At 31.4% G+C, this 52,319-nt stretch overlaps 5 protein-coding genes across 5 annotated transcripts in view; 2 read left to right on the top strand and 3 right to left on the bottom strand.

The window, feature by feature from the left end:
• Nucleotides 1–366: 366 nt before the first annotated feature.
• Nucleotides 367–1,278, bottom strand: LOC130804107 (putative ripening-related protein 1). Its single transcript, XM_057668436.1, has one exon. It carries the CDS (start codon nt 1,218–1,220, stop codon nt 669–671), a length of 552 nt encoding a protein of 183 aa, XP_057524419.1. The 5' UTR covers nt 1,221–1,278; the 3' UTR covers nt 367–668.
• Nucleotides 1,279–2,623: 1,345 nt separating this feature from the next.
• LOC130804141 (subtilisin-like protease SBT5.4) lies at nt 2,624–11,803 on the bottom strand. The gene is made up of 12 exons (XM_057668477.1): nt 11,738–11,803; nt 11,145–11,254; nt 10,320–10,417; nt 8,972–9,136; nt 8,199–8,304; nt 7,613–7,839; nt 6,217–6,524; nt 5,506–5,600; nt 5,073–5,318; nt 4,733–4,847; nt 3,870–4,083; nt 2,624–3,290 (listed from the first exon to the last, which is right to left on the bottom strand). The coding sequence occupies exons 1-12, from the start codon at nt 11,801–11,803 to the stop codon at nt 2,740–2,742; spliced, it is 2,301 nt and encodes a 766-aa protein (XP_057524460.1). The 3' UTR covers nt 2,624–2,739.
• A 5,036-nt stretch (nt 11,804–16,839) lies between these two features.
• LOC130804560 (uncharacterized) lies at nt 16,840–18,523 on the top strand. Its single transcript, XM_057669028.1, has one exon. It carries the CDS (start codon nt 17,103–17,105, stop codon nt 18,114–18,116), a length of 1,014 nt encoding a protein of 337 aa, XP_057525011.1. The 5' UTR covers nt 16,840–17,102; the 3' UTR covers nt 18,117–18,523.
• A 17,167-nt stretch (nt 18,524–35,690) lies between these two features.
• LOC130803763 (pentatricopeptide repeat-containing protein At5g39710-like) lies at nt 35,691–37,370 on the bottom strand. The gene has a single exon (XM_057667962.1). The coding sequence runs from the start codon at nt 37,368–37,370 to the stop codon at nt 35,691–35,693; it is 1,680 nt and encodes a 559-aa protein (XP_057523945.1).
• Nucleotides 37,371–46,842: 9,472 nt separating this feature from the next.
• LOC130804042 (omega-amidase, chloroplastic) overlaps nt 46,843–52,319 on the top strand; it is a 9,316-nt gene continuing 3,839 nt past the window's right edge. Inside the window, exons 1-5 of the mRNA XM_057668339.1 lie at nt 46,843–47,330; nt 47,431–47,547; nt 50,121–50,345; nt 50,449–50,542; nt 51,561–51,635. Coding sequence (XP_057524322.1) covers nt 47,079–47,330; nt 47,431–47,547; nt 50,121–50,345; nt 50,449–50,542; nt 51,561–51,635 — 763 coding nt within the window. The 5' untranslated portion in view covers nt 46,843–47,078. The remainder of the gene's footprint in view (nt 47,331–47,430; nt 47,548–50,120; nt 50,346–50,448; nt 50,543–51,560; nt 51,636–52,319) is intronic.

Below are 52,319 nucleotides of genomic sequence, written 5' to 3'. Positions count from 1 at the left end.
CATTCAGATATTTGCTGTATAAATTTATTGATTATTTTGACGGAACACTTATCACTCAACAAGAGTAAATAATAGCCTATTTAAAATATTTAGATCAAGAAACTTTAAAAATCTAATTAAATGATCCTAAATCCTTTCAAAATAGTCCTCAGGAATACTTTGATAGTTTTATATTATTATACGCATTCAAAATGATTTAATTAGATTTTTTGTACGTATAATTTTATAGATATATCAATATATTCTAATGAATTTGATTTGAGTTGGATTATTTGGGTTTTGTCATTTATATAAGTTATATAAACTATCAAATTAACACAAACCGTAATCTATACTGTATTACTAGTATCCAATAAAACTTATTCATCTTCATATATAAAATAAAATTCATAAATTTTATAATGGGACACAGGGTACATGTCCCTTTCGGCTCTCGACCTACTTCAATGGCGTCCTGATGAGATCAACTCTTTTAGGATAATCTGTATCTTATATCCTTACTGAGAGTGTATGAACTATCTTTGTTTATTTCCATTCTAGTAGAACCACCTTACGTATTTAGTTTTATGATAAACAATAATAACAATATTATTAGAGCCTTAATCTCAAAACGGAAGTCAGTTACATGAACCTATAAAACAAACATGACATCCAATGCAATCTCAAAATTAAGTATCAGCCCATGTAATGTTAAGTTGGCCCAACTGACTCTGTGGGACCCCAAGAGCCTTCCAAACAGCCTTAGAGGCAGCAACAATGTTATACCCACAAGGAGGGTGATACCCTTCCTCTGCTTCACACCCTTTAGTAGAGTCACACTCATCCACCACCTTAGCCTTCACAGTCTTCCCATTTCCACTTATCACAATCACCTTACCGCAGCGGGACCCACCATCGTACCACCCTGTCGACAGCCCAACCACCATCGACTTGTCGAAGTGATACACATTGTCGCACTTCGACTGGTTGTTCTGGAAGCTTCTAAGGCTGAGTATCCCAGGAGTTTGGGAAGTTACTGATGGAGAACACTGAAATGTGAAGTAGACAGTGTTTTGGACACAACAATTGGATGTGCATTGCCCTGATGGAGGACTACTTGCTCTAAAATATCCTGTTGTTCTGCAGTTTTGGCCTTCAATTTGTACACTCCTACATATAATGACAAATAATACAACAATATATGAACACCATAATTTATTTTTATTCAATAATTTTGTCATTTTTTAGGCTTACAAATTACAAAAAATTGTATATTTATGCTTTGAAGTTTCATATACTGGGAATCTTTATATACTTCAATTTTGAAAAGGTTTGGTTCAAGGATATGATTAGTCCACTAATTATTGCAAATTTTAGTCAAGTTTGGTGTGCCAGTCATGATAATATTTAGATGATGTGTTCTGATCTAGATGAATATGGCCGTTGCTATGAAGTAATCCATGACGAAATTAGTATCGGCTACTCGTTAGAATTTAGAAAATGGGTCTGAATAATTCAAATAAGGAGAAAAGAAGTAACCTATATATAAACCCAAATAAGGTTTGATAGTAATAAGAGTTACTTTTTAAGTTTACAAAATGATATATTATTTTCTCTTTCTCCGATGTCGAACAACTCACATGTGCAGGTAACAATAGACACTTTAATGGCTAGTATAGAGATCACATCATGACAATTCATCAATAAACAGTATGGGGTTTTGTCAATGACTTTGTCCCTATATGAATGCAACATTGGATCCGTCCTTTTTACTTTATCACAATTTACTTTTGCAAATGTGTTTCTATGCTTTTTTTAAAAAAATTTTATTATTTTTTTTTTATTTTTTTTTTATTATCATCATGTGCACTTTTTTTCTCATGATTTCATTCACATATTCTAAATGACTATCAATTTGGTATCGCCGTACCATATGGGAATAGGAGTATGCTTTAGCTCAAAAATCTTACTCTTTACCCTACTCACTTATAATATGTTTTACTATATAGTATGATGTATATTGAAGCCTTGTAGGATTGAGATAAGCCTTACTTGATGACTTAAATGGAACATAGCATATCATTAATAATTTTCATCCCTTATTTCGGTGGGTCAAAAATTTATGATTTTTTTTTAATTTTGGATTATAATATGATGAAATATGTTCAAATGAATCACTATAACGTGCACTTTTTATTTATGTAGGGTTATACATAATATTTTCTACTAAGGATCAGTCAAAAACAAACTATTTATTATTGTTATCAGTAACAAGGGGATTGCATAAAACCAACCCCTAAACCTCACTTTAGGTGGGAGATCACCACCACCGTTTTTGGTGCATCCAGATCATAGAATCTATAATTAGGGTCATCATCATCTTGTATCATGTCCATAGAAACTATAATCAAGATATGGGAAGGAATCGAAGACGGCAAACCACACCCATAAAGAAGGATACTTGACTCATAAAAAACCTATAATAAAAAGTAAAACAATACAAGACAAGAACCATGACAAGGCAACTACAAAATAAAACTTAATAAGACTAATAACAAGACCAATATAAAAGCAATCAAATGTCAAAAGTGATGCCTTGTTCACAAAGAATTATTTGAAGGCTACACTTTCTCTATCATTTTATATAGGAACTAAAACTAACAATCCAAAAACAAAGAAAATATACCAGTAAAAGTTCTAAGAAAATACTACTTCCTATTTAATCTATAAGTTCTAATGCTAAAGAAAAATAAAATTTTTTTAATGAGCAACATCAACTACAATAGGGCTCCTAACATAATGCTTTCCATCAGACCACAACAACTCTCCAAATTCATACCCTTTACTCAACCTCAATCCATCATTTTTAACCTTCAAATTCATCTTAAACCTCTTCTTTTCACCATATTTCTTAAACTTCATCTCCGTTGGTGACACACTAATCTCAACGCCCACTGGTTGTCGTACACGTACACTATAAGTTCCGGGTTTGCCCACATTTGTAACTGTCCTAGTGAGTGTGATGGACCCAGAAAGTTTAGGCACTGTAATTGAAGGATAATTCATTTTGACAAGAGCTTGGGATGATTTTGATGAAGTACATTTGTGGGAAGCATCAAAGGAACTCATTAATGTATTGTTATAGCCTAGTGCACATAGGAAGTTTAAGTAATCAGATGTGGTTAAGTCATAGATTAGGCCGGGGTTCATGGCTCTGTTTGGTCGAACATGTCCTGCTCCGTACTCAAATGGATTAGATTTAATGTAGGATGAATTCATCATTGGATGCATTGTGTTGTCTCTTGTTCTTGCTACAAATGCAATAACACACATTCAATTAAAAGTTAGTTTATTTATGTGAAATGGTGTCAAATGATCAATAAATTATATGAAAAAATAGCTAGAACAATCTAATTTTTTAATGATTTTTTTACAATAATCACACTTATTGATTAAACATAAATAATCTCAACTTTAGAGGGTATTGTTCTAGAGTAAACCCGGTAACCAATGTCTTGTTATAGCAAGTTTTTTTTAAAAAAAAGATAAATTAAAATAGAATGTCAACAAAAATGTGGAAAAATATTAAAAAATTTATGATTTTTATAATTATTCAGAATTTTTTTTGTGAATTTTTAAAATTTTTCTCTAATTTTACATTAATTTTCAATTTAATTTGTTTTGTTGAATTACCTATACTATAACAGGTCATCGGGTTGGTTAGCTTAATTTCGGCAAATACCCCTTAAAGTTGAGATTATTCATGGTTAATCAATAGGTGGAATTATTGTAGAAAAATCGTATGAAAAAGTTGGATTATTATAGGTAATTTTTCCTAAACTATACTTCTATAACATATTGTCAGGCTTCAACCAGCGACTAAAGCTTACCGGTTGTCATAATAGCGGATCTGATAGCGGCAACACTCCAAGTAGGGTGAAGGGTTTTGAGGAGGCCAACAACCCCAGAAATATGGGGGCAAGACATAGATGTACCAGAGACTACCATGTATGAAGCTCTGCGCTTATCCCAGGCTTCCTCTGTTGGGTTTGCTGCTTCTGAATATGCTGCCATTATATTCACTCCTGGTGCTGTTATATCAGGCTGTCAATTCATGCAAAACATGTCAACACCTTACGTTACGGTCATAGGCATAATCATCAACCTAATATTTTGCACAAGTCAGTGTTTGAGGGGAGGAGGGTAGCGTGCAGATCAGAAGAAACTCTTGTGTGGACTTAGTGCACACTAAAATAGTGTGGACCATATTTTTAACACTTCTATTCCTACTCTCTTCATTCTCTTCACATTTTATTACATACTCCAAAGTAATCGGAAAAAAAACTTTTTGAAAAAAAAAATGTAATTTTATTTTTTAAAATTTTTTTAATTTTAATTTAATTTTAATTTTAAAAATGTTTTAAGAGTGAAGTGGGGTAGAGTGTAAGAGTATAAGAGTGGAGTAGAGTGGGGTGAAATGTAAGAGTATAGGAGCGGAGTGAAGGGGAATGTAAATTTTGGTCTACACTAATATTAGTATGGATTAAGACTATTAGACTTTTTCGCAGATCATACCCTTGTCCCCTCCTCCAATAAGAAGGCAAGGAGAAATGTGCACATAGTCATAGTCAACACCTTACGTCTTTCTATTATAAAAAGACCGAAAAGGGTGAAATGAAGAATTCTAAAATAGTAGGCGAACCCAAGATACTGACACAAAGTAAGTTGTTTAAGAGTTAGAAATAGAACTCACTTTAAGAATTTCTGGTGTGATAGTGTTGGGACCTTTGGAGGAGAAAGCAGCCATATAAGGAGCAGGCTTGGTACCTATTTCTGTTGTTGGGTGTGTTATAAAACCATATGCATCCCTTTCAATCCAAAATAATAAAAAAATGTAAGGTTATATAACACAAATAAGATAATAATTATAGTCGTATATCATCAAACCAGTATCTCTCATAAGTCAGGATCTAAGAAGAAATGAAGGTATAGCGCACAAACTATACCCGTACCCCTGCAAGGAGAGGAATACGAAAAATGCAAAAAACATTGTCAAAAATAAGTAGACACATAAAGGAGGTAAATAAATATACTTGGTGGAGTTGATGTATGCAAAAACATTTTTGCAATCCTTAAAGGTAAGATGAGATGCAGGAAGAACATGAAGATCCGCGATAATCTCATTGCCACCGGATTCATCGTTGCATAAGATCATACCAACAGCTCCAGCTAACAACGCTTGCCTACCTTTGTCAACTCTATCTGTTTGTCCTCTAACACATACTAAGATTTTTCCTTGTACTTTGCTTTTATCCAATGTGCCTGGTTTGCACAACAAACTGCATATATACATATATGTAATAAAATTAGTACGGTCTTCAGGTTGGAATTAGTTGCAACACTTGTATATTCAACTGCGATGGTGTTTGATCCATATTTTGACAGTATATCAGCATTTTATAAAATAAACCGTGTAGCAACTAAGTTGAACCGGATGAAGTATATTATGAGGGAAGAGATAAGTACGCGTCTTGAATAGATGCATTGGAAGCTTTTGCCCGAGTTGCTGATATGAGTGGATATAGCCTATCTTGTGGCAGTCGACCTGATAAGCTCGAACCCTGATACAAAATATTTTATTATCTCAATCACATTTCTCATATAACTTTAACAGCTCTCTGGTTGTCAACATTAAATGGTGAGAATGATAATGAAAAATTAAGTTAATTTTTATACAAAAATTTCTAAATAATTTGAATGGTTATGATTGTTCTTCCTCAATAATCTCATTTTCTTTACAAAATTCATTATTTTAATGCATTACCATTTAAAGATGTGATATTAAATGTTAATGGAAAATTGTAAAATGATCGAAAATCTATTACCATGGAAATAAAAAGGTATGTTTTATAGATAGCTAGTCTTTTAATAGACCGTCTTTTTAAGAGACATACCTCAAGCTAGTCCATTAAAGATTAATGTCTACTTACCGTATTTTTAATGCCTATGCTTACTTAACGTATTCTTAATGCTTACTTTTAATATCTTAAATGTCTACTTACATCACTCTTAATGTCTACTTACAATATTTTAAAAAATATATAATTGGTCGGCCCAATTGAAAATGATCTCTTACAAGAATTTATGTTTCATAAAATCTTACACTACAAGTAATTTCAATTATCACCCTTTAATATCAACTACAAACGAGTAGTAAGAGGTTTGCGAAATCAATACCTTAAGACGTTTCCCATTACGAAGTACAACAAAAGCTCGGAACTCCCGATCAATAGTGGAAGCAGCAACAGTAAGCATCCATGGTGCAACATTAGTGACGGTACCTTGAGTGGGACCAGAATTACCAGCAGAACAAACAACAACAATACCCTTTTGAACAGCATGAAAAGCTCCAATGGCAATTCCATCATTAACATAATCAATTGGATCACCACCAACAGAAAGAGATATAACGTCAACACCATCATGAATTGCCATATCAAAGGCCGCCATTATATCAGCATCGAAACATCCACCAGTAGCACCACCTGATCCAATATATATTATTGTAAAATAATTTATTTGTTACGTTAAATAACTTAGTAGACCCTTTGCTCAGACGAAAGCGCTAAGTCAAGATTTTGGATTAGGAGATCAATAGTGGATATACTATTAAATTGTTTATTGACTAGTTGAATTATAAAAAATTTTAAATAATGTAAACTGAAATACACATAAATAATTAAAAAAGAAAAATTAATATTAATAATTCAACCTTTTACTCATCCGCTGTGAATAATTGCTATCAGCATACTAATAGGATATATTGATAGCAAAACTAGAGGCAAAGGTTGAATTATTATAAAATAAATAATTATGTTGCTAGCAAACTAATCGCAAAAGTTGGATTATTAAAAAATAATCTAAAGGTGAGATTATTCACAACAGATGAGTAAAATGTTAGATTATTAATATCAATTTTTCCTAAAAAAAAATTATATTCAACAATTAGAGTTGAAACTTTCCTATAAAATCTCTAAAAAATAATATTAAAATTAAGATAGCAAAAATATAAACACACATTAAAGAGCATGAATGTTAAATTATGAAATGTAAGAGTAAACATTATAAAATAAATTTAATAGTTTATCAATAAATAATAATAATTTAAATTAAGATTTGATCCCTTAACCTTAGGTTACAAATGTGTTATTCCTATTTTCAATCATTGAACAATAGTAATTTTTATTATATTTCTGCATTCTTTAAACTATATATTATGTCATGGGGTCAAAGCTAAAAATACAAAGTATTGCATTTTAACCATAAGGGTTGAGCCTCCCTTGCCCATGGCGGTTGATATTAAATTGATTAAATTTAGTTATTATTACATTTATTGCTAAATAATATGAGTTATGTTATTAGATTTTTTTTATATAAAATAGGTAAAATATTAACAATACAAAACAAATAAATATTATATTATTTATTACGTTTTAAATTTTTAAAATTACTTTTATCTTTTGATTTGACGCCCAACGAGAGTAATGCACTATCCCGGCCCCCATGTAGCTTCGCCCCTGTATGTATTCCTTAATGAGAAATAGCACGACAAATATTTGTACGAGTACATTACCAGGCCAGCAAACTTTGTAAGCAGCAAGTCTAGCTTTAGGTGAACCACCTTTAACAGTTCCATTAACGTAACCTAAGATTGTTGCTTCTGGAACAAAGTTTCCTCCTGCAGTTGATAGAGTGTGACTTCCATGCCCTTCAAAATCTCTTGGAGAGTCTGTAGAATTTTTTACTTTATTTCCTGCTGCTATGTATCCCTTCTTGAAGTGTCTTGCCCCTATCAGCTTTCTACCATATTATTATTTAACAATAAATGTTAGTTATTTTTTTTTTAATTTTTGTTTTTAAATATATATTGAGGGTGTTTCGCAAACGGCTGATATCTGATTATAATGACTGTTTTGACCAGATGATTATACTGGTTTGACTAGCTGATTTTGAACCCGTTGCTATAAGCAGTTTGTTCAAAAATAGCTTATCCATATCAATAAACTGTTTCAACTAGCTAGTTCACCAAACACTAGCATTAGTTGGTTTGACCACCCAACCTTCTATCTACATCAAAATAAGCTAAAATTGCTCAATAAGCTAATTTGCCAAACACCCTCGGCCCATTATTTAACTATCGATCAGAGAATTTAACTGACCTATTGCAACGAACACCACCATTGCGGTGCTCGCAACCACCTTTCCATCTGGCTGGAACCGGTCCATATCCTTCATCACTAAAGCTCTTTGATTCTGGCCAAACACCTATAAAATTCCCATGAAAAAAAAACAATTTAAATTAATTTTGAGATAACACTATGAGAAGCCATATAAAGCTTTGTACTCTATCCGTTTCATTTTGTTAGTTATATTGAATTTTTTTACCTTTTTTAGAAAAAAAATTGTCAATAATTACCTTCAAATTAAATGATTTTTTTATTCAAAAACTACCTAGAATAATTTTTGTGATAAACTTCATACAAAAAATGATCACAAACTACCTAGGGATTTTTTTTGTTAAAACTATAACACTAATACACTACCACTAATAATTGAAAATATTCATAGTTTCGTTATGAACATATACAAGTCAAGTAATATAATAAAGAAAAAATTATCGTGAATAATATAACTTTTTGTTAATTTTTCTATAATAATACCAACTTTTAATTAAACAGGAATAATACTAACTTAGAAAGTTTATTCTAAAATAATACCAACTTTAGTTTATTAAATGATTTACCAAATTTTATTATCATATAATCTGATATAGTTTAATTTTAACATGTTAGAAATATTTTAGGGAAACATCCTATAAGTTGGTATTATTCATAGTTAATTAAAAGTTGATATTATTAAAAGGAAAAAAAAATAAAAAATTGTATTATTTCAAGTAAATTTTCCTATAATAAAAGAGTATATATATTTTTACCAGTATCAAGGTTAGCAATGATTGTATCTTCTCCAAATCTGGTTCTTTTCCAAATAGAATTCTTGTTAATTACACCATTCTTTTCTAAAAGCATGAAATCCCAAGAGTGTGACGTATGTAACATCCTTCCTCGATTGGGGAATACAGAAACAACATCTCCATCATCTGATTTTTTAACAACAAAATAAAATTGAAATTAAATTATATTATTATGTCGTGCTGAAAAATATCAATATTAATTGTAACTATATGTTGTGGGGAAAGTGCTATATGCTATACCATAAATTTATTATTTATCTATTTGTTTATTTTAATAAAATTAGCTGCTGAAATATAAAATGACGAAGAATCAAAGATATATTTCAGGTTTGCATAATTATAATTCTATCATATATATATATATATATATATATATATATATATATATATATATATATTTTCAAGACTAGAAGCTTTTTGAAAATGCCATTAATATGCAATTTTTGAAAATCCAAGAATTTTTTTATCTAAAAAGATATTTATAATATTTATTTTATTTTATTTAAAACCATAAAAAACAAAATGTATACAATTGAGAGAGTTTTTTTTTTTTTTTTTGAGATAACAATTGAGAGAGTTATAAGTTATTATAAAAAGCAAATCATCAAACCGGAGTAAATTTTTACACTATAATAAAAAATAAAATATTATCTATTTGGGCTGGTTCGATTAATCCTTGTACAATTAATTAAGGCATTCTTTAATTTTGATTTATATCCATTTTTTCTGGCGTTTTACAGGCAAATAAGTTATTTTTCAATCTAATGTTTAGAGTACAGCTAACGCACGCTTAGGAAAATTGTAAAAAAAAATAATAATAAATCTTTGAAATTATACCTTTAGCAATATTTAGTACAACAAGGCGCACCTTGAGCCTAATCTCTTTATTTAGAGACATTATTTGTATGATTGACTGTTTCATCATAAGACAGGTTAAAATTGTCTCTTTCAAACTACTAATAAAGTGGATGTCTTTATGCAAAATGAATTGAAATTAATTTAATTAAACTATTTTGAGTTGTCTCGTGATAAATCATTTTAAATAAAAAATTGTGCTTCATAATGAATGTATATATATGATTGTAATTATACTTGTAAAAACTAATCAGTTATAAATATTCTAAAACCCTAATCAAGGTATGCTCTCCGACTTAACGATATCATGCTAATTTAGAATTTTTTTTTATTTTGATTGATTAAATTTAAAGCTAATATTAAATTATTAATATTGCTAATTAATTAAATTATAGAAATATAAATAAAGAAATATCAAAGAATATAAATATATATATATATATATATATATTACTTGCAATTTCTGCTGCATGTTTTTCATCAAGAATGGCCGCAAATCCATTAATGTGTCTTTTATATGAATAAAATATAGCGTCCTTAGCTTCCTCGTAGCTGCTTTGATAACACAATTGAATGATAATTAAAACAATAATAATAATAATAATAATAATAATAATAATAATAATAATAATAATAATAATAATAATAATAATAATAACAGTTTAGTTGATTTTAAAAATCTCATCTTTATCCAACCTATCTAGCTTCAATGCAGAAATTTAATTTCGTTTATTTAAGAAAAATTCAACCTCATATAACTTGATTCATAAATAAACTAAAATGTTCCATAATTCTTTACTCCAATTTAATAATAATGTTATGTTTTTTTATTACAAGATAGGCGGAGAAAATGAGAGGGATTGTGGACTATCGAAAATTAGAAAAAATAGTGGATGCTCTAATTGAGATAAAATCTAATTCCTAAAAATTATTGAAACTTTTTAATTAAATAAAAAGTCTGTTTTTTCATTGACAAATTGAAAGAAAGGATTATTTTTCTTTGAAGGCTAAAAGATTAAATTTTTGAATAATTTTTCTTTGAAGGCTAAAAGATTAAATTTTTGAATACTCTCTAGGGTGTTTATATATATATATATATATATATATATATATATATATATATATATATATATATATATATATATATATATATATATATATATATATATATTAGGGTTCATATAATGTAAATAATAAACCCTAACAAATTTTTCCCTCAGTTTTTAATTAAATTATAAGATTATTAAATAAATGTCTTGGAATTGAGAAAAACAATTACCTCCCAAGATATGAAGCAAGAAAATTATGATGAGAATTTTGTACTTGTTCCAAATCTTCTAATGAAACTTCAGGACCATGATTATGTGCTCCAAAGTATACAACGTAAGACTGCAATCAGCAACATTAATTAAAATTCTTATTTAATCACTTATAAATCCATTAAATTTTTAAAAAAATATTAAAGAAAATAAAGCAATGAATTAATATAAACCTACTCCCTTAGTTTCCTTTTGTTCAACAAAAGTAAATAAAAAGTTATATTTAAAAACAGTTTTTCTAAATTATGGTGCATATACTTTATTTACGTAAATTTGTTGAAATATGATTTGTAAAATTGACAACTTAATAAATCTTTAGAGAATATATATCTGATTTCAACAAATTTACCTATTTTGTAATCAAAACCATATATAAATTAGAAAACCAATTTAAAAAATTATATATTAAAACGAATTCATAAAGATTCCATATGAGTATGTTTTTTGGAACATAAAAGGAATGAGAAAGTATTTATAGAAACAAATTAAGAGAATTGAATTATGAAGAGTACATAATTTTAATTAATGAAACGTAATTAAAGACTAGACATGCCTGTTTTAATGCAAAACAAAGACTACTAAGCAGAGAGAGGAGTATGAAAAAGAATACGATCTTCATTATGAATAAGAATACTTAATTATATCATTAATGATAAGCTTAATTATAAGAATGATAATGATATTGCTTAATTATATGCTCGTAGAATTTATAGTGGTTTAAAGATATATAAATATATCAATTCTTAAAAAACTATAATTAGTAATTTGAGCCCAACATTAATTCTTTGCTCCGATATTATATCAATTAGGGTTGATTTTTTATCGATATAACTGGAATATGCTAATCCTAATCTTGTCATTAACCTATTTTTTATTTCTTTATTTTTTTTTTAATTGAGCCTGAGTCTCTTTATTTTTTAAATTTGTTAAAATCTAGTCAAAATGTTTTTTCTATAAGCCGAGTGATTTACGTATTGACCTGGCTCCCGATCTCATGAACAGATTGGATCTGGACCCGGTATAGATGGACTTTAATTCAAATCCGTATTTTGATTAAGGATCCAAACTTATTTTCGCGCGTTGAAAAAATTTTGTTTCGTGTTGCATTAGGGATAGTGTCATAATCTTCAATTTAATTTAAGATAACAATGCACTCCTTCCTATTCTTCCTATTTGTTTCATTTACTTTTTTATTACTATTTTTAATCTATAAGTTAAAATATAGTTTAGTGGAATCATGTTTTATTAGTGTCAATGCAAAGATTATTAATATAAAATTTTCATTATATTTAATTATACACAATTAAAGATATTAAAGGCTAAAATGTTATCTCGACAAGAGTAAAAATGGTAAATGGAACAAGTAGACTGAATAGAAGGGAGTATGAAACTAATAATTAAAATCTAAAATCATCCAACAATATTATACAAACTACAAATGTACATAAAATACAAATCTAGTTTCAAAAGTTTTTCACAATAACATAATTATAATCTAAGATCCAAAATAATGCAACTTAATCATCAAAAGTAGATGAGACACTAAGAGAGAGGGGATATCAGTCTATGAGATATGTCGAGTGTAAAGTACAAATGGGTATGCGTCTTGAACTCTAAGGGTCTAAATCCAATCCAACTCTTATTTAAAAGGTCTAGATCCACCTATTTTGAAACATAAGGGTCTGGGTTCAGGACCCTAGGGTTCGGGTCCATATTCTTAGGACTCGGATTCGACCCATAGCTATTATGAATATTTAATAATTAATTATTTGATTGGAAACTTTCTTATTATTATTATTATTATTATTATATATATATATATATATATATATATTTATTTATTTATTTATTTATTGTTGGAGTTTTGGTGTGACTTTGAGTACACTAATAGTGTATGATGAATTTGGTGTTGTGTGGATGTGCGTATGTGTGTGTATGATGATGTGGGAGTCATTTTGGGGTCTCTGATGAGCCGCTCGACCCACCTGAAGCATGCTCGGCCTGAGCCAGTTGGCTCGACCAAGTCAGTAGCTATTTTGATCTGTCGCTTGACTGAAAAACAAGCCGCTCGACCAAGGCCATTTCGCTCGACCGGTTGAGCGGTAGTCCAGAAAGCACTCTGTTTTCTTGCGCGATAAGTTTTACGGGAATGTTTTAGTGTGGGCCTTTACCCAATCATTGGTACACGGCTACTACTATAAATAGGAGCTTCATACACTCATTTCTAAGTTGATTCTTAACCCTAACCAAACACAAACCCATCTTCTCCAAGTGTAATACTCCATTGTAAGAGTTCTTGAGAACTCCATTGTTATTCACATAATCAAGCAAGCTAACCACCACCGAGGACGTAGCCCACATTGGGGTGAACCTCGTAAATCTTGTGTCTTTTGTTTTGCTTTCTTTCTTATTGTTTCTCATTGTTTATTATTGAAGATTGTTGTTTACTTGCATTGAACACCCTTATCATTAGTCTTGGGTGTTTTCCAGGAATAAAGTTTGAAACTTTAGGCCTTGTGTTATATATATATATATATATATATATATATATATTCCTTAAATAAATTTATCAAGACTATATACTTTTTACATCATGAATATAACATTTTATTATCCTAATGCTTTCAAAATCCTAATGCTTTTAAAGTTTACAAAAGTTATTTACGGATCATAGGAATTGACCAATGCGAAAGAACACCAAAATATCAACCCAAAATTTTAAAAAAGAATTGATAAAAGTAAGAAAGAAAGAAAGAGTAAAATTGTTTTAAAAACAAAAGAATTGAAAATCGGATATCCAAATTTCAGATATCCGGTTTTTTCATACTAAAACCGAATAGTGATTCATACAATCCGAAGAAATGGGTATATCGAATTCGAATCAATTCAGTATTCGGTTTTGAACACCCATTCACATATACTGCTATGTCAAAAAGTTAGGCTCGATAACTTGTTAAGTTCTTTGTTAGCTGGTAAACAACCACCTAATAAACTTGAAAGGCGATATTTTAGCATCTCCAATACAATTTTTCTAAATTTTGAGAAAAAGTTATCTACAATAATTCAAGCTTTTATTGACTTTTTAAAAATAATCTTAACTTTTAATTAATCAAGAATCATCTCAACTTTAGGGTCATTTATCCAAATATTATTGTTCAAACAGTGATCGGTTTTTACAAGTTAAGTGCTAAAAAAAAAAATTTTTAAAATCAAAAATATTTAAAACTAAATGTTAAAATCAAAAAATAAACTTACTTGATTTTTTTTTTTTTTACTTTTTTTATAATTTAATTTTGTATTTACTTTTCAAATTTTTATGCAAAATGGCTTGTTATATAATTAAAAGGTTACTTTTGTGTATTTTTAGCAAACACCCCTCATAGTTGGGATTATTCATGTTTGATCAAAAGTTGAAATTATTGTAGAAAAATCATTAAAAAGTTGAATTATTCTGGTTAATAATTTTTCTAAATTTTAATTAGTGTATATTATAAGATTTAGATAGTCACAATTATTTCAAAAACAATTCTAATAATTCAAATAACTTGATTCATTTTGCTTAAAATGATTAACTAGAGTTAGTTATTTGATTTAGTACTGAAAGTTCACGACAAAATTATTACTAAAAAAAAATAAGCTAGTGGTAGAGATTAACAATATTGGGGTGTTTGGTAAAATGACTTCTTAAGCATTTTAGCTTATTTTGATACAAACAAAGAATTGAGTGGTCAAACCAGCCAATTTTAATGTTTGGTAATCTATTTGGTTAAAACAACTTATTGATATGAATAAGCCGTTTTTGAACAAGCTGCTCATAGCAGTGGATTCATAATTAGCTGGTCAAATCAAATAATACATTTAGCTGATCAAATCAGCTACTAGTTATTAGTTGTTTGCCAAGCACCCCCAATATATATAATCCTATAACATATCCTAAAGTTTTAACAATTGGCTAAAAAAATACTCCATATAATTACTCTCATTTACAAATAAAAAAATGTTCTCTTTTATTCTTCCTAGTAGTCCCAGCTATTTGCCTTTTCATACCTATTGAGATAACATTATAGCTCTTGATTAATATCTGTAATTGTGTATGATAAAAAAAAATTAATATTAATAATCCTTGCTCTAAATGAATGAAATAAAATCTCATTTTTATAAATTAAGAATAAAATACAAACTAAGAGTGATAATTAAATAGTAACTCAAAAATAAATGGAATTAATAAGATGAATAAGAGGAACTAATGAATAAGATAAAACTAACAAAAATAAGTTGATTGGAATATTTGAATTGATATACTACTCTATCCCACTCATTTACTCATTTTGAATCAAATAAAAATAGAGTATTATTTAAAGAAAGTGGATATTAGTAATAAAAAAAACACAAATTCTTGTGAGAGACGGTCTATTTGAGAGACCATCTTTAATTGGGGCGGCCCATTATATATTTTTTTATTGTAAGTAGGCGTTAAGAATGATGTAAGCAAGCAGTTAAGATATTGAAAATAAGCATTAAGGATACAGTAAGTAAGCATTAACAATAATGTAAGTAGGAATTTAAAATACGATAAGTAAACATTAATCTTTAATGGACTGGGTTTGAGATACGTCTTTCAAAAAGACGGTCTCTCAAGAGATTAGCCGTAAAAGAAAAAATGATAAATTATATGAATAAAATAAAAAAAATTAAAAAATATATTTACAATTTAAAAAATAAAATTACCATTAAAAATAAAAATAATACAAAATAAATAATACAGATTAAAACTATAATTAAAGCAAAATGTGTGGACCAAAGAGTAAAATTAGAATTGTGAGCTAGAAAAACCACTAATTCGGTACCACTCAGGCACTGACCACGGTCTTTCCCATTCCACAGGCATGATTTGGACTTATTCGCCCACTTACATATCCATTTAATTTTCATCAACTTTTTATTTTACATTCTTTTGTTTTTAGTAACAACCGATATGTTTCACTTTTTTGTCTATTTATTATTTACTCCTCACTTCATTTTAAATAATTCATTTATTTTTTTACACGTTTATTAATGTAATAATTTAATACTTAATATATAATTTAAAACTATAAATACTAGATATTAATAAATTTTATATTGAACGAATCAAACAATATCTCATTTGACTATATTTCAATGTATGAATTAAGAACAAAATACAAATTCAGAGTGAATGATAAATACTAACCAAAAACAAATTAGACATTTGAAAAGAAACAAGAAAATATTTTATTTGTTATCCATTTTTTCTATCATTATTTTCATTGTGAAATACTTATAACTAGTAGTAATATATTATATATTATTTGGAAAAATATCATTATCACTTATAATTATAATGAAAGAGAGAAATTACAAATTAGTATATGTACATTTACAAAATGGTGCAAATCAAATGAAAATGAGAAAAAATTTTATTCGTTACTTGTAAATATATATGTGTTCAAAATCAACCAATGATATAATATTTATGCAACTTTATTATCGAATTCGATTTTAACTCGATTTTACAAAATACTTTATCCGTTCTAAAATACTGGTACTTAATTGTAATAAATTGTGTAAAATAAGTAGCAAATATAATGAAAGTGAAATTCGATATCGATTCCTAATTTCTACACGTAGTCAGCTACCGGCTCATCGCAATCCAATCCCCCTTATATATTGTCTCCTTAAAAATCCGCTTTTCCTCTCATGCTCCAACTTTTCACTCTTCAATGATCTCTTTCTCTCTCTAAAACTCCATACACAGATCCCTAATTTTCATATAACTAATCAATTCTTCGGTAATCCAAGTTCTATGTTTCATTCTTTTTATATGTTATTTATTTGATTAAAAAATACACGAAATCACCCATACCCAATTCAGATTTTAACCCAAATCATCAATTAATATGAGTTTTAGTGCAATTGAAGATGATTCAAGAGAAATCCGATTACCAGCAGATGTAGATTGGCAAATGCTTGATAAATCAAGATTCTTCTTCTTAGGAGCCGCCCTATTCTCGGGCGTCTCCGCCGCACTTTACCCCGCCGTCGTATTAAAAACCCGACAGCAGGTAAATCTAGCCCCGATACCATGTTCGAGAATGGCCTCCCTGATGTTAACCCAGGAAGGCCCTCGATCATTTTACAAAGGATTTGGTACATCCTTAATGGGTACCATTCCAGCTAGGGCCCTATACATGGCTGCCCTAGAGGTTACAAAGAGTAGTATAGGGAAAGCAAGTTTAAGGGTAGGTTTTTCTGAAGCTTCATCAGCCACCATTGCTAATGCTGTTGCAGGTTTAAGTGCTTCAATGGCTGCCCAACTTGTGTGGACCCCGGTTGATGTTGTTAGTCAAAGATTAATGGTTCAAACAAATGGGTTTTCTAATTATAGAAATGGGTTTGATGCATTTAAGAAGATTTTGAGTGTGGATGGATTTAGAGGGTTATACAGAGGATTTGGTATCTCTGCTTTGACATATGCACCTTCAAGTGCTGTTTGGTGGGGTTCTTATTCAGTTTCATATAGATTAATTTGGGATGGAATTAGTTGTTATAAATGTAAATGGAAATTTGATAGTGTAAATTGTGAAAATGGAAAGTTTTTAGAGGCTAATCCTATGTTTGTGGTTGGTGTTCAAGGGGTAAGTGCAGCATTAGCAAGTGGGTTTTCAGCCTTGATTACTACACCACTTGACACCATTAAGACTAGATTGCAAGTGTTGGAAAGAGAGAGAGGTGGCGGCCGAGGGCGGCCGCCTACGGTGGCGCAGACGGTGAGGGATTTGGTTAAGGAGGGTGGATTTTCAGCTTGTTATAGAGGGTTAGGGCCTAGATGGGCTTCAATGTCTATGTCTGCTGCTACAATGGTCACTACTTATGAGTTGCTTAAGAGATTATCTACTAAACACCAAGGTTAATGCTCTTCTTGGCAAATGTTTGTCACTGTTTTGAGTGGCTAAAAGTTTATTCGATGAGATTAAGTCAAGTGTTATGAAGACGTTTGATAAAAATAAGTTGTTGACTGTTAGCTGTTTTTTCTAATTTAAAAGATAAAACGTCAGCAAAAAGTCAAAATCAAAAGTCAATGGCTTATCGGCACACCCATGTTAAGATTATGGGAATTTGTTTAGATAGGATTATTGAAAACTTTCTTTTTCTTGCTCTTGTTTGCATTTGAGAGTGGAAAAATCTATGGAAGTTGTAAATATATTAGTCTTCCTAGAGTAGAGTATAATAATAATGTACATGTAAGAGATACACTATTATAAATGCAGCTTGTGAATTTGTGATTAATGAAGATTATCCTTAATTTGTGGATTATTTTTATATTGATCTCTTGATCTCCTCTTTACATATTATATGGATATGGATTAGTGTTTTTAGCTTATTTAATCCAGTTGTTGATACTTGATCTGTTTCCATGTTTAGTTTGCATAGAAGTAAGAATCATCATCGGTTAGATTTAGATTGAATTCGACTCATATTCAGATTAATAAAGTTTAAAAATTCAGTACTTCTCTTTCCTATTTAATGTCATTTTCGTTTATTGGCTTCCTGTTATGAAGTCGTCTCACCATGAAACGGTCTTATACAAGATGAGCTTTATTTGGTTTTCACGTTTATTAATACACATCTTCAATTCTAAATATCGTTAATTATGTATAATTAAAGCTTGTAGAAAGTAAATAATTCGTAATAGATTAATGTTAAAATACTTGATTGATTGATAAAAAGCATAAAAAAACTAAATGAGATAGTAATAGTAAATAAAAAGAAATATAAAATATTAAAATAATTAATAATAAAAATTAATAGTCGTACTTTTTTATTTTAGAGTAACATCTATTAGATCTCAGAAAATATAATCTCACCCTTTTATCCAAAGATGATATGCAAAATGCTTTTATAAAATTAGAGGCTAACAACTAACTATACAACTATATCATTATTCATTATATTCAAGTTGCTATACTAAATCAAACTATGTTCCACACCAAGAATATTATAAGGTGTGAGGTAACCTCATATAAAATTTGTAGTAGTCATTGGTTTCCATCTTTGTCAAAAAAAGGTTCAAAATTAGATATTATAAGGTGTTAGATACAAACAATTTGCTAACCCTTAAAAACTTAAAAAAAAATATTTATCTAATCTATCAAATTTGCCCTATATATTTAGAAGGAAAATAAAAAATGAATTATTAATATTTATTCAACTTGTGGAAGATTAGATGAAAATTTAAGTTTAATGTGTGAATGAAAATTATATAATTAAAAATAAAAATAAGTAAATTTAATAGTAGGAACGTATAATTGCATGAGAGAAAGAGAATATTAGTATCTAAGCCTAGAAGTTGGAATGTGGATAAGGAAAACGTAATAAACTACAAATATAAATTAATTTTTGTTTAATCTTTTCATTCCACATATTTTCTTGTCCTTTTTCTTTTTTCTTTTGTGAAGGAAATTATGGGTCTATATGAAGTAATGTAGAGTCAAATAGAAGTTGGTTAGAAAAAGGGACAGAAACACTTGACTTCACCCCTTGATGTATTGGAGGGACAAAATGGTACAAAAATCTAATTAAAAATTGCTCAAGTAAAATATGTAAAAACTTTTTATAAAGAAAATTCATTTTTTTATGTTATTTCTTTTCCTAAAGATTTAATTTTTATCCAACCAAGGCAATCATAAGTGTAATAACCTACGGGCGTCAAACAATTCCATTGGCTGATGAAATAATCAATGGGCCACCGGCTCCAACTATTGTTAAAATGGATTAACATAAATTCTTAAATAAGACGGTTTTATGTTGAAACTATGTAAAACTGATTTACATATATTTAATATGTTAAAGTGATTACTTATCATTTTAAAGTGATAAATTAGAAAATTTTGACTTATATATGAATCCGTCAAGTGAAATGTTTTGTCAAGAGATTAATGGAATTTTGGAAGAACAAAAAACTTAAAAGAGTAAGAAAAGCCTATAAATACTACCAAGTAATTTTCTTAACTAAATTACATTAAATCTTTGCATCATTCTCTCATTTATGGGCAATTAAATTTGAGATCAGAAGTTCAAGTCTTAATCTTACTCATATTCAACTTATTATTCCATTATGTAGTCACGTGATTGCTCAATTGAATCATATACCATATTCCCTCTGTTTAGAAATATTATATTATTTATTTATCACTCTTAATTTGTGAGTAACTTCTAATCTATAAGATAAAATATAGTGAAGTGAAATCTTGTATAATATGACTCAATGCAAAATTTATTAATATCCAGTTTATAAAATTATTTATTATACATAATTAGGAAATTTAATGATTGAATTAGTACATTAAATTACATAAATAATCAAATATTGAAAGTATTTAGAAACGGAAAAAGTATATTTAATAATTGAAGTGAAATTCTATACTTCACATATACCCAAATAAAAATACATTTATTCCAATCTTATTTCTCTATTTTTATTGTATGCTCAATACAACGGCCATTGTCCATTGTTATTGGTATTTTTTTTTCGGTTATTATTATTCTTTCTTTTGTGTGTCCACTTCCCAACAATTTAAGAAAGAAAATATTATTGAAAATAATTTAATATTTTACTCATCTGATATACATAATTTTACATATTGATTATATTTTACTAATTTTATCATTAATATGTGAAGTACTTTATTTGCTTTCAGCATATTTGTAGTGAGAGAAGAGGGATGGGATTGTAATGGTTCATATTATTAGATATGTTGAAACAAAATACGTAATAAAAATTAAAATATTAAATAAAATAAAAAATAAAATTATTCATAACATATAAAATAAATTATTGAGTTATTTTCAATAATTTTTACAATATATATTTTTGATCGGCGGCTTACTCAAGAAATTGTGAATTTGTGTGGTGGCTTACTGCCTACCTATCAGGCAATCACTCGTCAAAGCGGCCATGGTTTGAATTATGATTTGATGATAAAAGTACATCACCGACTGAGTCACTAACAATGCTAAAAAAACTTGTGTAATATTCTATTATATTTGTTATATTTGATTTTTTATGCAATCTAATTAATGTGTTATTTTGATTATTTATATATTAAATTATCCACATTTCAAAAACATAAAAATAAATCTTATAAACGTATGCAATTAGACGATTCAAACAAGATCTCATTTGACTATTTTTTTCTTACATATTAGCCACAATATATAAAATAAACTTGAACGATAAATAGTGCCCAAAATCGTTATGTAGCAAGTATATCAGAATTGAAGAAGTACTTCATTTTCACCCAATTTGCTCCATATTTAAAGGAAAAACCAAGAAAAAAGTACACTTGGAGAAACAGTGATTAGAATGAATACATAAGTTTAATTTGTTTATAAAAATTAAAAAAAATGTGAAATATAATCAAAAATAAAATTTGACAAACTAAAAAGAAACACAAAAATTTGGAGGAGACGGTCTCCTTATGAGACCGTCAATTTGGACCGGCACAATTCGCACGTATAACAACATTACACGCTTTCTCTTGTTTTTTCCATTCTCTAGGCATTTATTAATTTTAACCTTAAAGGTATCAATTTTGATCATAAAGGTATCAATTTCAACATAAAATAAAACTAAAATATATCAATTAAAATAAAAAATTCCAATTTAGACCTATAAGTGATCAATTTTGAAGTTAAACTGATCAATTTCTACCTTAATATTGTTCTGTTTTCACAATTTCAGAACGAAGTTTAATAAAATGGTACTATTCTATCTATCTATGGATGAATTTCAAACGACAAATGATTGATCAATAAAACTATCAATAATAGTGTTAAAACATTGCACAATGCAAGTACTCTTATTCAATGCATACATGATGGTTTTAATGGAACATAAGAGTACTTGTACTCTTTAATCATAGATCAATAATAGTGATATTGCTCTTTTCTTAACAGTTTTTGTCCATAATGAACTAGGAAATAAAGTTAAGTGTAATGTTTGCTTACCTGGTATGTGAAGGTGGAGGAAGTTTCGATTTTAAATTATGTTTGCCAATTGATTCAATGAATGCTCTTGTAAATGACCAAGAGTTCAAGGCTTCTTTGTTATAAAAATTTTAATTTTGATCTAAGAATGATCAATTCAGACCTTAAAGTGATTAATTATGATCAGTTATAACTTATAAAAAAATTCAATTTTAATCTTAAATATATCAATTATGACTTTAAATAGATCAAGTATTGAGCGCATATTAAGAAAAATTTTAATTAGATTGATTAGTCTACCTGTCTCATATTGAGACAATCTCATACAAAACCAACCGAAAAGAAAAAGAAAACAATTTTCCGGCAAGGAGTAATAGCTAAGAACATCCCACTATTCGACCAAGTTGCATTGTGGTGGACGAGAAAAACAAACCAAGAATTGGCCATCTCCTTTCCATGTACTAGTACATACTAACACTATTAGACAACCATGGGCCAACATCTCAGCCTTTCTTAATTTTACTAATTTCGAATTTTTTTTATTATATAATAGATTAAGGAAAGAAAAATAGTTAGTTGAGAATCGAATTTAAAAATTTTAAATAGTATTTTAAAATTGATATTTTTAGAATAAAATGACTCAGAAAGTTAAAATAATATAATAAAATTAGTATTTTAAAATTAAAAAAATTGAGATTTTTAATTTCAAATTATCCTAAAAATAAAACATAATTTATAACCAAAAAATTAGAAAAACTCATATCGAGTAATCTCACTTATTGCCCATCTACCGTGAATAATCTATATATCGATTATCTGTAAATAATTCAACCTTTGTATATGTTTTGCTAATAGCACCCCTTATTACTTTTCAACCGGTTACTGTGAGTACCTACTAGCCATTACACTCGCTTCTTCTCCTTATGCTTCTTCGTTGGTCTATCCCTACTCCTCTTTGATGGTAGATACCTACATTACCTGGTAAAAATATGATAAGAAGTAATGTCAGCAAAAAATAAAAAAAATATTATATTATTTAAAAATAATCAATAATAGAAGATACTTGACAACAGAAGAACAAAACATATAACTATTCAAAACAATTTTAAAAAACTATATGTAGGAAAAGCCAATGCTCCCGTGGGCTAGAAGATGTTCCGCCACCGAGTACATTCCTCCTCCTAGGTGTTGGGAGTGGGTGGTATAGATACTGGAGAAATATGCTATTTAATTTGCACTTAGTTTTTAACTCTAGTTTATAATTTGAATTTGTCTTATTTTTATTTATGAATATAATTATATTACTTTTATTTTCTAATATTATTATCTTATTTTTAAATACTTCAGTATTTCAACTTATTTTACCTAATCTCTTAGTCTTTGTGCCCAAAATAAATAGGACAAAATGATTGATACGGACGAGTAGATAAGAGCTTCTAGCCCAAGACTCATGAACATATGCCGTTGTATGAGTCTACTACATTTGACGCCAAACACTAACTTGAATGTAAAGCTTTTTTGGCCTTAAAAACAAGAGTGTAGCTGTAAGATAAAGACCTACTTACATGCACCATAAAAATTTCCCAACACTTCTCTTACATACTTCCAAACATTCTACTCCCACTCTTTGAGATAATCTACCTAGAAGATCATCAAGTAGACATAGACATGGATAATGTTTCAACATTGTGCATCTTTCATTATCGACTCTTCACTTTTGGCTAGTAGAACAAAGTAGGTGGCCTATCTATTAGGTGTTGTCTGATAAAAGTTATCTGAAATTCTGTTGATTGCACCTAGTAAAAGGTTACATGAAAGTGTCATACTTGTATAAGAATGGATATCAATGTTTGAGTTGAGATAAATAATCCATTGATACCCAATCCTCACCATTCTGACACAAGCATGACATTTTCATTGAAGCATTATATCAGGTGCAATCGGCAGAATCTTATATAAGTATTATCTAACAACATTTAAAACATGATCTCATACAGTTATGAATTATCTTTGGTCGGGATCGTGATCACGCAATTTTGATTCGTGATTCTCGATTCCCATTCAAAAATACCGAGTCCCAAATGTTTAAAATACTTACGATCGCCAAATACTTACGATGTTAAGAACAAACAACAATGAGCAAAATTAAGTTTGACAAAGTAACAAACAAGGACACAAAGATTTAAGGAGGTTCACCCAATGATGGCTACGTCCTCCGTGGTGTGTAGTTTATGTTTATATTATATCAAATGAATACAAACAACACTTCAATATGAAGAATTACAATTGAGATAGAGATAACAACAATAGGCTATGTGTTTGGCTTAAGGGTTGTGTTTGATGTGTTTTTCATACTTGAAGTGTGGGTATGAGAGCCCTATTTATAGTGCTAGGTACTTGAAGATGAATGGCTCACATAAATACATAGTTAATTTAGGGTAATGAATACTATGAAATAACTCTAAGAACTTGAAAAGGCATTATCTCAAGAGTCACACACATGAGACTCTTCACCTTAATCTTCATTAACACCAATAATTCCCATGAATACTCTTCACCTTATTACACCCTTTTGGATTCCACAACTCAAGAGTCACACACATGAATTCAACCCTTTAATGTGCACTCAAGTCACACATTAGTATACTATCATTTATAATCACATTAGTATACTACCATTCATAACAATCTCCACCTTGACTTGAGTTCACCCAAGTCACAACATTCATCAATCCACTTCATATTCAAAAAACATACACACCTCAAAATGCCCAAGAGGGCATTATCTCAAGCAAGGAGCTAAACCTACCAAGTCAACACATAACTCAAACTTGGTAGTAGGTAATGACTTTGTCATCATGTCGGCCGGATTTTCCGTAGTGTCAATTTTCTTCAATAACACCCTTTTGTGCTCAACTTCATCCCGGATAAAGTTATACTTAATGTCAATGTGCTTGGACCTTCTATGAAATGTATTTTGATTTCTAGCCAAATGTATTGCACTTTGACTATCACAATGCACACTTACCTCACACACCTTATTGCACATTTCACCAACAAGACCTTTAAGCCATTTTGCTTCCTTGAATGACTCGGCCACGGCTATGTACTCCGCTTCGGTTGTAGAAAGAGCAACCACATCTTGCAAAGATGATTGCCAACTAATCGCCGAACCACCCAAAGTAAACACGAACCCACTTGTGGACTTTCTATTATCTAGATCACCACCATAATCCGAGTCACAAAACCCGGTTAGCTCACTTGAATTTTTTCCATACATGAGACAAACATTTGAAGTATCTTTCAAATACCTCAATAGCCATTTTAGTGCCTCCCAATGTCCCTTACCCGGTTTAGACATATATCTACTCACCAAACTCACCGCATGAGCAATGTCGGGCCTAGAGCATACCATAGCATACATAACGCTACCAACGGCACTAGTGTATGGAATTCTTACCATTTGCTCTTCTTCCTCTTTTGTTTGTGGACACAAATTCTTGGACAATTTGAAATGAGAAGCAAGAGGAGTAGACACACCTTTAGCATCATCCATGGAGAAACGTTGAACAACTTTCTCAATGTACTTCCTTTGACTAAGGTATAAGACACCCTTAGCCCGATCTCTCAAAATCTCCATCCCAAGAATCTTCTTGGCTTCACCAAGATCTTTCATATCAAATTCACTTGAAAGCAACTCTTTCAAGTCCTCCACCTTAAGCAAAGAGCTACATGCTACTAGCATATCATCAACATATAAGAGCAAATATAGTAAAGAACCATCTTCAAATTTCTTAAGATAAACACAGCTATCATAAGAACTTCTAACAAAATCATGTGAAATCATAAAGGAATCAAACCTTTTGTACCATTGCCTTGGAGATTGCTTCAACCCATACAATGACCTCTTCAATCTACACACATGATTCTCCTTACCGGCTACCTCAAAACCTTCCGGTTGCTTCATAAAGATTTCTTCTTCAAGCTCACCGTGAAGAAAAGCCGTCTTTACATCCAATTGATGTAACTCCAAATCCTCCATCGCCACCAAAGCAAGCAATGCCCTAATAGAAGAGTGTTTCACGACCGGAGAGAAAACTTCGTGAAAATCAATACCCTCAATTTGAGAGTATCCCTTTGCAACAACCCTTGCTTTGTAGATGGGAGGAATATCACTAGAAGGACCCTCCTTCCTCTTGAATATCCACTTGCACCCCACAATCTTCTTTTTCTTTGGTGCAACAACGATATCCCAAGTTCCATTCTTCGCAAGAGATTCCATCTCTTGTTTCATAGCAATCAACCACTTGCTTGAGTCATTTGAGGCCATAGCCTCCTTGTACGTACTTGGTTCATTTAACCCTTCGACTTCGCTAGCAATGTTGAGAGCATAAACAACATAATCACACTCTTCAATGTACCTCCTTGGAGCCACGATCTTCCTTCTTTGCCTAGTTGTGGACAAAGGAGGAGACCTTTGTTGAACATCATCATTTTTCTCATTATCAACATTGGAGGATTCAACCTCCACTTGTGCTTCATTATCATCATTATTAAAAGGTTTTTCAACATTAGATACAAGCATGCTATCTTCATCAAAAACAACATCTCTAGAAACAATAATTTTCTTTGATTCATTACACCATACCCTATACCCCTTTACACCCACTTCATACCCCACAAAGATACCTTTTCTAGCCCTAGGTTCTAACTTACCATCATTTACATGAATATAAGCTGGACAACCAAAGATTCTAAGACTAGAATAGTTTACCGGAGTGTTGTACCATACCTCTTGTGGCGACTTGAACTTCAAGGCGGTATGAGGTGAACGGTTGATCAAATAACATGCCGTAGCCACCGCTTCGGCCCAAAATTGTTTCCCCAAATTTGCTTGATTTAGCATGCATCTTGCCCTTTCCAATAACGTTTTATTCATCCTCTCCGCAACACCATTTTGTTGAGGACGACCTGCACAAGTTCTATGTCTAACAATACCTTCATTAGAACAATAATTGAGAAACTTGCTATCAACAAATTCAAGACCATTGTCAGTTCTCAAGGTCTTGATGCTCCTACCGGCTTTCTTTTCAATCATCTTCTTCCATTCCAAGAAGACATCAAAAACTTCATATTTATGTTTTATAAAATAACACCAAACTTTCCTAGAGTAATCATCAATAAAGGTCAACATGTAGCTACAACCACTAAGGGAGGGCGTTCGAGAAGGCCCCCACAAGTCGGAATGGACATAATCTAATATCCCCTTAGTGTTGTGGATGGCGGGTTTAAAACTAACTCTCTTGTGTTTCCCATAAACACAATGTTCACAAAAACCAAGGTTCCCAAAATTTTTCCCATTAAATAAACCTTGTTTAGAGAGTTCAAACATACCTCTTTCGCTCATGTGACCAAGCCTTAAGTGCCAAAGTTTGGTGTCACGATCGGACATTGTGCTTGTGGATACATTCGCCGAGCCAAGAATGGTTGAACCTTGAAGAGCATACAAACTCCCATTCAACCTCCCCTTCATCACCACTAGTGAGCCCTTGACTACCTTCATAACTCTACCTTCACAAGTGATTCTACACCCGATCTTATCAAGAGTACCCAAAGATAAAAGATTCTTTTTCAAGCCCGGGACATACCTTACATCGGTTAAGGTCCTCACAATCCCATCAAACATTTTAATTTTAATGCTCCCAATCCCAACAACCTTACATGTGGTGTTGTTTCCCATGGTAACATTTCCCCCATCAACACTTTCAAATGTATGGAAGAAAGTTTTGTTGGGAGTCATGTGGAATGTGCACCCCGAATCAAGAATCCATTCATTATTACCTTTGTACTCATGAGTGGCAACAAGAACATCGCCATCATCACTATCATTCACATAACTAGCATTGGCATTGCTAGTTCCTTCCCTTGTCTCTTCTTCTAGCTTTCTCTTAAGCTTCCAACAATCCTTCTTGATGTGGCCCTTAAGCTTGCAATAGTTACAAGTCTTATTTTTGTTTGGCCTTACGGACTTGGACCTTCCTTTACCCTTGTTTCCACTCCCACTAGTGGAACCTTTCTCTTGTGACCTCCCTCTTACAAACAAACCGTCACTAGCATTGCTTGGTGACTTTTGTGACAATTGTGTATCAATGAGATCCCTTTGAGTCAAGGCATTCTTCACATCATCACTACTCAAATTATCTCTACCATAAAGTAGAGTTTCTCTAAAATTTTTATAAGAAGGGGGTAAAGAACATAAAAGATAAATTGCCAAGTCTTCATCATCAAGCTTAACATCAATGTTTTGTAAATCCATAACAATGGAACAAAACTCATCCAAGTGAGGTTTTAAAAGTTTACCTTCCTCCAAGCGTAAGTCGTAGAGTCTACTCTTCAAAAGTAGCCTATTGGTAACACTCTTGGCCATGTAGAGTGATTCCAATTTCTCCCACATACTCTTGGTTGTTGTTTCTTTAACAACCTCTCTTAGAACTTCATTGGATAAGCATAATTGGATTGCCGATAACGCCTTTGTGTCTATCTCTTCCCATCTCGATGCGGACATTCCTTCCGGCATCTTCTCTACACCATCAATCGCCTTGTGCACACCATTTTGAATCAAAATGGCTCTCATTTTGACTTGCCATAAGCCAAAGTTTACATTCCTATCAAACTTCTCATATCGAGCTTCATTGTAGTCATGATTTTCAAGTAATAATTTCTTAAAACACCGCAAAATAACCTTGGCTCTGATACCAATTGAAAAACGATCGCCAAATACTTACGATGTTAAGAACAAACAACAATGAGCAAAATTAAGTTTGACAAAGTAACAAACAAGGACACAAAGATTTAAGGAGGTTCACCCAATGATGGCTACGTCCTCCGTGGTGTGTAGTTTATGTTTATATTATATCAAATGAATACAAACAACACTTCAATATGAAGAATTACAATTGAGATAGAGATAACAACAATAGGCTATGTGTTTGGCTTAAGGGTTGTGTTTGATGTGTTTTTCATACTTGAAGTGTGGGTATGAGAGCCCTATTTATAGTGCTAGGTACTTGAAGATGAATGGCTCACATAAATACATAGTTAATTTAGGGTAATGAATACTATGAAATAACTCTAAGAACTTGAAAAGGCATTATCTCAAGAGTCACACACATGAGACTCTTCACCTTAATCTTCATTAACACCAATAATTCCCATGAATACTCTTCACCTTATTACACCCTTTTGGATTCCACAACTCAAGAGTCACACACATGAATTCAACCCTTTAATGTGCACTCAAGTCACACATTAGTATACTATCATTTATAATCACATTAGTATACTACCATTCATAACAATCTCCACCTTGACTTGAGTTCACCCAAGTCACAACATTCATCAATCCACTTCATATTCAAAAAACATACACACCTCAAAATGCCCAAGAGGGCATTATCTCAAGCAAGGAGCTAAACCTACCAAGTCAACACATAACTCAAACTTGGTAGTAGGTAATGACTTTGTCATCATGTCGGCCGGATTTTCCGTAGTGTCAATTTTCTTCAATAACACCCTTTTGTGCTCAACTTCATCCCGGATAAAGTTATACTTAATGTCAATGTGCTTGGACCTTCTATGAAATGTATTTTGATTTCTAGCCAAATGTATTGCACTTTGACTATCACAATGCACACTTACCTCACACACCTTATTGCACATTTCACCAACAAGACCTTTAAGCCATTTTGCTTCCTTGAATGACTCGGCCACGGCTATGTACTCCGCTTCGGTTGTAGAAAGAGCAACCACATCTTGCAAAGATGATTGCCAACTAATCGCCGAACCACCCAAAGTAAACACGAACCCACTTGTGGACTTTCTATTATCTAGATCACCACCATAATCCGAGTCACAAAACCCGGTTAGCTCACTTGAATTTTTTCCATACATGAGACAAACATTTGAAGTATCTTTCAAATACCTCAATAGCCATTTTAGTGCCTCCCAATGTCCCTTACCCGGTTTAGACATATATCTACTCACCAAACTCACCGCATGAGCAATGTCGGGCCTAGAGCATACCATAGCATACATAACGCTACCAACGGCACTAGTGTATGGAATTCTTACCATTTGCTCTTCTTCCTCTTTTGTTTGTGGACACAAATTCTTGGACAATTTGAAATGAGAAGCAAGAGGAGTAGACACACCTTTAGCATCATCCATGGAGAAACGTTGAACAACTTTCTCAATGTACTTCCTTTGACTAAGGTATAAGACACCCTTAGCCCGATCTCTCAAAATCTCCATCCCAAGAATCTTCTTGGCTTCACCAAGATCTTTCATATCAAATTCACTTGAAAGCAACTCTTTCAAGTCCTCCACCTTAAGCAAAGAGCTACATGCTACTAGCATATCATCAACATATAAGAGCAAATATAGTAAAGAACCATCTTCAAATTTCTTAAGATAAACACAGCTATCATAAGAACTTCTAACAAAATCATGTGAAATCATAAAGGAATCAAACCTTTTGTACCATTGCCTTGGAGATTGCTTCAACCCATACAATGACCTCTTCAATCTACACACATGATTCTCCTTACCGGCTACCTCAAAACCTTCCGGTTGCTTCATAAAGATTTCTTCTTCAAGCTCACCGTGAAGAAAAGCCGTCTTTACATCCAATTGATGTAACTCCAAATCCTCCATCGCCACCAAAGCAAGCAATGCCCTAATAGAAGAGTGTTTCACGACCGGAGAGAAAACTTCGTGAAAATCAATACCCTCAATTTGAGAGTATCCCTTTGCAACAACCCTTGCTTTGTAGATGGGAGGAATATCACTAGAAGGACCCTCCTTCCTCTTGAATATCCACTTGCACCCCACAATCTTCTTTTTCTTTGGTGCAACAACGATATCCCAAGTTCCATTCTTCGCAAGAGATTCCATCTCTTGTTTCATAGCAATCAACCACTTGCTTGAGTCATTTGAGGCCATAGCCTCCTTGTACGTACTTGGTTCATTTAACCCTTCGACTTCGCTAGCAATGTTGAGAGCATAAACAACATAATCACACTCTTCAATGTACCTCCTTGGAGCCACGATCTTCCTTCTTTGCCTAGTTGTGGACAAAGGAGGAGACCTTTGTTGAACATCATCATTTTTCTCATTATCAACATTGGAGGATTCAACCTCCACTTGTGCTTCATTATCATCATTATTAAAAGGTTTTTCAACATTAGATACAAGCATGCTATCTTCATCAAAAACAACATCTCTAGAAACAATAATTTTCTTTGATTCATTACACCATACCCTATACCCCTTTACACCCACTTCATACCCCACAAAGATACCTTTTCTAGCCCTAGGTTCTAACTTACCATCATTTACATGAATATAAGCTGGACAACCAAAGATTCTAAGACTAGAATAGTTTACCGGAGTGTTGTACCATACCTCTTGTGGCGACTTGAACTTCAAGGCGGTATGAGGTGAACGGTTGATCAAATAACATGCCGTAGCCACCGCTTCGGCCCAAAATTGTTTCCCCAAATTTGCTTGATTTAGCATGCATCTTGCCCTTTCCAATAACGTTTTATTCATCCTCTCCGCAACACCATTTTGTTGAGGACGACCTGCACAAGTTCTATGTCTAACAATACCTTCATTAGAACAATAATTGAGAAACTTGCTATCAACAAATTCAAGACCATTGTCAGTTCTCAAGGTCTTGATGCTCCTACCGGCTTTCTTTTCAATCATCTTCTTCCATTCCAAGAAGACATCAAAAACTTCATATTTATGTTTTATAAAATAACACCAAACTTTCCTAGAGTAATCATCAATAAAGGTCAACATGTAGCTACAACCACTAAGGGAGGGCGTTCGAGAAGGCCCCCACAAGTCGGAATGGACATAATCTAATATCCCCTTAGTGTTGTGGATGGCGGGTTTAAAACTAACTCTCTTGTGTTTCCCATAAACACAATGTTCACAAAAACCAAGGTTCCCAAAATTTTTCCCATTAAATAAACCTTGTTTAGAGAGTTCAAACATACCTCTTTCGCTCATGTGACCAAGCCTTAAGTGCCAAAGTTTGGTGTCACGATCGGACATTGTGCTTGTGGATACATTCGCCGAGCCAAGAATGGTTGAACCTTGAAGAGCATACAAACTCCCATTCAACCTCCCCTTCATCACCACTAGTGAGCCCTTGACTACCTTCATAACTCCACCTTCACAAGTGATTCTACACCCGATCTTATCAAGAGTACCCAAAGATAAAAGATTCTTTTTCAAGCTCGGGACATACCTTACATCGGTTAAGGTCCTCACAATCCCATCAAACATTTTAATTTTAATGCTCCCAATCCCAACAACCTTACATGTGGTGTTGTTTCCCATGGTAACATTTCCCCCATCAACACTTTCAAATGTATGGAAGAAAGTTTTGTTGGGAGTCATGTGGAATGTGCACCCCGAATCAAGAATCCATTCATTATTACCTTTGTACTCATGAGTGGCAACAAGAACATCGCCATCATCACTATCATTCACATAACTAGCATTGGCATTGCTAGTTCCTTCCCTTGTCTCTTCTTCTAGCTTTCTCTTAAGCTTCCAACAATCCTTCTTGATGTGGCCCTTAAGCTTGCAATAGTTACAAGTCTTATTTTTGTTTGGCCTTACGGACTTGGACCTTCCTTTACCCTTGTTTCCACTCCCACTAGTGGAACCTTTCTCTTGTGACCTCCCTCTTACAAACAAACCGTCACTAGCATTGCTTGGTGACTTTTGTGACAATTGTGTATCAATGAGATCCCTTTGAGTCAAGGCATTCTTCACATCATCACTACTCAAATTATCTCTACCATAAAGTAGAGTTTCTCTAAAATTTTTATAAGAAGGGGGTAAAGAACATAAAAGATAAATTGCCAAGTCTTCATCATCAAGCTTAACATCAATGTTTTGTAAATCCATAACAATGGAACAAAACTCATCCAAGTGAGGTTTTAAAAGTTTACCTTCCTCCAAGCGTAAGTCGTAGAGTCTACTCTTCAAAAGTAGCCTATTGGTAACACTCTTGGCCATGTAGAGTGATTCCAATTTCTCCCACATACTCTTGGTTGTTGTTTCTTTAACAACCTCTCTTAGAACTTCATTGGATAAGCATAATTGGATTGCCGATAACGCCTTTGTGTCTATCTCTTCCCATCTCGATGCGGACATTCCTTCCGGCATCTTCTCTACACCATCAATCGCCTTGTGCACACCATTTTGAATCAAAATGGCTCTCATTTTGACTTGCCATAAGCCAAAGTTTACATTCCTATCAAACTTCTCATATCGAGCTTCATTGTAGTCATGATTTTCAAGTAATAATTTCTTAAAACACCGCAAAATAACCTTGGCTCTGATACCAATTGAAAAACGATCGCCAAATACTTACGATGTTAAGAACAAACAACAATGAGCAAAATTAAGTTTGACAAAGTAACAAACAAGGACACAAAGATTTAAGGAGGTTCACCCAATGATGGCTACGTCCTCCGTGGTGTGTAGTTTATGTTTATATTATATCAAATGAATACAAACAACACTTCAATATGAAGAATTACAATTGAGATAGAGATAACAACAATAGGCTATGTGTTTGGCTTAAGGGTTGTGTTTGATGTGTTTTTCATACTTGAAGTGTGGGTATGAGAGCCCTATTTATAGTGCTAGGTACTTGAAGATGAATGGCTCACATAAATACATAGTTAATTTAGGGTAATGAATACTATGAAATAACTCTAAGAACTTGAAAAGGCATTATCTCAAGAGTCACACACATGAGACTCTTCACCTTAATCTTCATTAACACCAATAATTCCCATGAATACTCTTCACCTTATTACACCCTTTTGGATTCCACAACTCAAGAGTCACACACATGAATTCAACCCTTTAATGTGCACTCAAGTCACACATTAGTATACTATCATTTATAATCACATTAGTATACTACCATTCATAACATATACAATAGAAATTCGTTGTACCCCTTCAATTTTCAATTTTTAGGACTATATGTGATGGTATAATTAGGAGTGATTGATATGAAAAAACCACCATTTTTCTTATTTCTTGACATAGTGAATAATAATGTTCATCATCATATATGATCATCAACTTTTCATGAAAACTTCTATACAATATGAAATGCGACTCTTCACATTACATAACCCCAATGATTAAGTATAACTTTAATAATAGATCTTGATTTTAGGTCTGATGCAAATGTTCATCTATAGTTCATCAACCAATTTGACAAGCATTACGTTGATGGTGCAAACAATTTTGATTTTTTGATTTTGAATTATATTGAAAACTAGAGAAAAATAACTCATTAAATCATATGTACTTTTATTTATGTGAAGTTGCATATGACATTTAGTATCAAGAGTCAACTGGAACCAATCTCTTTATAAATTTTATCATTAACAAAGGTAAGATTGCGTAGATTCGACTTTCCCAAACTTCACTCTGAATGAGAGTCACTTAATAGCGTAATTGGGATGGAAACCATTTTCATTATGATGCCATTATCCCAGTATAATTTCCATTATATCTCTAGATTCTCTTAAATATTCAAGTGTAATTTCCATTAAAAAAAACCTTTAATGAATATTAAGCTTTATTAATAGAACACGCATAATACAAAACATTAACACTAAAGAAAGACATAGTCATCTAACCTCTTCAATCTGGTGGTTATATTAGGTTTATACCGTTGCATATCATCTTATAAATTGTTTGTTTAGCTCATTAGTTAAACCATAACTACAAATTTTCAACTTGTGTTGCTTTCGCTCTTAATCTCCATTCATAACAAGTAAAAACATGTTTATCACAACACTAATTTAAAAGAAAATAAGGTGGTTAATGTTCTCCGGAATGTTCAATATAAGTTGATAGTTGAGACTCTAGGATATGTTATATACTCTAACATGCATTCTTATACAAGAGCGCTTTGGGCTAGAAGTATGAACATATCCAATTCATACCTACTGCGAATATCCCTTTAGTTCGAACCTGTAACCTATTTGGCACGCCTTTGATACCATATCAAGAAACCAACCTCACCAAAAACTTAAACTGATGGTTGATACTCATGATATGTCATATACTCTAACACTTCTTGTCCTTTAGAAAAAAGTTATATAAAATAAAACAAAAAATTCAATTGCAATGATCAGCTGTTCAACAATATTTCTAGTTTGATAAAGCCCCTACTAGCTACATCCATGAATAGATAATCTTAATAGATTGCACAAAACAATCATTAGACATTCTTCATGGATTGTACAAAACATTCATCAAAAATTCTTCATAGATTGCAAAACATTCATCAACCCATCCTACTCTAAACTATCTAGATTATGTCGACTCTCTCAACCGAGTTAATAGAACATCTTTTGATCATAAACAAAAATCGATCTTATGCTAACTTAAGATTTCTGTAGTGAATATTTACATTTAAGCGCGTTAAAAACCTTCTGATACTCTTCCAACTGAGCTATAGAACATCTTCTAAATAACTCTTGCGCGAGTTCTTCAGCTTCACGCATCTTTTCTTTTGCACATAGTCCCTCCACAACCACTACAAAACTTTCAAGACCAATCACACATTCGTCCCTCAAAGCATCCCTGAAAACCCGAGATGCTTTATCAAGTTCATTATTGTTACTATACATCATTATTAAGCAACTATATGATGAAACATCAAGCCTATGACCATATTGAACCATAGTATCTACAAGTTCCTCAACCTGTTCTATCCTTCTCCCGGTTTTACTTAGACTAGATATAACAGTAAAATACGACAAAAAGTTAGGAATTCGACCAATTTTAGGCATCCATTTCAATAGTAGAATCGCCTCATTGAGTTCTCCGCTTTGTACAAGTACTTTTAACACAGCATTAAAATTACTCGTGCTTAGATTAATGTCTCTAGCTACGATTTCCCTCAAAAGAGCAACCGCTTCATTCGCCTTTCCTAACTTGCAAAATTCATTCAAGACTAATCCATAAGCTCGAACATCGGGTTTTATTCCTAAAGCGATGATATTGTTCAAGTGATTAACAGCTTCATCTAATCTACCAACGACACAAAACCCCCTCAACAAACTCGTATGTGTGACAATGTCATCCTTAACCCCATTCAATCTCATCTTCGTCATCATTTTCTTAGCCTCGTCGATTTTACCAATCAAACAGAACCCATTAATAATTGCGTTATAAGTGATCAAATTCGGCTCTAGACCTTGCAATACCATTTCATCCAAACACAACATTGCAGACTGTATATCACCTTTCTTGCTATACCCATCAATCAACATAGTATATGTTTTCAAATTCGGCAAACAATGCTTATTCATGATCATTTTATCAACAATTTGTCGCGCCTCGACCATCATACCTTGTTTACAAAACCCATTAACTAAATTCCCATACGTAATCGAATTTGGTAAGCAACGCATTTCATCGAACACCTTACGTGCATCCTCCATTTTACCTATTTGGCAATACCCTTTAATCATAATTGAATAAGTAATTACATCAATTGTAATCAAACCCTCTTCAACAGTCTGATTAAAAATCCCACAAGCTAATTTGATGCGATGAGATTTAACCAAAACAGATAATAAAGTATTAAATGAAGAAAGACAATTACCATTTTTCTCAATCATTTTAGCTTTGTGGAACCAATCAATACAAGCTCTTATATTACCCTCAGCACCAAAAGCTTTGATGAGTTTGGCAATGGTGAAATCACAAAGTTTGCGATGGATTTCAAGAAACTGGGTAGAAGTGCTAAAAAGACGGTGTGAAAGAAGAAGATCAAACATGGCAATGTAACAGGAGAAAGAATGAAAGTAATTTGTGGGATTTGGGGATGGGTTAAGAGACCAATTGAAGAAGATGAGAGCATGGTAAGGATTTGGTTGGTTTTTGATGACTTGAATGACTAAATTTGAATTCAAGCAGGAAGAGAATTGAGAAAGAGCTTCGATTGGAGGACTGTGAGAGGGATTTAATAAAAATTTGGGGTTTAAGGATTGGAGGATTTTGGTTATGGAAGTTACTAATGAAGAAGGGGAATTTAATGGGAGAGATTTGGAAGCCATTGATGAGGATTGAATTTCTCCAATTCACTTTTCCATACTTGTTCTACTCTAGCTTCTTTTCTCTCCGCCGTTTATCGTTCTCGAGCTCCAGGATTCCAGGAGGCAATTTTACCAATACGGGGACTAAAAAAAAAGTTATATTTTGTATAAAAATATCCTAAAATTAACAAAATTTAAATTTACCACGTGAATTTTTCTAATTATTTTTTTGATCATCTATAAAAAGTTTAAAATATTTTTTTACTAAAACAATTGAAAAGTTTAAACTTTTTTAAACTGCAGCGACATCTTTTGAAAAAAAAAAACCACAGAAAATTAAAAAGCATTAGCACTCTATTGTCAACTAGCTGAATTCCCGTGAACTTGAAATCAAATGATTTGCTTGAGTTTGAATTTAGCTTTGACTTTCGCGGATGGATAAGATATTAGATTATATAATATATCTTGGGGCCTCAATATCAGTTTTAATTTTTAGTTGAATTAGTTTCTGAACTTGGTATTTTAGCTAGCGTGATAGGAGTTTACTGGTTCAAATCTCAATCATCTCTCATTTAAAGTTGAATATTAAGCGTCGATTATGAGGAAGACATGTGCTACACCATAGTTCTAGCCCAAAAGGTTTTTGTGTGATGGGGCATATTAGAGTATATAACATATCTTGAGGCCTCACCATTAACTTAAGCTTGAGTTAATTTCTTGACAATAACTATAAGATGATGGAAAAATAAGATGGAGTAACTAAATTGAGTATATAGCATATTAGAGTAACCAAATCCAAATTACAATCACTATATACATTTCACCCACGTGATTAATTTTATCAACAAATAAAGGTATCTCAAATATATTATTATCATATAAACATTCAACATCAAACCTTATAATTGCCAAAACTCAGTAAAAAAGAAAATTTATCTATATATAAATACCTTTTTAGAATATAAATTTTAATTTATAAAACAACTAAATAGAAATAATATTTATATCCTGACTATACAATTTTTACAAAGTGTTGTACAACATTTCAATTTTGATTCATTAGGTTTCTTAGGGCCTCTATATCCCCATCAAGAACAGCTTGTAGCAGTCGTTCTTGCTGCTGAATTTCAAATTCAATCGTAACTCTATCTGCTGCAGAACTATTATCCAATTTGTTTCTCAACGAATCTATTTTATTTATTAAGCTTTGTACCTACAACATTCACATAATAAATATATGTTTTAATTAACTCAATAAATATCAAGAAAGTATTTGAGAATCTTAGTTATTAATATATATTATTGAAAAAAAAACTTACCATCTTTATAGTAGACTCTAATTCTATTTTTCAATATCTCTAATTTGTGCGAATATCATTTTTTAATTATTCAGATTCGTACAAGATTCCTTATATTTATAATTTAACTCTATTCACTTCAGACTCACTCATATTTTTAAGAGTCACTTCGACTCACTCATATTTTTAAGAATCTTGAGAACAATTTAGAAATTTGTCCCATTTGAATAGTCTTAGAAATGTTTTAAATATCAAGACTACACGTTAAACATATTAATTACTCACTTTTTCAATGTCAGTTGTAAAAGAGACTGACGACAAGACTCATTATATGACTAACATTATTGACGTTCGATGGATGTATATAAAATTACTCCAATTTTTTCCATCTAAGCTAACAATTTATTATTATGTAATAATATATAAAAAAATAGTAAAAGAGAACAGATTGACCTTTCTAAAAGGCCAGCGAGGAACGTTGAAAGTACGAAGTTTATTCTTGATAGCAGTGGCACTCAAAGCTAAAAGACGAGTTGCTTCTTTAACGGGAAGATTGAAGTATCTGGCCATGTTTGGATATGTCATTGTCTTGACCCTCCTCCTCTATTATACGTGCATAACATAAAAAACAAAATCACATGTTGGAAAATAACATAAGAATACAAATAACAAGTTTAATTCAGTACAAATATAGAGATGAGTATTTGACAATTCTAGCGATGCTAATATTGTTAGAAATAATCACATGTGATCTCATATTAAGGGATTTAAGAGAGATTGACTAACATATAAGTGTGATGGTTTATTCCTTTTATTACTAATTGATTTAAAGATGAAATTTTAATTCGAATTGTGTATAGCAATTAACGCTACTCTTATGTAAATCTTATTTGTTTAAGTGGAAAACAATTTTCTTGGAAAATATTGTTTCATGGAAAGTATAATAATGCAAAATGCTAATGATGATTAAATGTCATGATTAATTAGTTTGATGGAAAGATACAAATGAAGTAAAATGATTAAATATTCCTTTAAGTTGTGTATGTTTTGCAAATATGTTTTCTTGAAAAAACAAAAATATTTGCAAAACATACACACACCCGGAATATTTTTTTTTGGTATCAATGAAATTGCTGTTAATAGTCTTTTAATTGTGTGTTGGTTAAACGTACACCTGATACATGACTCTAACCGACAAAAATTTACAAACAATTAAATCAACATAAAGCCAAACAACCTCGCTGAGATGATCAATATGTGACATTTTCAATCTCTTAAAGAGACTCAAGCTCAAGAAATCAAGAAATAAGACAAATGCATATCCCATACCTTAATCAGTTTATCAGACCGTTTTACGGTGCGACGATCTCAAAACAAGAAGCCTATAAACTAAAAGTTCCTATTATAACAAATTCTTTATTAAGACTGTCTCATCGTGAGACGGCTTAATATAGGCTGGCCCAATATTTAATTTAAAAAAACCGAGAAAAAAAATTATTTTTGATTACTTAATTGGATTTTTTTAAAAAAAAACAATAAATTGGACTGTTTATATGGGCCCGTTTCACCATGAAACGGTCTCATACAAGACTTGTTGTTCTGTTATTAGGCTATTTAATCCAAACACAAGAGATATTTCACAGTGAAGCCGTCTCATATTATAAGAAAAATCCTACTTTTTAACGATTATTTTTTGTAAAACCTAACTATTAAGTAATTAATAAAAAATTAATTACTAATTAATGAAGAAAGGACTTTAAAAACAATAAAAAAGATGCAAAAATCCACTGATGCAAACCTGAACTTTCATGTCTCGATTTGGCCGTCTATTTCCCGGCGCCGCTGCTTGGTTGAGAGTTTCTTCACTTTCATCTTCTTCTTCGTCGGGATTGTTCTCTTCACGTTCAACTTCTCTTATAATTATTCCACGCGTTGGTCGGTTAAAAGGATCATCTCGATCAAATATTGTTGTTGTTGGCGGTGCAGTTGCTTGGTCGATACTCCCGCCTCGTTCAAATATTCTTGTTGTTGCTGGCACTGTTGCTCGGTCCGATCTTTCGCCTTGTTCGATTATTCCTGTTGCTGCCAGCGCATTTTCTCGGTTAGAACTCTCACCTTGTTCAAAAATTGCTGGCACTGTTGCTCGGTCAGATCTCTCGCGTCGCTCAAATATTCTTGTTGCTGCCGGCGCATTTTCGCGGTTAGAACTCTGACCTTGTTCAAATATTGACGGCATTGTTGGTCGGTTAGATCTCTCGCCTCGCTCGAATATTCTTGTTGCTGCCGGCGCATTTTCTCGGTTAGAACTCTGACCTTGTTCAAACACTGTCGGCATTATTGCTCGGTTAGAACCCTCGCCTCGATCGAGTATTCTAGTTGTTGCCGGCGCATTTTCTCGGTTAGAACTCTGAACTTGTTCAAATATTGTCGGCACCGTTACTCGGTCAGATCGCTCGCCTCGTTCGAATATTCTTGTTGTTGGGTTAGAACTCTCGCCTCGCTCAAATATCGCTGTTAATGGCGCATTTGTTCGGTTTGAAGTCTCACCTCGTCCGAATATTCTTGTTGTTGTTGGCGCATTTGCTCGGTTTGTAGTCTCGCCTGGTTCAAATATTCTTGTTGTTACTGGAATCGTTTCTCGGTTAGACGTCTCACCTCGTTCAAATATTCTTATTGTTGCAGACCCCGCTGCACGGTTGGATGTCTCTGTTCGATTAAATGTTTCTGTATTATTTGCTGAAGTAATAATCATAAAAAAAAACACGTCGTCAATAATAAATTAGTTGTAAATATTTTATATATAATAATTAATAACAATATAAAAAAGAAAAAATTCCCGTGAATAATACAATATTTCGTTAATTTTTCTACAATAATACTAACTTTTGATCAACTATAAATAATACTCTCAATTTTGAGGGGGTTTTTCCTAGAATATACAACCTTTAGTTTTATTAGCTAAATTACCAAATTTTTATCTTTTTTAACATGTTAGGGATATTCTAGAGAAATAAGTAAAAGATTAATTATTCTTGATAATTTTTTCTATAAAAAATAACTATAAATTGAACTACTGACTAATCATGAAAAAACATTATATATAGCTTCAATAAATATTAAAATTCTTTTATATTGACCAAAGATTAGAGAATCCTTATAAGTAAGGGAAAAGACGAGAATTAGTCCACTCTATATATGGTAAAGATAACTTTGTAGGTGATACTCAAATTTCTGGAAACACGAAAACTTAATTTTTACTTTTTAATTAATATGTTTTACAAATTAGAATTTATTTTATATGACTTATCTCAACTTAATCCCCTCTTATCTGGCCTTGCGGCCTTGCGGCCTTGACGTATTCTTGTGTTTGTCTATGTGTTTTATTTGATAGTCTTCACTGACAGTAGCCCCTTTAAATTAGAATAAGATTTATATCCAAATTCTGATCATAATTGTTATGAGCAAATTATATTCAATATGATAATGTTTACTATACCTCATATGTTAATATATATTCAATTTGACTTTTTTTTTTATCTATAATAGACAAAATTTGACATCGAATAAGTATTATCTAATACATGTAAAAATATTATTAAAGAAGGTCTTACTAAATTTGTTTAGATGCCTATTTTCATAAAGAACCGTCAACCTTTTATAGTCTTAGATGATTAAAATTACATATTAACAATAAAGGTCGGGACTCAAAAAACGTAGAAGTTTAAATGGGTTTAGTGTCAAAATAATAGTCATTTGGCTATTATGGTGAGAGATTATCTCTATAAAAGACGTCCTCAAAATAAGAAGTTTATATTTTTATTTTCTTTTTAATTTATATTAGTTGAACTTTTTTTATCTACATAATATATATGGGATAATCTCATACCAGACAAAAGAAATAGTATAGCAGTATAAATTTGATGTTCCATTTACTAACCTAAAAAATTGTTACTTGGAATGGGTTGGAAATGGGGATTAACGTCTCGCCAATGAAAACCAGTGCACAATGCTTCATAAAATGAGGAAAGAGGGTCTTCTAGCAAAACAAATCCCTTTTGCTCATAATCCTCAAGATAGTCTTCCAAATATCCTTTTATGTATTCCATGTTATCTTCACTAAAACTAAACACATAGACAAAAATTAATGTTAGTTTTTCACTATTTGGTCAATAATAATTAAGGAAAATATTAATATTTATTTTTAATAGTTTTTGTCAAATTATATATTTTTACATTTTATGTTAATTTTCTTTAATTGAATGAAATTAAATTGCAAAATAAAAGGAATTTAGTTCTTCTTTATTTATTTTACAAATTATTAAAATTATTTATTAAGAAGGAAATTATTTAAAATAAGAAAATAATTCTAATAGTTTTTGTTCGATTATATTATTGTAAACACTATTTTCTCTAATTGAAATTTGCAAAGAACTTCAGATTTTGTCACAGTTGAAACATACAATTTTTTAAGAGAGATATAAGTTCGATTTTCGTTGTCTCTCTTTATCTCTGCCCATCCCTCTCCTTCTCTAAATTTACTCTGAATCAAATTACAACGAAACCAATTTTTTATACATATAATTGTAAAAAGTAAAACAATAAATAATTAAACTTACTCGATTAAATGAGGATTTGGTGCGTCAGAATCATCAAATTCATAATTGTTGCTATAGATACCATGGGATATAAAACCCACTTTTCCATGAATTTCGAACTTTGCAGTACGATTTCCTGATAGATTTATCGAATAAACTTATATAACAAAATAACTGTAACAAAATAGATGTAATAAAAGAAAAAACAATTGGTATAAGAACTAATAATATGACGTGTTACTCCATCTGTGAAATCTAATGAAATCTAATAAAATCTCATATGAATATATTTTATTATCAATATAAATTCTAAAAAATTTGATTTAAATATCACTCTCTTAAAAATAAAAACTTAAATTAGAGAACTAAAAAAAAACTGAGAATTAATTTTACCATGAGAAATTTGAAGTCTGCAAACAAGTTTTTTGATAACTTATACCAAGTAATTTCAATATATACGAGTAATTTAGTCAAGTAAAAGTCTTATATAAACTTAATTCACAATAATATAATAATAATTCGCACATTTTTATTTATACGGTAGAATCATGTTTTATAAGTACAAAAATTTAGAGAAATTTTAATTGATGCACATTATTTAAGTGTGGATTAAATCCATTTAAAAAATTTTAGGTGCGTCAATGTAATGTACACCAACATTAACATCACTCATAATTTCAATAAATTGATTTTTTTTTTATCAAAACTTTATAATCTTATAAAATTTACAACATGCAAAACTTATTATTTTCACTGTGTTATTATACTTTTAATTGATAATAATATTTTCTTCACATATAATATATTATTATATGTTGTAAATATTTCAGAATGTAGATAATTTTTGAAGTGACACAACTTTACTTACCATCTGTATGGACAATTTCTCGAAGCACTTGACAAGAAGAACAAGAATTAGGATCCGACAATTGATTATCATCAGGGAATTGATCCTCTATAGCATGTCCACTTATCATTCCATGTTCACTCCAATTACTGCCATCATCACCACCGTTAAACCCAAATGTACCATCTTGATCCATGTTTTGATGATCAAAACTATGATCATAAGTATTATCATCATTATTATCAACCATATGTTGATGATAATCATGATGATCATCATCACCTTGGATGGGCATTGGTGGAGATATTGGTACTGAATAATTATATGCATCCAACCATGACTCAACATCCTCCATAAATTCATCATCATTATTGGGTGGAATTCGCACATCATCATGGCCATCTATCATGATATGATCATCATAAGGTTGATGATCATTATGAGATGGTTCTATGTAATTGTAAGGCGATACATTGTTATTATTATTATTATTGGGATTTTCCATGATTATTTTATGATTATGAAATGGTTTTTTGAATTAAGATAAGATAATCTAAATTGAAACATTTTGATTAGTATATATAGGGTAGTGATTAGTGAGTTAATTTATTGTTTTGTCATGTTTTTTCATTCAAAATAACCGCCATTTTCTTAACCGAATAAACTAACTTATATATGGTCATATCATAATAAAATAATATATTCTAAATATATAATTAAATTAAAATGGGAAATAATATAATTGGGCGCCACATGTGACATGTATGTATGTAATGTATTAGTTTTCTCTTTATTATTTTTCTCAATTACTAAGATTTTGACACCTATTTTAAAGTAAAAAATAAAATCTCAAAATTCCTTCTATTTTTCTCTATCAAGCAAGTCTAACCATTAGCTTTAAGTAACGGACCCTTCATTATATTTTGAGTAATGAAGAGGATCATAACTCGTATGTAATATGTAGTATATTTTCGTTGGTTTTAATTTTTTTTAAACGTAGGCTATATTATTAAAATATAATTATATAATATAAATATAAGTTCTTATATTACATTGTTTCACCAAAACTTATATTATTATAAGAACTTATAAATATAATTATATAAATATAAAAATTTATAACTATTATAAGAACTTCTATTTAAAATAATTACATAATAATATAGTCTATACATTATCGGTACATTGTATATTTATAACAACTTATATTATTAAAAAAGATAAAATCTTTTAATAGCTCTACTCATATAAACTATTTTTCATCAAGTGTATTACATTGTACATCAAATCAAATCTATGTCGTTGATGTATGTTTTGTGCAATTATTTTATTTAGTACAAAATGTCTTTAGACATATCGAAAGTAAATGTGTAGTTTGGTGGTTTAGATATCTCCCTAAGTTGTTGCATTGTGTATTTTGCCTTACAAAGGGTAAATTCTCTTCTTGGCACAAATGAAAATTTTAATTAATAAATTGGTCTTTAACCACAATAATCACTATTTTATTGTTAAATTTGAGAAAAAAACACTAAAACTAGAATGTTAAACTCAAATTAACCATTTTAATGGTATATTTGTTGATTTAAGATGGTCTATACACAAATTCCATGACTTACTTTAATCTGAGGTTTCTACCCGCGCAAAAGAAAGTAAGAAAAATAAAAATTGATGCTGCTAATTTGATGGTTTGCTAGCAGAAATAGAAAGAGAAATGAAAGTGATGCCACCAATTGTGGGTGGTTCGAAAGATGGAGAAAAACTTTGACAGAAATGAATTTTTGTTGTTGACTTGTGAGATGGTGAGAAAAGTCAAAATAATTGTATCAAAATTTTTAAAAAGTCTTTCTGTTAACGTTTCTATTCAATTTGTTTTTATATACCGAACAACTTTAAATATTAACACTCTACTTTATTCTTATCCTACCCTTTCTTTTATATTTCCTTTTCATTACATTTTTACATTTAATGCCAAACACCCCTCAATATAACAGTGATGTGTTGTGTGTGAATGTATATGAAACTGCAAAGATTTTAAATTAAATAAAGAGAAAGAATATGCTAGAAAGAAATTCAAGAATTTTTATTGTCATAAAGCCTTATATAGACAATATAATTTTAATACACATTATAAATTTTGGTAAGAAACAAGTGCATATATCCCCTTAATTTTCTTTGCTAACACCTATTTAGCGAGAATAATTCCCTACCTCACATAACTATGCCTTATCGTTTCCTCCATTTATTTTTTCAATTAATATCAATTTCTCTTTCCTTTTACCTCATAAATTACATTTAATATTGCAAAACAAGGGCATATGGGGTGTTTGACATGTAAAAATGAAAATTAAGAGAACTATAGTTGAGATTTGAAATGAGATTTTAGGATGAGATTTGAATTGAAACTTTTGTTTGATAAATATAAAAATAGATAGATAAAAAGTTGGATAAAAATTGATTATATTTACAAAAACATTCTTATAACTCTTTATTTTTCTTTGCTTTCATTAATGGTAAAAATGACTTTTTATATCTTACTCAAGTCTTAACTCAAATTACCACTCTCCTTCAAGACTTTTTTTTAAGACTTTTTCCTTTTCGAATCTCAACCCCAACCTTTACCAATTCATTCTCCTTTAACAAATAGGACACTTTCTATAAAATCTTATCCAAAATCCTAATCCTCAATCTCAATTGCCTCTTGCCATACACACCCTATATATTGGAACTAATTAGAAAATACATTCACATACACATACTAATTTTCAATCGGTCTATCTTGTATGAGACTTATTTTCGGTGAGAAGACCTCAAAATAAGAAGCCCATAAACTAAAAATTTTGTATCCAAATATAAAACATATCTGATAGTAAGATTTGTAAAAATGTGTGATTTACAATTGGATTTCGGGTCGTGAACCAGCACAGCCAAGGTCGAAATCCAAAAGCCAGACGATTATGAAGCAACTAGTCTAGAGTAATTGGCAAATGAAATGAATAAAGCAGGAAGAACAATCTTCAATACTAGAATTCTGAACCCCTCAAAATTTCACTCCAAACTTTACTCACCCTCGATTTTTGATTCTTCTTCTCTTCCAATCTTCAACAATAGAGTGATCAGGAACCATCAAAAACAATCTAAGCAAAACAATATTAGGTTTTCTATAACTATGGCCTTATCTTTCAAGCCTGAACAAGCTAGGGTTCCTCCTGCTCTTCAAATGCCCATACCTCCAATCACTAAGGTTCCCTCTTTCTTTCTTCAAAACCTAATTTTTTATTGTAATTTGATTTTTTTTTTGGTATGTGGGATTGACTGTTTTCTTTGATATCTTTGGTGGGCAGTACAAAATTGGGCTTTGCCAGCTTTCTGTAACTGCTGATAAAATGAGGAATATTGATCATGCTAAAAAGGCTATTGAAGATGCTGCTCAAAAGGGTGCCAAGCTTGTTGTCTTGCCTGTAATTTTCTTATCCTATTCCTATATTTTATGATAATTAAATATGTATTCTTACTGGGTTATTGTATAATTTATTTCTGCTTGAAGGATGCTGCAATTTTGATCTTTGAGATTATCATGAGAACTGAAAGATTGCCTGATATATGCTTGATTAATCAAATATTAGATCTTATTTCCTAAAAAATAACATCTATTAGTCTATTAGAACAGCTATTGTCTCAAATTTTGTATAGGATCTTGTTTCCTTAAATTCAATTTTTCTCAAAAGATCAACATTTAATTTTCAATAAATTACGACTAATATTAACAGGCTAATAGCCCATTTAGAAACCCTTGTGTGGGCTTAATTGCACACTAAAATTATGTGCACCAACCTTAACATGCAAGTGGGCTAGGGGAATGGAGACTTAGAAGCGTGTGTTAGTGAAGTGTAGAGTAAAAAGTGTGGATTAGAAGAGTAAAGGATGAGGAATTATGCCCAATTCAATTAGTGTGCACTAAGTTTATATTAGACTTTGCCTATTTCTATTCAAAAAGTCAATTTTAGACTTTGCCTAGCCTATTTCTAATGGATGCCGGATAACTAAAGATATCCATAATAGGTGGTAACTGAGATGCATTTAAATGAGTTGTTTGGTTATAATATTTGATGAATTAATGCACCAGCTGGCCAAATATAAAGTAAACTTGACCTCATGGATTTGTTTCCCAAATTCCGCACATAATTTTTTTGTTAGACCATAAAGTTATAAAGCATACGATGAGATTCCACACTCTACTTGGTAAATTAACTGGCGAATTTTAATAAGAAAGATTAAAAACATTCTTACAATATATTGCTTTCACAGAACAATTTACTCTGTCATGGTTTTGTATATTTGAGGTTATTTCTTTTACTTTCATGTGTGAAAGTAGTTCTTACTAACAAATAAGGGAATCTTAACCTAGAACTGTTTGGACCATGGGCCCTAATACATCAGGTAATATCTTGGCCAATATATAGAATAAAGGCTGGCCAAAGCTATACACACCAGATGAGACTTGGGCAACGGTGTATAGTAATTTGCAGAGTTTTCAATGGTGTATAGTAAGCTCACAATCTGGTCAAAGATTTGGCATATATAAACTACTATAAAGGACAAATTGTTGCTGTAGTGAGATTGTCAATGTGTACTTGTGACATTATTACTTATACAAGAGTTTTTATACCATTGGACGAATTTAAAAATGAGAGGAATGCGAACCATAAGGCAAACAAGATTTTATGAAAGGGGAAGAAGATACAACTATATGATGGTGGACATATTGATGCAGATCGGAACATTTACGTACCCTTGGGCCGTCCTATGTTTTTTCGAAGGGATAAGATGATTTGTAATCATTGTATCTTGTAGTATTTGGTAGTAGTGACTATCATTAGCCTTAATTTTGTCTTTATTGAGTCTTAGGTTCTATCGACGATAGATTTTACATGGAACATGTCTTTAATTTTATTTAGTAATATTAGGCTAATCATCATATGCGATGAATTTGGTCATAACTTGTACATCATTAGGCGTGGAATTTAATACGTCTATGAGCTGTTTGAGTATATAATTTTTTGGACTAGAAGTTGTAGTGATAAATATTTATAATATGAAAAACGATCAATGGCTAGCCGTGGTGATGACTAATAGTCTTCTATAGTATTGCTAGTGCATCTACGAGAAAAATAGTAACAATTTTATTCATTCAATATTCTACCCAATGTGCAATTTTTTAAAAAGTGGATATTTTCAATATCCGATCTAAATATCCATAATAAAGCCTAGATATCCGAATTTCTCAAAATGGTATTTGATATTCGGTTTTTGGATCGGATGTGTCTTTCCAAATAAGATATTTTGGATCGAATAATGATGAAGGCTTTCAGATTTATAAATGATTTTTCTTTGGGAGATCTTTGTCGAAGTGAATTAAAGGTTTTTTTGTAAGTGGTAATCAGTTTCATGGGCAGGACATGTCATCCCTTGAGTGTACTATCAATTTTTATTATCAAAAGATGTTTCGGATCAAACTCCCCTGTCGCTGACTAAGAAAAGCAACTTTTCATGAGCCTTCATTCGAGGCGTGTGCTTTCAAGACAGATTGCTAGTGTCTAATGCATAGTGCCATAGCAACACATAAACCTTGGGATTCTCATTGTAGCCTCAACACAAGAAGTGCCACGCAAGAGGTGGTCTAGCATAAGGAGGAATGTCTGCGCAGCATGCATGTGCGTAGCAATGTGTGCATCTAGAGGAGTATGCGTCCAACAGAGTTCTAGCATGCGAGGGAGACTACAAACAGTGGCCAACCATGCTCCTGGTTGTACGTCTGCATGTATGAACCATACAAAGGACTTGAGTCCTAACCAAACTCTACTAGTTTATTTATTTATCACATATGCCAGACGACAATAAAAAAAAGTGTATATTGACACAAAGCTAACTATAGGGGGAAGTGATGCAAACCTAAGGCCTTGAATTACTCGTGTTTTTTCTTTACAGCTATGGCCGATGTACTTAATATTGATGATGGTATTTATCAATTCAGGAGATTTGGAATAGTCCATATTCAAATGATAGTTTCCCAGTCTATGCTGAAGATATTGATGCTGGAGGAGATGTGTCTCCCTCGACAGCAATGCTATCTGAAGTTTCTCGTGCATTGAAGATAACAATAATTGGGGGCTCCATCCCTGAACGACTTGGGGATCGTCTTTATAATACATGCTGTGTCTTTGATACTAATGGGAAGCTAATAGCTAAACATAGGAAGGTATACATTGATTCTTCAGGATTTCTTTCTATCTATGCGCACCTCTTGCTGCTTCTGCTGTTTGCATGGACCTCATCTCTTAATGTTACATTTGTCACTACAGATACACCTATTTGATATTGATATTCCTGGGAAGATTACTTTCAAAGAATCACAAACACTTACAGCAGGAGAAGCACCGACAGTTGTAGATACAGGTTTGCTATGAAATGCGTTCTTAAAGGGATTATATGAGCACTTAAGCTGTGTGATGAGATGCTGATTTTGATGATACTAAATAGAATGTCCAATGCTTCCATATGATTTTGTTTAAAGGTCTTCTCTATATTTATATAAAGACTTCATTTTGGTGGGAGGATAAAGTTCTGTCTAGAAGTACTATGTCTTTCTTGTTTACCTTGACTGCTGGGTAGTTACACATCTAGATGCGATTTATCTTTGAAGTTTTAACTTTTAACATGTGGGTTGATTTTGTCCCAAATGTACTGCTTTAGTACAAATTCTTTGTATTGTACTCGAGTTATCCATCTCACCCACCAAGTTTCTGGTCCCAAACAGGAAGAAAGAAGAAGTTTTACATGTCTTTTTAAATCTCAACCTCAAATTGTCTTTTGGACTCTAAAATATTTTTTTTAGTCTTAGCGAATTTCTGGGTCACTAGCTCACTTGCCCCACCACTTCAAAATTAACTGTATTATCGACAAGGTTCTCAAACCTAACCTCAAAATCAATATGTTTCTGATATGAAAGTGTAGATACTACTGCTAGGAAATCAATATATACTATTATATGCCACCCAAAATTCTTTAAAAGAAATAAAACGATTATAGGATTATGGTACAGTTTAGGATCCAAAGAAAGAAAAACCTTGAATTGTCGAATTTCAATTGTTTGACAGTCTTTTACTTATTTGAAAATGATAAATTATTAATTTCAAAAAAGGAGAGACCAATTGCTAATGCACTTCCATCTTCTTGAATGTTTGATATTACGATTTATAGTCATCTTTCATCCGTAGTTGGTGAAGAGTATTGTAATATTTTCCTACTGTAAAAGTGCAGTCATATTATCGGATGATTTTGGTCCTACAGTTTTCAGCCAAAGGGAGGATCCTTGGCTGACTTGCTTTTAAGGGATTTTATTTATCACTGCAAAATTTGTGTTGTTTTCGAGAAAATTCTTCGAGTAGGTTTGGTGACATGTCTCAATTTGCAGAGGTTGGGCGTCTTGGAATTGGCATTTGTTATGACATACGCTTTCAGGAACTGGCTATGTTGTATGCTGCAAGAGGTATCCTCTGTCATTTTTAGGTATACTTGCATAATCATTATGGCCAATTAGTTCTCCTCTAGTCTCATCCTGCATTGACATCATGCGCTTTTCTTATATATGTGAATTTGTTAATAACATTTGCAATCAGATCAATCAAAAACCTTTTTGTCATTACAAGGGTTGACTGTTCACATCCAACCCCCTTCCAACAACCCGGCCTGAGTAGGAGCCCTTAGTAGCATTGTAGTATGTAATGATGGTGTTGATAATGTGAAGTTCTTTTTCGAGAATTTTTTCAATTATTTCAATAAACCCATGTGATGCCTGTTTTTCTTGGAATGTTGATCTATAATACTAACAATACTGTTAAATATACAATTTTTTCCCCTAATGTTGGATTTGTATATGTAAATTATTCTTTTTAAGAAACAATCACTGTAGCTGATACATTTTTTTTAAATGAAATTTTGTGATCTGGCTGACTTGATTCTTATTATTAACATGAAGAACATCTCTATCAGAGACTTCTTAACAAATGTTGTTTAAAGCAATATACTCCATCTAACTGTTAACATGTAAATATTAACTTTCCCCTCCCCAAACATAGTTAATATCTAAAAACATTTCTAAAAAAACAATGTTTTCTTCAAAAAATAGATATCTAAGACATAATATTTTAGACATAACAACATTCTCCTAGCC

This window comes from Amaranthus tricolor, chromosome 17 (genome assembly GCF_026212465.1).
Source record: "Amaranthus tricolor cultivar Red isolate AtriRed21 chromosome 17, ASM2621246v1, whole genome shotgun sequence".
Classification (NCBI taxonomy): domain Eukaryota; kingdom Viridiplantae; phylum Streptophyta; class Magnoliopsida; order Caryophyllales; family Amaranthaceae; genus Amaranthus; species Amaranthus tricolor.
Note: the sequence above shows the minus strand (reverse complement) of the source record. Positions and strands in the feature narration are given on the sequence as shown.

What these genes read in the sequence shown, in the direction of transcription:
- LOC130804107 (XM_057668436.1), bottom strand. Translation starts at nt 1,220, where the DNA reads ATGACAAAATTATTGAATAAAAATAAATTATGGTGTTCATATATTGTT.
- LOC130804560 (XM_057669028.1), top strand. Translation starts at nt 17,103, where the DNA reads ATGAGTTTTAGTGCAATTGAAGATGATTCAAGAGAAATCCGATTACCA.
- LOC130804141 (XM_057668477.1), bottom strand. Translation starts at nt 11,803, where the DNA reads ATGAAGATCGTATTCTTTTTCATACTCCTCTCTCTGCTTAGTAGTCTT. An exon ending in TTTGTTTTGCATTAAAACAG is followed by an intron (nt 11,255 to 11,737) that starts GCATGTCTAGTC and finishes TGCTGATTGCAG; the next exon opens with TCTTACGTTGTATACTTTGG. An exon ending in ATCCGCTATTATGACAACCG is followed by an intron (nt 3,291 to 3,869) that starts GTAAGCTTTAGT and finishes TTGCATTTGTAG; the next exon opens with CAAGAACAAGAGACAACACA.
- LOC130803763 (XM_057667962.1), bottom strand. Translation starts at nt 37,370, where the DNA reads ATGGCTTCCAAATCTCTCCCATTAAATTCCCCTTCTTCATTAGTAACT.